Below are 72,089 nucleotides of genomic sequence, written 5' to 3' on the forward strand. Positions count from 1 at the left end.
CCCCATCAGGATCACAACCCCCCAGGCTGCCTGATGCGGACGTCGCTGCGGGCACCCCCCCCGTGTACTCCCGTAACTCCGCCCACTGTGTTTGTTACCCATTGGATCGTATGCACTTACAGCCCTCCCGTAACAGCCCTACATATGTACTGCCGGAGAGAGAGAGGCAGAGAGAGAGAGACAGAGAGAGGCAGAGAGAGAGAGAGGCAGAGAGAGAGAGAGACAGAGAGAGGCAGAGAGAGACAGAGAGAGGCAGAGAGAGAGAGTTTGGGGTCCCGGTCTGTCTCGGACGCACACGGAGTCACGAGTCGCCACTGCGCTGGGCTTGGCAAGCAGGCGGCTGATGGCCCCCACCAACTCGCCCGTAGCCACGCGCAGTGAGGAGGAGGAGAGACAGTGAGAGGAAAGGAAACAGAGAGAGAGAGGGGAGAGAGACGCAGGGCTGGAGAAGAGAGTGACAATGGGATAGAGAGAGAGAGAGCCACAGGATAGGGGAGAGAGATTCATGTTGTAGGCAGGGGACACCATTGTACATGCATGTTGTGTATTCTATTACAGACATACCCCGAATCGCCTCCCCCCCCGTGACGTCGTGTCACGCACAGGGCCGCCACTTGACGATGCACATCGCCTCAACCCCACACTCACGTCCCCTCCTGTCTCGTTATACGTCGCCTCTACCACCAGCACCACGACCACCACCGGCACCACCACCACCAGCACCATCACCACCAGCACCATCACCACCAGCACCACGACCACCACCACCAGTACCACCACCACCAGCACCACCACCACCAGCACCATCACCAGCAGCACCACGACCACCACCAGCACCACCACCACCAGCACCATCACCACCAGCACCACGACTACCAGTACCACCAGCATCAGCATCACCACCACCAGCACCATCACCACCATCACCACCAGCACCACGACCACCACCACCAGCACCACCACCACCGGCACCAGCACCACCACCACCAGCACCACGACCACCACCAGCACCACCACTAGCACCACCCACTAACTACCGCTGCCCTGCGAACCGCTTCCATTTTGCGTCGTTTCGATATCCGTCGCCACACCGTTCAGGAGCTGCATCTCGCCCCCCCCTGCCCCCGATCACGACGTGAACCGGGGCAGCTGCTGCAGTTATTCTGTGCAACGACGCGAGATGATCATTCTTAAGTTGTGCGTCGCTGCACCATTTTACCGACATTGCTTCAGCCAAGCCTGGCTCTGCTGATGAGACACGGGATGTCGAGACGACGAGAGAGTTGTTTGCAGCTCTAGAATCGGTGCTGCCGACATTACGCACTCCCAGAAGGAAAAGCCGTGCGGCTGATGGGATGTGTACATGTAGAGGCAGCCAAATACTGCCGTTACATGAAACTATGGAACTATTTGTTTTATTTTGCCAGGCAAGGCCCCACTGAGCTATGTAGCTCTCTTGTCAGAAGTGGCCTGGCCCACCACAAATGACGGCTCAACGCGGTCGCTCACCACCACCACCACGTGGAAGTGAACAGCAGCAGGAGCCAAATACTCTAAACACGTGGCCTCATCACCACCACCACCACGTGGAAGTGAACAGCATCAGCAGCAGCCGAATACTCTAAACACGTGGCCTCATCACCACCACCACCACCACGTGGAAGTGAACAGCATCAGCAGCAGCCGAATACTCTAAACACGTGGCCTCATCACCACCACCACCACCACGTGGAAGTGAACAGCATCAGCCGAATACTCTAAACACGTGGCCTTGATTCTTAATGTGGAGGGGGAAACCGGACGACCCAGAGAAAAGTCCACGCGTCAGGGTGGGGATCAAACCCACGACCTCCTGCACACCAGGCGAGGTAGTTAACATCTCATAGCCACCGTGGCATAGCCAATGGTGGAGATTCCACATTCCTATTCATTCAGAGTCTCTCTGAAGAGGGCGACCCCCGCTGTTGATTCTCACCCACAAAGTGGTGCTCACTTTATCGACCCCCACCGGAGAGAGAGGGAGGGATGATGGTGGTGGTGATGGGATGAGTGAACCCAGCTCTCCGACGGGGGTACTCGGGAGGGGTGTTTGTAGGACGCGGTACACGTCTCTGTGTCTGTCTGTGGGTCTGTCTGTCTGTGTGTCTGTGTGTGTCTGTCTGTCTGTGTGTGTGTCTGTGTGTGTCTGTATCTCTGTCTGTGTGTCTGTGGTGTGTCTGTGTGTGTCTGTCTCTCTGTATATCTGTGTGTCTGTGTGTAGGTGTGTCTGTCTGTCTGTGTGTGTGTCTGTGTGTGCGTCTGTGTGTGTCTGTGGGTCTGTCTGTCTGTGTGTGTGTCTGTGTGTGTGTGTCTGTCTCTCTGTCTGTGTGTCTGTGGTGTGTATGTGTGTGTCTGTCTCTCTGTTTGTGTCTGTCTGTGTGTATCTGTGTGTCTGTGTGTAGGTGTGTCTGTCTGTGTGTGTCTGTCTGTGTGTCTGTCTGTCTGTGTGTGTCTGTGTGTCTGTCTGTGTGTGTCTGTCTGTGTCTGTGTGTGTCTGTGTGTTCGTGGAGGAAGCTCGTGAAGGACGCTGCTACTGAGCAGTAGGGAGGCAGTCGCCCTCCAACAACAACTGAGTGCAGAGGAGCGACCCTCACAACAACGAGCGGAGCGCCGGGCGTCTAAAATGCAGCGAGTTGGCACAGTAGGGGGCACAGGTGGCGCATCTTCCACGCATCTCAGTCAGTCGACCCGTGGCACCTGCTGGGTCTGTCCCGTGACCTCGACACTTCACGTGGCCTCACAGTGCACACAGCCTGGCACAGGCGCTGTGATGATGTCACCGCCACACAGAGAGGGAGGGAGATGTAACAGAGAGGGAGGGGAGAGAGGGATGAGGGTGGGGGTTGTTGATCGAGAGTAAGAGATGCAACAAGGATGGGGGGAGAGGGAGGAGGCGTGCGAGTCGAGAGTGGGAGAGAGGCAGGGAGAGAGTGAAGGGAGAGCACACCCCCCCCCCCACACTCACCCCTCCCACCCCCCGCCTCTCTCTGTGCCCTCTCCCCCGCTCCGTGTCGCGCACTCTGCGTGCGACTCAGCGTCACGTCCCGCGCGGAGACGGAGCGAGCCTCCCCCTCCTCCTTCCTCCTCCTCTCCCTCCTCCTCCTCTTCCTAACCGGGCAGGACCCGCGTCTCACTCCGGTGTCTGTCTGACTGTCTTTGTACTAACGGTACACACCCGCCTGCCAGCCAGACAGTCTGTGTGTGTGTCTCTCTCTCTCCGTGTCTCTCTCCGTGTGTCTCTCTCTCCGTGTGTCTCTCTCTCCGTGTGTCTCTCTCCGTGTGTCTCTCTCTCCGTGTGTCTCTCTCTCCGTGTGTCTCTACTTGTCTGTTCGCCCGCATGCTGGGGGTGTGTCGCTACGAGCCAACTGCTGTGCCCGTCTCGGTGTTTGTGCGCTTACCTGTCCGCCCGCCCGTCTGACTCTCCTCTCTGTGTGTGTGTGATGACGCTTCAGGTTGTGCCGTCTGGTATGACTACAGCCTGCCGGCCTGCCAGCATGTTTGCCTCGTCGCTTACCTGACGCCTTGTCTATGTACCTGCCTGTCTGCCTGTCCATTGACCTGTCTGTCTGTCTGCCTGTCTATCTCCTCACCTGTCTGTCTGTCTATCCAGTGACCTGTCTGTCTGCCTGTCTATTGACCTGCCTGTCTGTCTGCCTGTCTATCCACTCACCTGTCTGCCTGTCTATCCACTCACCTGTCTGTCTGCCTGTCTATCCACTCACCTGTCTGTCTGCCTGTCTATCCAGTTACCTGTCTGTCTGTCTGCCTGTCCATTGACCTGCCTGTCTGCCTGTCTGTCTGCCTGCGTGGCTCTAACCCGGACTCTCACCCTGACCCCGACCTCAGCAGCCATGAGCTCTGGGGGTCATCTGCCCAAGAAGGACAAAGCTGCCCTCGCTGAGTATGCAGCGCAGGTGAAAGGTGAATCACTCACTCACCCTGACTCACCCTGACTCACTCACCATGAGTCACTCACCATGACTCACTCATGCTGACTCACCCACACTCTTTCACTCAGTCACTTTTACTCACTCACCCTGACTCACTCACCCTGACACACTCACTCACTCATGCTGACTCACCCTGAGTCACTCACCCTGAGTCACTCACCCTGAGTCACTCACCCTGACTCACTCATGCTGACTCACCCACACTCACCCACACTAACTCATGCTGACTCACCCACACTCACTCACTCATGCTGACTCACCCACACTCACCCAAACTGACTCACCCACACTCATTCACTCATGCTGATTCACCCACACTTACTCACTCACCCAGACCCACTCATGCTGACTCACTCACACTCACCCACACTCACCCACCCTGACTCACTCATGCTGACTCACCCACACTCACTCACTCACTCACCCACACTCACTCATGCTGACTCACCCACACTCACCCACACTCACTCATGCTGACTCACCCACACTCACTCACACTCACTCACTCACTCATGCTGACTCACCCACACTTACTCACTCACCCAGACCCACTCATGCTGACTCACCCACACTCACCCACACTCACCCACCCTGACTCACTCATGCTGACTTCACTCACACTCACTCACTCACCCACACTCACTCATGCTGACTCACCCACACTCACCCACACTCACTCACTCATGCGGACTCACTCACACTCACTCACTCACCCACACTCACTCATGCTGACTCACCCACACTCACTCACTCACTCACACACTCACCCACACCCACTCATGCTGACTCACCCACACTCACCCACACTCACTCATGCTGACTCACCCACACTCACTCACACTCACTCACTCATGCTGACTCACCCACACTCACCCACACTCACTCACTCACTCACCCACACTCACTCATGCTAACTCACCCACACTCACTCACTCACCCACACCCACTCATGCTGACTCACCCACACTCACCCACACTCACTCACTCACCCTGACTCACTCATGCTGACTCACCCACACTCACTCACTCATGCTGACTCACCCACACTTACTCACTCACCCAGACCCACTCATGCTGACTCACCCACCCACACTCACCCAAACTGACTCACCCACACTCACCCAAACTGACTCACCCACACTCACTCACTCGCCCCGAGTTCGTTCCCCCGGCTCAGCCCGCCCGAGTCGAGCCCCGTGAGCCACTCACAGCCCCGCGAGCCGCAGTCCGTGGCACGTGTTGCGTTCTCGTGACGTTCCTATGGCGGGGCCCAGTCTCTCCACCGACACAACCGGTGTTGTCGTCCTTGTTGTTTCATCCAACAAAGTGTTACTCACTTTATCCACCCAACAAGGGAGGGAGCGATGATGGGTTCTGGGGGTAGACGGGAACATCTTTGGACTTGAACCGGCGCTGATGTCTTTGAGATGGGGCACCGCGGTGGCCAGGAGATGTTCACTACCTCGCCTGGTCTACAGGAGGTCGTGGGTTCGATCCCGACCCTGACGCCTGCTGTGCATTTGGAGTTTGCGTGTCTCTCTCTCTCCCTTTGGTCGCTTGGATTGATTTCTCTACAACATGTTTAATCATCGTCATGCGTTTAGAGTATGTGGCTGCTGCTATTCATGTCTTCGTGTTGATGATGATGAGCCACTTCGTCGAGATATCATTTGTGATGTGCAGGTCGCTTCGGAAACAGAGCTGCACAGCTCAGTGAGGCCTTACCTGGTAAACGAACAATAGTGTGGAGAGAAGCTCTGAGCGAGCAATAGGAATTAGACGTGAGTAACAATGGCCATTGTGTAACCAGGAAAGACCCAATGAGTCCCAGGACTGCACATTGCGATGTCTGGTCAAAGATTCCGTTATTGGCTGTGGGTATGTGTGTATGTGTATGTGTGTCTATGGATCTCTATGTGTGTGTCTATGGGTCTCTGTGTGAATCTACGGGTCTCTGTGTGGATAAATTAGTCTCTGTGTGAGCCTATGAGTCTCTGCTTAAGTCTATGGGTCTCTATGTGAGTTCATGGATCTGTGAGAATCTGTGGGTCTCTGTGTGAGTCTGTGGGTCTGTGTGAGTATGTGGGACTGTGTGAGTCCATCGGCCTCTGTCTGAGTCTATAGGTCGCTGTGTGAGTCTGTGGGTTCGCGTGTGAGTCTCTCTGTATCTATGGGTCTCTGTGTGAATCTACGGGTCTCTCTGTGGGTCAATCAGTCTCTATGTGAGTCTATGGATCTCTTTGTAAGGGTGCGGATCTGTGTGATGAGTCTATGGGTATCTGTGTGAGTCTATAGGGCTCTGTGTGAGTCTATGGGTCCCTGTGTGAGTCTATGGGTTCCTGTGTGAGTATATGGGTATCTGTGTGAGTCTATGGGTATCTGTGTGAGTCTATGAGTCTCTGTGTGAGTCTATGGGGCTCTGTGTGAGTCTATGGGTCCCTGTGTGAGTCTATGGGTATCTGTGTGAGTCTATGTGTATCTGTGAGTCTATGGGTCCCAGTGTGAGTCTATGGGTATCTGTGTGAGTCTATGGGTCTGTGTGTGAGTCTATGGGTCTTTGTGTGAGTCGATGGGTCTCTGTGTGAGTCTATGGGTATCTGTGTGAATCAATGGGTCTCTGTGTAAGTCTATGGGAATCTGTGTGAGTCTATGGGTCCCTGTGTGAGTCTATGGGTATCTGTGTGAGTCTATCGGTATCTATGAGTCTATGGGTCCCAGTGTGAGTCTATGGGTATCTGTGTGAGTCTATGGGTATCTGTGTGAGTCTATGGGTATCTGTGTGAGTCTATGGGTTCTGTGTGAGTCTATGGGTCCCTGTGTGAGTCTATGGGTATCTGTGTGAGTCTATGGGTATCTGTGTGAGTCTATGGGTATCTGTGTGAGTCTATGGGTCCCTGTGTGAGTCTATGGGTATCTGTGTGAGTCTATGGGTCCCTGTGTGAGTCTATGGGTATCTGTGTGAGTCTATGGGTATCTGTGTGAGTCTACCGGTGTCTGTGTGAGTCTCGGGGTCTCTCTGTGAGTCATTTCCTCTGATCGTCTCTCTCGCTCTTTTCCGCGGAAGCTCTGAGAACAACAACATTCCCCTCGCTAAACTCTCATCCCATAACGCGTATATATAGCGCCGTATTCCGAGGTGCTTTACAGGAAAAATACAATTGTACACGAGATGATAGTGGTTGAGATAACGAGTGGAGCTGTGGTTATTAAAAAGGGTGGTGGTGTAGTTATGGTGACAGTAGGACATGCGGGAGGGGTTAAAGAGGGGTTGGGAAAGTGATAGGGGTAGTGATAGGGGTTGAGATAGGGGTAGTGATAGGGGTAGTGATAGGGGTAGTGATAGTGATAGGGGTAGTGATAGTGATAGGGGTAGTGATAGTGATAGGGGTAGTGATAGTGATAGGGGTAGTGATAGTGATAGGGGTAGTGATAGTGATAGGGGTAGTGATAGTGATAGGGGTAGTGGTAGTGATAGGGGTAGTGGTAGTGATAGGGGTAGTGATAGTGATTGGGGTAGTGATAGTGATTGTGATAGTGATTGGGGTAGTGATAGTGATTGTGATAGTGATAGGGGTAGTGATTGTGATAGTGATTGGGGTAGTGATAGTGATAGGGGTAGTGATAGTGATTGTGATAGTGATGGGGGTAGTGATAGTGATTGGGGTAGTGATTGTGATAGGGGTAGTGATAGTGATTGTGATAGTGATGGGGGTAGTGATAGTGATTGGGGTAGTGATAGTGATAGGGGTAGTGATAGTGATTGTGATAGTGATTGGGGTAGTGATAGTGATGGGGGTAGTGATAGTGATTGTGATAGTGATTGTGATGGGGGTAGTGATAGTGATGGGGGTAGTGATAGTGATTGTGATAGTGATTGGGGTAGTGATAGTGATGGGGATAGTGATTGTGATAGTGATGGGGGTAGTGATAGTGATGGGGGTAGTGATAGTGATTGTGATAGTGATGGGGGTAGTGATAGTGATAGGGATAGTGATTGTGATAGTGATGGGGGTAGTGATAGTGATGGGGGTAGTGATAGTGATTTTGATAGTGATGGGGGTAGTGATAGTGATAGGGATAGTGATTGTGATAGTGATGGGGGTAGTGATAGTGATGGGGGTAGTGATAGTGATTGTGATAGTGATTGTGATGGGGGTAGTGATAGTGATGGGGGTAGTGATAGTGATTTTGATAGTGATTGTGATGGGGGTAGTGATAGTGATGGGGGTAGTGATAGTGATTTTGATAGTGATTGTGATGGGGGTAGTGATAGTGATGGGGGTAGTGATAGTGATTTTGATAGTGATGGGGGTAGTGATAGTGATAGGGATGGGGGTAGTGATAGTGATTGTGATAGTGATGGGGATAGTGATTGTGATAGTGATGGGGGTAGTGATAGTGATGGGGGTAGTGATAGTGATTGTGATAGTGATGGGGGTAGTGATAGTGATGGGGGTAGTGATAGTAATAGGGGTAGTGATTGTGATAGTGATGGGGGTAGTGATAGTGATGGGGGTAGTGATAGTGATTGTGATAGTGATAGGGGTAGTGGTAGTGATGGGGGTAGTGATTGTGATGGGGGTAGTGATAGTGATTGTGATAGTGATAGGGGTAGTGATAGTGATGGGGGTAGTGATAGTGATTGTGATAGTGATGGGGGTAGTGATAGTGATGGGGGTAGTGATAGTGATTGTGATAGTGATGGGGGTAGTGATAGTAATAGGGGTAGTGATAGTGATTGTGATAGTGATGGGGGTAGTGATAGTGATTGTGATAGTGATGGGGGTAGTGATAGTGATGGGGGTAGTGATAGTGATAGGGGTAGTGATTGTGATAGTGATGGGGGTAGTGATAGTGATTGTGATAGTGATGGGGGTAGTGATAGTGATGGGGGTAGTGATAGGGGTAGTGATAGTGATAGGGGTAGTGATAGTGATAGGGGTAGTGATAGTGATGGGGGTAGTGATAGTGATGGGGGTAGTGATAGTGATGGGGGTAGTGATAGTGATGGGGGTAGTGATTGTGATAGTGATGGGGGTAGTGATTGTGATAGTGATGGGGGTAGTGATAGTGATGGGGGTAGTGATGGTGATGGGGGTGGTGAGTCTGCGCTAACACTTGCGTTCGGTGTGGGCCATCGGGCCCCCGTGTTCCAGGCAGGGCCGTGATAACCCGAGGGGTGCCTCGACTTGATCCCGACTCGATCCCGACTCGATCCTGACTCGACCTCGACTTGACCCCGACTTGACCTCGACTTGACCCCGACTCGATCCCGACTTGACCTTGACTTGACCCCGACTTGACCCTGACTTGACCCCGACTTGACCCCGACTTGCCTCGAGCCTCATCCTCCCCGTGCCACGGGTCACGTGTGGACAGCGATGGGGTGGGGGGCGGTGGCGCAGTGGTTAGCGCTACGCTACGAACCCGGCCACCCGAGTTCGACTTCCACTCGCGGCCATCACCAACACCAGCGATGGTTACCTGAACCAGTCCTGGGCCTCCTCGAGGCCGACTCAGCCCCTCCTGGACATCTGTGAAAGAACGAGCTTCATAGCTTATCGGAATTCTTTCAGAATGAATAAATACTGCATTTTTAAATGAGTGACTGGTGCGGTGTGTAAACATCCCACCTGGGGAGACAAAGGCGGCCGGCCGTGGTGCTGGCCACCCACCCCCTCGTGTGCCGTGCCGGCCTTCACAGGAGCTCGCGAACAGCCCTTGCCCCAACAGTCTGTTAAGGCTACACGGGGGATCTTTGTCTTTGGGGTTCATGAAGGCTGTGTCAGAGATTCTGAGCGAGTCCCGCTCAGCTCCTGGGTTCCAACCCGGGTTTAGAAATCTGCCGGTGACTCAGCCGGGACCCATCGAGACACATCGAGTCGTAGAGTTACACAGAGACTCATAGACTCACATAGAGACCCATAGACTCACGTAGAGACCCATAGGCTTGCATCGAGACTCATAGACTCACATAGAGACCCATAGACTCACGTAGCAACTCACAGACTTACAGAGACCCATACACTCGCATAGAGACCCATAGACTCACACATAGACCCACAGACTCACACAGAGACCCATAGACTCACACAGAGACTCATAGACTCACACAGACGCATATACTCACACAGAGACCCATAGACTCACGCCGAGACCCATACACTCGCACAGAGACCCATAGACTCACACAGAGACCCATAGACTCACACAGAGACCCATATACTCACACAGAGACCCATAGACTCACACAGAGACTCATAGACTCACACAGACGCATAGACTCACACAGAGACCCATATACTCACACAGAGACTCATAGACTCACACAGACGCATAGACTCACACAGAGACCCATAGACTCACACAGAGACCCATAGACTCACACAGAGACCCATAGACTCACACAGAGACCCATGGACTCACACAGAGACCCATAGACTCACACAGACGCATAGACTCACACAGAGACCCATAGACGCACACAGAGAACCATAGACTCACACAGAGACCCATAGACTCACACAGAGACCCATAGACTCACACAGAGACCCATAGACTCACACAGAGACCCATAGACTGACACAGAGACTCATAGACTCACACAGAGACCCATAGACTCACACAGAGACCCATAGACTCGCACAGAGACCCATAGACTCACACAGAGACTCATAGACTCACACAGAGCCCCATAGACTCACACAGACGCATAGACTCACACAGAGACCCATAGACTGACACAGAGACCCCGTTCACTACATCTCTGACTTGTCTCCTTATCAAAACGGAACGGCGTATCTGGTCATCATTACTGCGCTTTGAAGGGCCGTTGCCGGAAAAGTCGCCTATTGTCAAGGCGACACATACACACACGTCACGCTGCCCCGTGAGTTGGTGTCAGGCGAGGTGTAACATGTCGCTGACTAATCCGAGTACAAAAATGGACCGCGATTAATTGATTGCTTGGTGACTTGCTAACCGTTTTAACTCTTTTGCACTCCGATCGTTTCGTGTTTGCTGCTGTAACTCGCTGGCCCCGCCCATACAGGGCAGGCAGTGAAGAGGAAAGAGCTTCACAGCTCTTCGGATTCCTTCTCGCTGCGCTCTAAAGCGAGATTCTCTCATCCTCACGAGTGGAGACTCGCACGGGGAATCGATCGTTGAGCGGTAATCGTGACGCGGAATCGAGGTGGAGGAATCGAATCGCAGAGGAAACCGCCGGCTTCCTCTCGCAGCCCAAATCCCATGGCCCCCACCGCCCCGCCCCCCTCCGCCAAGCTTCCAGATTCTGCGATTCCCGCTCCATCTCCTCTCAAATCGGACCCCCTTCCTTCCCCCCACCCCCTCCAGAAGCACAGACTCAATAAACACCACGGCCGAAAGCTCCCCCCCCCCACTACTCCCCTCCCCCATCACTTCCTCCCCCCTGGGTGAGTGGGTGAGGGGTGAGTGGGTGGTTGGGTGAATGAGGGGTGAGTGGGTGAGTGGTTGGATGAATGAGGGGTAAGTGGTTGGGTGAGTGGTTGGGTGAGTGGTTGGGTGAGTGAGGGGGTGAGTGGTTGGGTGAGTGAGGGGTGAGTGGTTGGGTGAGTGAGGGGTGAGTGGGTGAGTGAGGGGTGAGTGGGTGAGTGTGCCCAGCCACCGCATGCCTAAACAGCTTTTGTTCGGCCGGATCGAGGGGGCTAAACGGGCGCGGCACGGGCTAGAGAAGAGATGGAGTGATGTGGTACAGGAGGACGTGGAGCTGAGTGGACTTGCCGATGACTGGTACCAGCGGTGTCAAGATCGGCCTCAGTGGAGGAGGCTCGTGAAGGACGCTACTGGGCAGTTGGAGGCAGTCGCCCTCCAACAACAACGGAGGGCAGAGGAGCGACGCTCACAACAACGAGCGGAGCGCCGGGTGGCTAAAGCACAGCAAGTTGGCACAGTAGGGGGCACAGGTGGTGCATCAGCCAGTCATCTCGGTCATCTCGGTCAGTCGACCCGTGGCACCTGGGTCTGCCCCGTGACCTCCTGCCAGCGGGCGTTCGACACTTCACGTGGCCTCAGGGTGCACATGGCCTGGCACAAGCGTCGTGGTGACGTCACCGCCACTTAGTGGCGAATGGCGGTTGTTGTTGTTGTTGTGTTGGTGAGTGAGTGGGTGAGTGTGTGGATGTGTGAGTGTGGGTGAGCGAGTAAGTGGGTGAGTGTGTGGATGTGTGAGTGTCGGTGGGTGAGCAAGTGATTGGGTGAGAGTGATTGGGTGAGAGGAAGTGATACGGTGAGGTGGTGAGTAAGGTGGTGAGTAATTGAATAAGTGAGAGCGAGTGAATGAATGAAGGAGTGGGTGAGTGGATCAAGTGAGTGGGTGAGTGAGGGGTGAGAGATTGGATGAGTGGTGGGTGAAGGAGCGATAGGTGAGTGAGGGAGTGGGTGAATGGGTGAATGGTTCAGTGTGGAGAGGGTGTTCCCGAAACGTCGAGCTTTGTATATACACGAGTAAAGAACACATCCAGTTTATACGTCGTGGTAAATGGAAATGTAAACAACACTACCGGTAGCCAGGGTGGGGGGCCCTGCCAGGGTGTGGGGGGCTGCCAGGGTGGGGGGGGGGCTGCCAGGGTGGGGGGGGGGCTGCCAGGGTGGGGGGCCCTGCCAGGGTGGGGGGGGGGGCTGCCAGTGGCTGCTGGGGTAGTGGTGGGGCACCTTCGGCGGGGTGGGGGTGGGGGAAACGGGGGTACCATGGGTGCGATCTCACGGACCCCCTCTCTCACTAACCCCCTCTATCTCTGGGACCCCCTCTATCTCTGGGACCCCCTCTCTCTCGGACCCCCTCTCTCTCGGACCCCCTCTCTCTCGGACCACCCCCTCTCTCTCGGACCCCCTCTCCTCTCCGTGACCCCTGCGGTAGGGGGGTGTTGTGGGGGAGATCGCTCTCGGGCTTGGCCACCGCAAATAAACAGCGGCCCCGCCCTGGAGCCCCCCCCCCCCCCGCCCTGGAGCCCCCCCCCCGCTTCGCTGTGATTGTCGCTGTCTGCTTCCTGCCCCCCTCCCCCCTCCCCCCTCCCTGCTCACGAGCTCGGGGCCTGGGCGAGCCGGCGAGCCGGCCTGCCCACGGGGGTTGCGGTGAGGGTCGGGGTTGAGGCTCGGGGTTGAGGCACGGGTTGGGTTCAGCTTGGGGTTGGGGTTAGGGTTGGAGTCAGGGTGAGATTGTGGGGTGAGCGTTGGGGCTGGAGACAGTTTTTTTTTACATAACGCCGTTAAAATGATCACCTCAACGAGGAATAGCACAGCGGGGGTCGCTTGAGCCACTGGTCCATTCCAAGCGAAACTCTGAACCTGGTTTGACATTCAGCGATGACTGATCACCCATCCTCTTGACCTCCTAGCGAATTTCTCCATCACCTCCTGACTTGACCCCCATGACCCTCAGACCTTCAAAGAGGCCCAATCTTGAACCTCCCTAACCTCATACTCTTTGGTTCTTTCGGTAAAGTCACGTAGGTAGAAAGAAAAAGACTTTACCGGAAGAACCAAAGAGTCACGAACGCTTCAAATCAATATTGAACCTCCCTAACCTCCTCCATCACCTCCTGACTTGATCCACCCCCCCCCGTGTCCGCCAGACCTTCGCGCCCGTCTCTCGGGCCAGCTGCGCTCGCTGGAGGGCCGCGCGGAGGGCCGTGCGGCCCTGCTGGCCCAGATGCACGACTTCGTGCGGCGGCGCGGCGAGCTGGCCTCCGAGTATGCCCGGGGCCTGCAGCGCCTGGCCGACCGGGCCTCTCAGAGGGCCCCCTCCACGCGGCAGCAGCGGCGGCGGCAGGAGGAGGAGGACGGGGAGACGACGACGTCGTCCGGGTGAGTGGGTGGCCGTCGCAGTGGTCAGGAGATGTTAACTACCTCGCCTGGTGCTCAGGAGGTCGTGGGATTGATCCCGACCCTGACGCCTGTTGTGTATTTGCAGTTTGTGTGTCTCTCCGTCTCTCCCTCCCCGTGGTAGAGTGGATTGCTCTCCGTCTCCTCCGCTTTTCCCTCCTGTGTGTGTGTGTGGTACAATCCCTCTGTGTGTGTGTGGTACAATCCCTCTGTGTGTATGTGGTCAATCCCTCTGTGTGTGTGTGTGTGGTACAATCCCTCTGTGTGTGTGTGGTACACTCCCTCTGTGTGTGTGTGTGTGGTACAACCCCTCTGTGTGTGTGTGGTACAATCCCTCTGTGTGTGTGTGGTCAATCCCTCTGTGTGTGTGTGTGGTACAATCCCTCTGTGTGTGTGTGGTCAATCCCTCTGTGTGTGTGTGTGGTACACTCCCTCTGTGTGTGTGTGTGTGGTACAACCCCTCTGTGTGTGTGTGGTCAATCCCTCTGTGTGTGTGTGTGGTACAATCCCTCTGTGTGTGTGATACAATCCCTCTGTGTGTGTGTGGTACACTCCCTCTGTGTGTGTGTGTGGTACAATCCCTCTGTGTGTGTGTGGTACAATCCCTCTGTGTGTGTGTGTGGTCAATCCCTCTGTGTGTGTGTGTGTGGTAAAATCACCCTGTGTGTGTGTGGTACAATCCCTCTGTGTGTGTGTGGTCAATCCCTCTGTGTGTGTTTGGTACAATCCCTCTGTGTGTGTGGTACAATCCCTCTGTGTGTGGTACAATCTGTGTGGGTGTGTGTGGTACAATCCTTCTGTGTGTGTGTGTGTGTGGTACAATCCCTCTCTGTGTGTGTGTGGTCAATCCCTCTGTGTGTGTGTGTGGTACAATCCCTCCCACCCCACAAAGATGACAGGAGGTTCAACGTGGGTGGTGAGAGGGGGGAGAGGGGGGAGTTGGAGGGGCGCTGTGGGGTGGGTAAGTTTAGTGGCGGCGATGATGAAAGGGAAGAGGCGGTGTTGCAATGCTCACACGGAACAACAACACTCATCATCAGAAGCATTTCTCACCCCGCCATCTCCGTGTGAACTCACTGAGCCCTCATTAAGCCGTTAATTAGTTCCCGAGCTAAGGGATCTGCATGGTGCTGTCTACCCGTGCCTCCTCCTCCACCACCACCACCGCCGGTGAACGAGTGCAGATTCACGGGGAGGGAGAGAGGGAGAGCACAGGGAACAAGGGCGGTGGGGTTGGTGGATCATCGCACAGACGCCCCCCCCCTCCCCCCTCCCCCTCCCGCGGGTTGCCCCGGAGGTGCCACACTCCGGGGCTCTCCAGCGCAGCGCAGCGAGTGGGCAGCGCACACCACGTGTCCGTTCTCGTACGGGGGATCGAGCGTTGCTCCCTCGCTCGCGTTGGGGGTTTTCCCCGGGTTTTCCGGTTTCCTCCTCCCACGCGGACTAAAAGCAACGCTCGCTAATTGACCGAAAACATCGCAACATGTGAGGCTTTAGTTTAGTCTTGCTCGAAAGGGTAAAACTTATTCTTATTTTTTTTGATACTTTGATTCTGGCAAAAAGGTCTATCCCATGATGCAGCTGCCCACCCCGCGCTATGCATGCTCTTGCCACGTGCGGCATCGCCTTGGTGCTGCTCGCCTTGTGGCGTCGTTCTCTCGCCTGACGCTGGCGGTGAGACGCGGCCATGAAGAAGGCTCCTGTCTCTGGTGAAAGCCAATCAGTTTCAAAGACGATGCATCATTTGTCTTCAGAGCGTGTTCGTTTGCATGTTAACCACGAGTACGCCTGGTTAATGCACTCCTTGATTCCTTGAAAAGGGTTTCTATTTGGTGCTTGAACATCTGAACACAACTCCTGTTTTATTGCCAGAAAGGGGACACACCCCATTTGTAATTCTGTGATCGTGGCAAAAGGTCCCCATGTCGAGTTGGTTGTCCTGTCGGCCCGCACCTCCTGCGACGAGCTCGGCGCGGCAGTGGACATTGCGAGAGAGTCCAGCGGAGAGAGCCAGGGGAGTGGTTCTCGGTGCCGCCCGGCAGCCTTCCAGCTCGGCCTGTGGCCCCTAGCCAGCCATTGCGAGATGCAACTTGCACGAACGATGACGCTGCTGCTGTGTGACATTCGTGTTTATATCCCTTTGGAGTGTTGAGATGATTTTTTAATTTGTTACACGGATGATGAAACTATTTTTTTTAGTTTACCAGGTAAAACCCACTGAGCGAAATAGATCATTTTCAGAAACGACCTGGCTATCACAAATTCATTATAATGGTAGGTTTTTACCCTTTTAACTGGTACAAAACTGACACCTTTATTCAAGGCATCATGTTTGCAATGACCACAACACAAGTAGTCAATAAAGCAAACAAAAAGAAGCAACTCTGATAAGGATAATAATATGCACTGTCCTTGAAGTTGATTGGCCCACACCCGAGACGGCTTTCTTTAGAGCCTAGTCCCCATTGGTGTAGGGCCAGATGACACCAGAAGGCGTACAACTCAAAAACAGTGCAATATCAGAGTATTGAGAGTTCGGGGTAAACATTTACACTATGAGATCTCTTTTACCAGTGGCAAAATATAATGGTAGGTTTTTACCCTTTTAACTGGTACAAAACTGACACCTTTATTCAAGGCATCATGTTTGCAATGACCACAACACAAGTAGTCAATAAAGCAAACAAAAAGAAGCAACTCTGATAAGGATAATAATATGCACTGTTCTTGAAGTTGATTGGCCCACACCCGAGACGGCTTTCTTTGGAGCCTAGTCCCCATTGGTGTAGGGCCAGATGACACCAGAAGGCGTACAACTCAAAAACAGTGCAATATCAGAGTATTGAGAGTTCGGGGTAAACATTTACACTATGAGATCTCTTTTACCAGTGGCAAAATATAATGGTAGGTTTTTACCCTTTTAACTGGTACAAAACTGACACCTTTATTCAAGGCATCATGTTTGCAATGACCACAACACAAGTAGTCAATAAAGCAAACAAAAAGAAGCAACTCTGATAAGGATAATAATATGCACTGTCCTTGAAGTTGATTGGCCCACACCCGAGACGGCTTTCTTTAGAGCCTAGTCCCCATTGGTGTAGGGCCAGATGACACCAGAAGGCGTACAACTCAAAAACAGTGCAATATCAGAGTATTGAGAGTTCGGGGTAAACATTTACACTATGAGATCTCTTTTACCAGTGGCAAAATATAATGGTAGGTTTTTACCCTTTTAACTGGTACAAAACTGACACCTTTATTCAAGGCATCATGTTTGCAATGACCACAACACAAGTAGTCAATAAAGCAAACAAAAAGAAGCAACTCTGATAAGGATAATAATATGCACTGTTCTTGAAGTTGATTGGCCCACACCCGAGACGGCTTTCTTTGGAGCCTAGTCCCCATTGGTGTAGGGCCAGATGACACCAGAAGGCGTACAACTCAAAAACAGTGCAATATCAGAGTATTGAGAGTTCGGGGTAAACATTTACACTATGAGATCTCTTTTACCAGTGGCAAAATATAATGGTAGGTTTTTACCCTTTTAACTGGTACAAAACTGACACCTTTATTCAAGGCATCATGTTTGCAATGACCACAACACAAGTAGTCAATAAAGCAAACAAAAAGAAGCAACTCTGATAAGTATTCTTAGGTTTTTTTTCGGTTAAGTCACGTAAGTAAAACATCAAAATAAAAATAAAAATAAAATAAAAAATCACGACGTTTCGGAGGCAACACAAGTCTCCGTCATCAGGTGGGACCGTCACAGCCGAATTAGCTGCATCAAGTGAAGCAATGATTCAAGATGTAATCCCTTATAAGCAAGTTGAAGGGAGGTGGAGAGGGGGGGAGAGCTTATCAGACTGTGGTAGCCAATGAATGGAAACGTATCGGGAGGAAGGAGGAGCGGTGATCAAAGACTGCACGTAGTGCTCAACACAATGAATGGACACGTGTCGGGAGGGAGGAGGAGCGGTGATCAAAGACTGCACGTAGTACTCAACACAATGAATGGAGACGTGTCGGGACGGAGGGTGAGCGGTGATCAAAGACTGCACGTAGTGCTCAACACAATGAATGGAGACGTGTCGGGACGGAGGGTGAGCGGTGATCAAAGACATCACGTAGTGCTCAACACAATGAATGGAAACGTGTCGGGACGGAGGGTGAGCGGTGATCAAAGAACAATGAAGAGATTACTGTTAAACACTGGGGATGTTAACACTCGGTGAAGTAAATTAAAATAGTGCCTGTCAGATAAGATGGTCCAAAAAGTGTAATTAAGTCTTTTTTGCGTGGTTAATAACATCTTTCCAGTGATTACTGAGTTTGTACCCATCATCACGGTTGAAATTATGTCTGTGTTTGTATATTTGTATGGCTTCGTGTACAAACCTTTGATGGTAGCCAGGAGGTTTGCAGAGAACCTTGGTCTCGGAAAAGACAATTTCATGAGAGCCCGCCGAGTTGTAGCAATGATCGGCAACGGCCGAAGAATCAGTTCTGCCGTGTTTCAGATCTGACTTGTGCTCGCGGACACGATCAGCAACATGACGTTTTGTTTCTCCAATGTAGCAATCACCACAAATGCAACTCAATTTGTAGACTCCAGGATACTGTAAGTCAGGAACGACATCCTTCACAGATGGAATCAGATCACGGATTTTATGCACTGTACTGAATCGGACTTGGATCTTATGTTTGTTTAGAATTTTGGAGATCTTTTTGGTCACGCCTGCTATGTATGGTAACGTGATAGTTTTGGTCGGAGTTTCATGTGGCTGTTTCTTCTGTGTGGTGGGAGAAACCGCTTGGCGGATAGTACGGTCAGAGTATCCGTTCATCCTGAGGGCCCGATGTACATGTCTCAATTCACTGGTCAGGTGGTGTTGGTCAGAAATACCATGGGCTCTGTGGTATAGCGTTTTGATGAGAGAATTCTTTTGAGATGGGTGGTGGTGGGAATCCGGTTTCAAGTAGGAATCTGTGTGGGTGGCTTTCCTGTAGACAGAATGTCCCAAGGATCCGTCAGGTCTCCTCTCAAACAGAATATCCAAAAATGGTAGTTTGCTGTCTTTCTCTACTTCCATAGTGAATCTGATGGATGGGTGTCTAGAATTGATGTGGTCTAAGAAGTGGTTCAGTGCTGGGAGGCCATGTGGCCAGATGACGAAAGTGTCATCAACATACCTCTTCCAAAAGGAAGGACGCAGGGTTGATGTCTGGATGGCGTCTGATTCAAACTTTTCCATGAACATGTTGGCTATAACTGGTGACAAGGGGGAGCCCATAGGGGTACCCTCATTCTGTTTGTAGAAGGTGCCATTCCAGGTAAAATAGGTGTTGGTGAGGCAATGCCTCACCAGCGCAGGTACATCAGAATTCAATCCATGTTGGACTAAGTCCTCAATTATTGTTAGGGTGTCCGGTACTGGGACTTTGGTAAACAAAGATACTACATCAAAGCTGACGAGGATGTCATCCGGAGATAGTACCATGTCCTTAACCATAGAGACTAATTGTGTTGAGTTGAGTACTGCCGAAGAGGTCTTGCCTGTGAAGGGGAGCAGAGTATCTGATAGAAAACGGGCTAGTTTGTACGTAGGAGAGTTTATAGTCGACACGATGGGTCGTAGCGGGGTGCCTTCCTTATGAATTTTGGGAAGACCATAGAGTCTGGGAGGTCTAGCCGCCGATGGTTTTAGAGAGGGACGTTTGCTTGGTTCGATTAGGGAAGTCGAACTCGTGATGATACTGTTGGTTTTCGTCGTTAGGCTTTTAGTAGGATCGTTTTTAATTTTGGAGTAACTCCCATCATTAAGAAGGTCCAGGATTTTGTTGTTGTATGAGTCTTTATCCATGATGACCGTGGCATTGCCCTTGTCTGCCGAGAGGATGACTATATCATCTCTCTTTTTTCTTCGGCAGTACTCAACTCAACACAATTAGTCTCTATGGTTAAGGACATGGTACTATCTCCGGATGACATCCTCGTCAGCTTTGATGTAGTATCTTTGTTTACCAAAGTCCCAGTACTGGACACCCTAACAATAATTGAGGACTTAGTCCAACATGGATTGAATTCTGATGTACCTGCGCTGGTGAGGCATTGCCTCACCAACACCTATTTTACCTGGAATGGCACCTTCTACAAACAGAATGAGGGTACCCCTATGGGCTCCCCCTTGTCACCAGTTATAGCTAACATGTTCATGGAAAAGTTTGAATCAGACGCCATCCAGACATCCACCCTGCGTCCTTCCTTTTGGAAGAGGTATGTTGATGACACTTTCGTCATCTGGCCACATGGCCTCCCAGCACTGAACCACTTCTTAGACCACATCAATTCTAGACACCCATCCATCAGATTCACTATGGAAGTAGAGAAAGACAGCAAACTACCATTTTTGGATATTCTGTTTGAGAGGAGACCTGACGGATCCTTGGGACATTCTGTCTACAGGAAAGCCACCCACACGGATTCCTACTTGAAACCGGATTCCCACCACCACCCATCTCAAAAGAATTCTCTCATCAAAACGCTATACCACAGAGCCCATGGTATTTCTGACCAACACCACCTGACCAGTGAATTGAGACATGTACATCGGGCCCTCAGGATGAACGGATACTCTGACCGTACTATCTGCCAAGCGGTTTCTCCCACCACACAGAAGAAACAGCCACATGAAACTCCGACCAAAACTATCACGTTACCATACATAGCAGGCGTGACCAAAAAGATCTCCAAAATTCTAAACAAACATAAGATCCAAGTCCGATTCAGTACAGTGCATAAAATCCGTGATCTGATTCCATCTGTGAAGGATGTCGTTCCTGACTTACAGTATCCTGGAGTCTACAAATTGAGTTGCATTTGTGGTGATTGCTACATTGGAGAAACAAAACGTCATGTTGCTGATCGTGTCCGCGAGCACAAGTCAGATCTGAAACACGGCAGAACTGATTCTTCGGCCGTTGCCGATCATTGCTACAACTCGGCGGGCTCTCATGAAATTGTCTTTTCCGAGACCAAGGTTCTCTGCAAACCTCCTGGCTACCATCAAAGGTTTGTACACGAAGCCATACAAATATACAAACACAGACATAATTTCAACCGTGATGATGGGTACAAACTCAGTAATCACTGGAAAGATGTTATTAACCACGCAAAAAAGACTTAATTACACTTTTTGGACCATCTTATCTGACAGGCACTATTTTAATTTACTTCACCGAGTGTTAACATCCCCAGTGTTTAACAGTAATCTCTTCATTGTTCTTTGATCACCGCTCACCCTACGTCCCGACACGTTTCCATTCATTGTGTTGAGCACTACGTGATGTCTTTGATCACCGCTCACCCTCCGTCCCGACACGTCTCCATTCATTGTGTTGAGCACTACGTGCAGTCTTTGATCACCGCTCCTCCTCCCTCCCGACACGTGTCCATTCATTGTGTTGAGCACTACGTGCAGTCTTTGATCACCGCTCCTCCTCCCTCCCGATACGTTTCCATTCATTGGCTACCACAGTCTGATAAGCTCTCCCCCCCTCTCCACCTCCCTTCAACTTGCTTATAAGGGATTACATCTTGAATCATTGCTTCACTTGATGCAGCTAATTCGGCTGTGACGGTCCCACCTGATGACGGAGACTTGTGTTGCCTCCGAAACGTCGTGATTTTTTATTTTATTTTTTATTTTTATTTTGATGTTTTACTTACGTGACTTAACCGAAAAAAACCTAAGAATATGAATCTTTGCAGTCACGAAAGCTTCAAATCTAAAACTCTGATAAGGATAATAATATGCACTGTCCTTGAAGTTGATTGGCCCACACCCGAGACGGCTTTCTTTAGAGCCTAGTCCCCATTGGTGTAGGGCCAGATGACACCAGAAGGCGTACAACTCAAAAACAGTGCAATATCAGAGTATTGAGAGTTCGGGGTAAACATTTACACTATGAGATCTCTTTTACCAGTGGCAAAATATAATGGTAGGTTTTTACCCTTTTAACTGGTACAAAACTGACACCTTTATTCAAGGCATCATGTTTGCAATGACCACAACACAAGTAGTCAATAAAGCAAACAAAAAAGCAACTCTGATAAGGATAATAATATGCACTGTCCTTGAAGTTGATTGGCCCACACCCGAGACGGCTTTCTTTAGAGCCTAGTCCCCATTGGTGTAGGGCCAGATGACACCAGAAGGCGTACAACTCAAAAACAGTGCAATATCAGAGTATTGAGAGTTCGGGGTAAACATTTACACTATGAGATCTCTTTTACCAGTGGCAAAATATAATGGTAGGTTTTTACCCTTTTGTACGCCTTCTGGTGTCATCTGGCCCTACACCAATGGGGACTAGGCTCTAAAGAAAGCCGTCTCGGGTGTGGGCCAATCAACTTCAAGGACAGTGCATATTATTATCCTTATCAGAGTTGCTTCTTTTTGTTTGCTTTATTGACTACTTGTGTTGTGGTCATTGCAAACATGATGCCTTGAATAAAGGTGTCAGTTTTGTACCAGTTAAAAGGGTAAAAACCTACCATTATATTTTGCCACTGGTAAAAGAGATCTCATAGTGTAAATTCATTATAGCTCACCGAAGTGGCTTGGTTGGGTGGGTTTGTGAGGGGTTAGGTAGTTGGATGGGTGAATGAGTGGTTGAATGGGTGAGGGCTTGGGTGGGTCAGTGAGAGGGTGGGTAGGTGAGTGAGTGGTTGGGTGGGTGAGTGGGTGAGTGAATCAGTGGTTGGGAGGGTGGGTGAGTGAGTGGTTGGGTGAGTGGTTGGATAGGTTAGTGATTGGTTGGGTCAGTGAGTGAGTGGATGGGTGCATGAGTGAGTGGATGTATGTGTGGGTGAGTGAGTGGGTAAGGGAGTGTGTGAGTGGATGGGTGGGTAAGTGAGTGGTTGGGTGAGTTAGTGGTTGGGCGGGTGAGTGGGTAAGTGAGTCAGTGGTCGGGAGGGTGGGTCAGTGAGTGTGTGAGTGGATGGGTGGGTGAGTAGATATGTCAGTGAGCGAGCGGGTGAACGTGTGTGGCGTGCGTACCAACCGAGTAAATCTGGCTGTGGCCCACAGAGTGACCACAGCAACGACAACAAAAACCAACGACAGCAGGTGGATTCAGCCCCGACCCTTCCCTTACCGCCGAGGAGCCCTCTGCCACCGGGGCCACTCTGAGTGCGCAGGCTCCCACGAGGCCGGGCCGGTAGCTGCGTGCGGTGTGCGCGGTGTGCGTGTGGTTCATGGTGTGCGGTGTGCATGGTATGCAGTGTGCGTGGTGTGCGTGTGGTTCATGGTATGCGATGTGCATGATGTGCGGTGTGCATGGTATGCGGTGTGCGTAGTGTGTGTGGTGTGCGTGGTGTGTGCGGTGTGTGTGGTGTGCATGATGTGCATGGTGTGCGGTGTGCATGATGTGCATGATGTGCGGTGTGCGTGGTGTGTGGTCTGCGTGGTGTGCGTGGTGTGTGGTCTGCGTGGTGTGCGTGGTGTGCATGGTGTGTGGTCTGCGTGGTGTGAGCGGTGTGCGTGGTGTGTGGTCTGCGTGGTGTGAGCGGTGTGCGTGGTGTGTGGTCTGCGTGGTGTGCGTGGTGTGCATGGTGTGCGGTGTGCGTGGTGTGCGTGTGGTTCATGGTATGCGGTGTGCATGATGTGCGGTGTGCATGGTATGCGGTGTGCGTGGTGTGTGTGGTGTGCGTGGTGTGTGCGGTGTGTGTGGTGTGCGTGGTGTGCGTGGTGTGCGGTGTGCATGATGTGCATGATGTGCGGTGTGCATGATGTGCATGATGTGCGGTGTGCGTGGTGTGTGGTCTGCGTGATGTGCGTGGTGTGCGTGGTGTGTGGTCTGCGTGGTGTGAGCGGTGTGCGTGGTGTGTGGTCTGCGTGGTGAGCGTGGTGTGCATGGTGTGCGGTGTGCATGGTGTGCGGTGTGCATGGTGTGCGGTGTGCGTGGCGTGCGTGCGGTTCATGGTGTGCGGTGTGCATGATGTGCGGTGTGCGTGGTGTGCGGTGTGCGTGGTGTGTGCGTGGTGTGCGGTGTGTGCGGTGTGCGTGGCGTGCGGCAGGCGCGCGTGGCGCTCCGCGGGCGCCGTGCCCGCCCCGTGCCCACGCTCCTGCTGGGCCCTGCTGCTCGCCGCCACGCACGGGGAGGCGCGCTGCCACGCGGCCATCGCGGAGGCGTGCGGAGGAGCGGTGGCGCCGCGGTTGGCGCGCATCGCCGACAGCTCCGCGCGCCTCTCCAAGAAGGTGCGGGGGAGGGGGGAGGGGGGAGTGGGGGTGGTGCGGGGGGGGGAGTTGGGGTGGTGAGGGGGGGGAGTGGGGGTGGTGCGGGGGGGGGAGTGGGGGTGGTGCGGGGGGGAGAGACCCCGGGGGTTTGGTTGTGGGGTGCAGGTTTTGGGCTGCGCGTGGCTACTCGCTTACTTCCCCCCCACCACCCTGGATGTATCGAGATCATAGACACCCATAGACCCACACTGAGACCCATAGACTCACACTGAGACCCATAGACTCACACTGAGACCCATAGACTGGCTTAGAGAACCATAGTCCCACACAGAGACCAGTAGACTCACACTTAGACCCATAGCCTAGCGTAAAGACCCGCAGACCCGCACAGAGATGCATAGAGGGATGTGGTGATGATGTGTGGTGACCTATTGACCTCGTGACCTATTAACCGTGTGACCCGGCCACCTGGCGGTGCAGGGCAGGGACCTGGGGCAGCAGCTGCAGGAGGAGCTGCTGAAGTTCGTGACGGAGATCGGCGCGGTGAGTCCATCCAGTGGGTGTACTCCGCCGCACTGCACTCAGCCTTGCCACAACCACCGGCTCGCGGGAGCTGAATGCGTGGCCATATTGAGGACCGTGCAGACCACCGCGGTGCTCGGGTGAACGAGGTTGGGGCCGTCGCAGCACGCGGCAACCGCCGGGCTCACTCCGTGCGCTGATGGTGCTGGTGCTGGTGGTGCTGCTGGTGGTGGTACTGATGGTGTGTGCTGGTGGTACTGATGGTGGTGCTGGGGCTGGTGATGGTGGTGGTGGTGTTCGTGGTGGTCGTGGTGCTGCTGAGGCCCAGTGCCGGTTCAGAAAATCGTCACTGGTGTTGGCCGTGAGCGGAAATCGAACTCGCGTCACTGGTTTCGAAGCTCAGTGCGCTAACCGCTACCACTGCTGCTCCCCAACACCACCACCGACCCCACCACCACCACTCCCACCACTATAACCATCACCACCACCACCCCCAACACCACCACCGACCCCACCACCACCACTCCCACCACTATAACCACCACCACCGGCACCACCACCCCCACCACCCCCACCACCACCACTACCACCACCACTACCACCACTACCCCCACTACCACTACCCCCACCACCACCACCCCCACCACCACCACCACCACCACCCCCACCACCCCCACTACCCTCACCATCACCACTACCACCACCACTACCACCACTACCCCCACCACCACCACCACCACCACCCCCACCACCACCACCACCACCACCCCCACCACCCCCACTACCCTCACCATCACCCCCACGGTCCCCTGCCCATCTTCCCTCCGCAGACCTCCAAGGCCTACCGCCTCTACAGGGCCCAGGCCCTCGCGGCCGACACGAAGCTGCGGGACGCAGAGCGGCGCTTGGGTGGGGGGGGCGCCTCGGCCGCGGGGACCCCCGCCAGGAGCCCCTCGCGCAAGCTCGCTCGCCTCCTGGAGAAGGTGGCGCCTGCACGCCCATCGGCGTCCCTTTGACCTGCTGTCCCGTTTGACCCTTTCATAATTCGACCTACCGATTGATTGCTTGTTCATTTGACCTTTTGTACCGTTTGACCATTTGACCATTTCATAATTCGACCTACTGATCGTTTGATCGTTTGTACGTTTGACCTTTTGTACCATTTGACCTTTTGACCATTTCATAATGCGACCTATTGATCAATTGATCGCTTATCTGATTGACCTTTGTACCGTTTGACCCTTTGACCGTTTCATAATTCCACCTATTGATCGCTTGCTTGCTTGTCCAATATCCTCGGATCGACTATTTGATCGATTGACCTTGTTGACCATTCTATAACCTGACATTGATTGTGTGTACCATTGAAAGTTTGACCTTTTGACTGATTGACCATTTTAGCATTTAATAATTTGACCTCCTGGTTCTTTAACTACTTGACCACTTGTCCATTTGACCTTTTGACCAATTGACAACAAATTTAAACTATTTGTTATTTTTACCAGGTCAGGGTCTCCATTGAGCTACGTAGTCTCGCTTTTTGACAAACGACCTGGCTAGCACACGTGATGACAGCTTAACGAAGTGGCTGATCATCATCATCATCATCTTCGCGTGGAAAATTGATAGTGGCAGCCAGATGCTCTCCGAGCGCACGGCGTTGATTCTGAATGTGGAGGGAAAAACCGGAGGAACCCGGAGAAGAGTCCACGCGACCACGGGTGGAGAGAGACACCGCAAACTCAGAATATGCAGCAGCAGGCGTCAGGGTCGGGCTTGAACTCACCAGGCGAGGGAGGTAACCGCGTCCAGGCCACCGTGGCGCCCCAGTTAATAATTTGACCTCTTGAATGTTTTTACAGTTTGGCCACTTGTCCGACTGCTGCGTTGGAGCGATTGACAAAACGACCGCCTGATTGTTTGACCACACGACCGCCTGATTGTTTGACCAATGACCCGTTGATAGTTTGACCAATTGATCCCATGACCATCCTCACCACCTGTCCGGTTGGCTGTTTGACCATTAGACTGTTTTGACCGATTGACCAAATGACCGATTGCTCGTTCGACCTATCGATCCTTCGATCATTTATCCCTCTTTACCGTTTAACCATTAATTCCACGTACCGACGGCCGGTTTACACATTTGACACAAAGTTATTCGACCGCGCTGGGACCGATCGACCTCCGTGTGACCCCCAGTGTGACCCCGGTATGACCCCGGCGTGACCCCGGCGTGACCCCTGTATGCCCCCCCGCCCAGCGGCAGGCAAAGGCCGGCGAGGCGCGCCTGCGCGAGGCTCGAGCACGGAACGAGCTGCTGCTCACGCTGGCGGCCGCCAACTCCTCCGTGGAGCGTTTCCACGACTACGACCTGCCCAGCATCATCGACGTGAGCTCCACGACCCCCACCGTGACCCCGCTGGCCCTGACCCCCTGACCCTGACCCCCTGGCCCTGACCCCGTGGCCCTGAATGTAGAGCAGCAGCCAAGTACTCTCTAAGTGCGCGTTGTCGATTAAAACATTTGGAGGAGAAATACTGGAGGGACGCGGAGAAAAGTCCACGCGACCACCACGGGGGGAGAGAGCGAGCGAGAGAGACACGCAAACTCCAAACACGCCACAGGCGTCATCAGGGTCGGGATCGAACCCACGACCTCCTGCGTACCAGGCGACGGAGTTAACATCTTGGCATGCGCTCTCCCCCACCCACCGATCCCCCCCCCCCGCCCCCCCGTCCGCCGCCAGTGCTGCGACGTGGCATTCCACGCGCGGCTGTCCGAGGCGCTCTCCCTCTTCGTGGGCGCCGGCTGTGCCGCCGACGCGGCCCAGCGGGGGGCCCTGGGGGCGCTGCGCAGCGCCGTCGGGGGGCTCGACCCCCGCGCCTGCAAGCGCCGCTTCCTGCGCTCGAGCGGGGACCTCTTTGCCCGCCCCCCCGAGTTCCCCTTCCGCCCCCACCTGGGAGACGAGGTGAGAGGGGCCGGCCGCCTCCGCTGCCCTCCCACCGCCGCTGGTCTCGCCCTCACCCCTCGCCTCGTCGTCGCCCACTCACTTGCTCGACGACCTCGCTGCCCCGTTGATTGGCCCACTGGTTGACCCATTGGTTCACCCATTGGTTGACCAACTGAGCGACTGGTTGACCAACTGACCCATTGATTGACCAACTGATTGAACCACTGACACTTTGGTTGACCCTCTGACCCACTGATTAACCAACGGACCCACTGATTGTCCCACTGGCCTCTGGATTGACTTTCTGACCCATCGATTGACAAACCCACCAATTAACCCACTGAACTACCGATCCATTGAGTGACCCGCTGACTCATTTATTGACCCACCGACCCATCGATTGGTGTACTGCCTGACCCACTCCCTCTTTGACCCACTGACTGGTTTCCCCAGGTGACTTGTAGTTGCAGTCACCCCTTGTTATGCGTGGTCACCCCCGGTTACGTACGAGCGGTCTAGGTGAGCGAGCTGGTCTCCCCCGGTAACGCGCGGTTGCCCTGGTTACGTGCGAGCGGTCCAGGTGAGCGAGCTGGTCTCCCAGGCCAGCGTGCGCTCCGAACTGCGGGCGAGGCTGCAGCAGCTGAGGGCGCGCGTCGCAGCGCTGCACGCGGAGAGCCAGCAGGTACACGCTCCTCACCATCACTGCCATCACCACCATCACCACCAACATCACCATCACCACCACTATGATCACCACCATCACCATCACTGCCATCACTACCATCGCCAACATCAACAGCACCACCACTATGATCACCACCATCACCACCAACATCACCAAGATCACTACCATTACCAACATCACCATCAATATCACCAACACTATCAACATCATTACCATCACCAACATCGTTACCCTCATCACCACCATAAACATCACTACCATCACCATCAGTGGGTGAGTGGAGAATGTGTGAGTGGGTGAGTTGATGAGTGTGGAAGTCGGTGAGCGTGTTAGTGGGTGAGTCGGTAAGTGGGTCAATGTGTGAGTGGGTGAGTGGATGAGTGTTTGAGTCGGTGAGTGTGTGAGTGGGTGAGTCGGTGAGTGGGTGAATGTGTCAGTGTGTGAGTGATTGGGTGAGTGTGTGAGTGATTAAGTGGGTGAGTGATTGAGTGGGTGAGTGATTGAGTGTGTGAGTGAGTGTGTGAGTGTGAGTGATTGGGTGAGTGTGTGAGTGAGTGTGTGTGAGTGACTGTGTGAGTGTGTGAGTGAGTGAGTGACTGTGAGTGAGTGAGTGTGTGAGTGAGTGAGTGACTGTGTGAGTGAGTGAGTGATTGGGTGACCTCTTGACCTCGGAGGTGCGGGCGTCCATGGAGGAGACGCTGAGCGCCCTGCGGGAGGAGACTCCCGGCGAGGGCCGAATGGCACAACCCTGGGACGGACGCGGCACCACCTCCACCTCCTCCTCCACCTCCTCCACCTCCACCACCCCCTCGACCCCCTACTCGACCCCCTCCGTCACCACAGTCGCCACCGCCACCACCAACAACAACTACCACCACGGCAACCACGGCAACCACAGCCACCACAACCACAGCTCGCCCCCGACGAGATACCACGGCGGTCGGCACGACGCCGAGAACTTCTACTTCACAGTGAGTTGGTCATTGTCGTCATCATCGTCATCGTCATCATCGTCGGCCATGGTCAATCAACTGCTGGATGAAGGCCTCCTATCCAAAGCCGTCACCTCCGAAATTTTCAAGTTACTCTATATGTGACAAGTCTATGGGTCTCTGTGTGACGAGTCTATGGGTCTCTGTGTGACGAGTCTATGGGTTTCTGTGTGATGAGTCTCTGGGTCTCTGTGTGATGAGTCTATGGGTCTCTGTGTGACGAGTCTATGGGTCGCTGTGTGACGAGTCTTTGGGTCTCTGTGGCTAGGAGATGTTAAAATCCCTCGCCTGGTTTGCAGGAGGCCGTGGGTTCCATCCCGACCCTGGCGCCTGCTGCTGTATATTTGGAGTTTTTGTGTATCTCTCTCCCCGTGGTCGCGTGGATTTTTCTCCGGGTCCTCCGGTTTTTCCCTCCCACATTTAGAATCTCACATTTCCACACGAGCCACTTTGTGGAGCTGTCATTTGTGACAGCCTGGTCGCTCTTGACGAAGAGCTACGCAGCTCAGCGGCGCATTCCCTGGCAAATGAAACGAATTAAGTTCGTAGTTTAGTAGTCGCCGTGGCTGGGGGCAGCTGACAAAACCCGGAGCGGAGTGCCGGATCTCCCCGGATCCGGCTCGCGGTCCACCCTCACCTGGTGCGCTCCGTTTCTCAGAAGCTGAAGGAGCTGCTGGCCTCAGGCCATGTCGTGTCCCGGCTGCAGGCCAAGCAGCAGCTGATTCACCGGGCGCTGGACGACGGTGGGTCCTCATTGCCACCACCGTCACCACCACCACCGTCATCATCACTGTCACCACCACCACCGTCATCACCACCGTCACCACCACCACCGTCATCACCACCATCACCACTGTCACCACCGTCACCACCACCGTCAACACCACCACCGTCATCATCATCATCATCACCACCACCACCGTCACCACCAGCACCACCGTCATCATCACCACCGTCATCATCACTACCAGCACCACCGTCATCATTACTGTCACGACCACCGTCATCATCACCACCACCGTCATCATCATCATCACCATCACCATCACTCGCGTCACCACCATCACCACCACCATCACAACCACGATAAACAAATACAAATATCTCCCCTATAGCCTTAACATACTGTTGGAGCAAGTGTTGTTAGCGAGTAGCAGCACCTATGAGTCCTGGTGCGAGTCTCGTGAGTCCTGATCCGGGTCACGGCAGTCCTGATCCGGGTTTTCTTGAGTCCTGATCCGGGTCCTTGTGAGTCCTGATCCGGGTCACGTCATTCCTGATCCGGGTTCTCATGAGTCCTGATCCGGGTTTTCGTGAGTCCTGGTCCGTGTCTCGTGAGTCCTGATCCGGGTTCTTGTCTTCACAGGTGCAGCGGGCGATCCCAGCAGCGCTCGGTGAGACTCGTCACGCGTGACGCTGAGAGCACAGAGCTCGACTCACACACACACAAAGACAAAGACCCCCCACGTAGCCTTGACAGATTGTTGGGGCAAGTGCTGTCAGCGAGCACCTATGGAGACCGACACAGCACACGAGGGGGTGGGTGGCCAGCACCACGCCCGGCCACCTTTGTCTCCCCAGTGGCGATCTTTACAGATCGCACTGGGTACTCATTTAAGGCTGAGTCGACCTAGGGGTGGCTCAGGACCGGTTCAAATATTCGCCACTGTTATTGACGGTGAGCGGGAACCGAACTCGACGGGTCCGTCGCGCAGCGCACGTCCCGCTACCTACACACAGAGTGGAACATATTTCGCACCCTACGTAGCCAACCACGCAAATCGGAGGTGCGGGGGATCGGACAACAAACTAAACACAACAACAACAACAGCAGCAGCAGTTCTAAAGAAATGAGTTTGTCAATCTCGATGATGATGACGATTTAAAAGTGCGGTACGGCTCCCAGTGGCTTCGTAACACGGGAAGGAAAAGAGCGTTCCAGACGGCCCCAGAAGCGGCGCATCCGAAAGTGCCGCGCGACGAGGCGGAGGCCACCACCGCCTGTGCCGGTGGCCGAGCCAGAAGCAGCCGCTGTGAGGATGGCGATCGCAGGGCACACGCGTGGCGGTGCCGCGTGGCTGGTGCCACGTGGGCAGCCGAGCTCATGGCCGGTGGCTCACGTGCGGCGAGCGCTTTGTGCGCGCCGTGGGGAGGGGGCGACCTTCTAACAGCGTCCCCGAGTCTGTGCTGCCCCTGTGCTGCCCCTGTGCTGCCCCTGTGCTGCCCCTGTGCTGCCCCTGTGCTGCCCCTGTGCTGCCCCTGTGCTGCCCCTGTGCTGCCCCTGTGCTGCCGTCTCTCTTCTAGACGATCCTCAACAGTCCTCACCATAAGTCTTTGTTATTGTATTCTTGTTTATTGGTGCTGTTTTTTACTGTTTATTGGTGCTGTTGTTTACTGTTTATTGGTGCTGTTGTTTACTGTTTATTTTGTGCTGTTGTTGTTGTTGTCGGGGGGTCAAGGACTTCGTTTGCCCCCCCAAAACCGCATCGCGAACGCGGCCGGAGGCGACCCTCGGTCATCGGCCTGCGGCTCTTTGGGGGAGACCTCCTCACTTATATCCAGGTAACACTCACTCACCCCTCACCTACACACAGGCACCCCCACTCACTCCTCACCTACACACAGGCACCCCCACTCACTCACCACCTACACACAGGCACCCCCACTCACTCACCACCTACACACAGCACCCCCACTCACTCATCACCTACACACAGGCACCCCCACTCACTCACCACCTACACACAGGCACCCCCACTCACTCACTACCTACACACAGCACCCCCACTCACTCATCACCTACACACAGCACCCCCACTCACTCACCACCTACACACAGGCACCCCCACTCACTCACCACCTACACACAGGCACCCCCACTCACTCACCACCTACACACAGGCACCCCCACTCACTCACCACCTACACACAGGCACCCCCACTCACTCACCACCTACACACAGCACCCCCACTCACTCATCACCTACACACAGCACCCCCACTCACTCATCACCTACACACAGGCACCCCCACTCACTCACCACCTACACACAGGCACCCCCACTCACTCATCACCTACACACAGCACCCCCACTCACTCACCACCTACACACAGCACCCCCACTCACTCATCACCTACACACAGGCACCCCCACTCACTCATCACCTACACACAGGCACCCCCACTCACTCACCACCTACACACAGCACCCCCACTCACTCACCACCTACCCACAGGCACCCCCACTCACTCACCACCTACACACAGCACCCCCACTCACTCACCACCTACACACAGCACCCCCACTCACTCACCACCTACCCACAGGTACCCCCACTCACTCACCACCTACACACAGCACCCCCACTCACTCATCACCTACACACAGGCACCCCCACTCACTCACCACCTACACACAGCACCCCCACTCACTCATCACCTACACACAGCACCCCCACTCACTCACCACCTACACACAGGCACCCCCACTCACTCACCACCTACACACAGGCACCCTTGCTCACTCACCACCTACCCACAGGCACCCCCACTCACTCCTCACCTGTGTGTGTGCATGCGTGTGTGTGCGTGTGTGTGTGTGCGTGCATGTGTGCATGTGTGAGTGTGGTTAGCGTTACGCTGCGCTACGAACCCGACGATCACAGTTCGATTCTCGCTTACGTCCAAGACCAGTGACAATTATCTGAATCGATTGTGGGCCTCCCCTAGATCGACTCATCCAAAAATGAGTACCTGGTGCGGTGTATACGCATCGCCACCTTGGAGACAAAGGTGGCCGGGCGTGGTGCTGGCCACCCTCCCCGTTGTGTGTCGTGACGGTTTTCATAGGTGCTTCGATAACAGCACTTGCCCCAACAATCTGTGAAGGCAACACGGGGGATCTTTGTTTTTGTGTTCTCCAGGAGTCGGGTCACGTGATCCCCACCGTGGTGGTGAGCTGTGTGCGCTTCATCAACCTGTACGGTGGGTAACCCACGTGGTGCACCACCTGCACCTGCACACCTGGTGCACCACCTGCACCTGCCCACCTGGTGCACCACCTGCACCTGCCCACCTGCTACTCACCCACCAGCCCACCTGCACACTTGCCCACCTGCACCTGCGTGTTTACCTACCTGTCTAACTACCCGCCTACCTGTCTACCTGCCCCCTATACACCTGTTTACCTACCTGTGTGTTTAAATGCCTGCCTGTATAACCATTGTCTTGTCTATCTACCTGCTAAATTGTCTACCTGCCTGCATGCCTCACTAACCATCCGGCTGTCTATCTACCTGCCTGCCTACCTGCATGCTTAGCTGGATACCTGTATACCTGTCTACCCAGCTGCATACCTGGCTGCCTGTCAACCTACTCTCCTACCAATGTAACTCTCCTCCCACCTGCCTACTTGCCTGCCTACCTACCAATGAGACTCGTCCTCTACCCTGGTCCCTTGAGTACTCCGCTGGTCACCCGCAATCTACTCCTGACACCAGCGAGTACCCCTGTTACTCGCGACCTGTGCCCTTGGTCCCCAGGGATGCATCAGCAGGGGATATTCCGGGTCCCTGGGTCACAGGCGGAGGTCAGCGAGATCAAGCACGCCTTCGAACGAGGTGACCCAAGTGCCTGGAAATCACACAAACTCCACTCACTCACTCACTCTGTAGAACAGGGGGAGATCACACAAACTCCACTCACTCACTCTGTAGAACAGGGGGAGATCACACAAACTCCACTCACTCTGTAGAACAGGGGGAGATCACACAAACTCCACTCACTCACTCTGTAGAACAGGGGGAGATCACACAAACTCCACTCACTCACTCTGTAGAACAGGGGAGATCACACAAACTCCACTCACTCACTCACTCTGTAGAACAGGGGGAGATCACACAAACTCCACTCACTCACTCTGTAGAACAGGGGGAGATCACACAAACTCCACTCACTCACTCTGTAGGACAGGGGGAGATCACACAAACTCCACTCACTCACTCTGTAGAACAGGGGGAGATCACACAAACTCCACTCACTCTGTAGAACAGGGGGAGATCACACAAACTCCACTCACTCACTCTGTAGAACAGGGGGAGATCACACAAACTCCACTCACTCACTCTGTAGAACAGGGGAGATCACACAAACTCCACTCACTCACTCACTCTGTAGAACAGGGGGAGATCACACAAACTCCACTCACTCACTCTGTAGAACAGGGGGAGATCACACAAACTCCACTCACTCACTCTGTAGGACAGGGGGAGATCACACAAACTCCACTCACTCACTCTGTAGAACAGGGGGAGATCACACAAACTCCACTCACTCACTCACTCTGGAGAACAGGGGGAGATCACACAAACTCCACTCACTCACTCACTCTGTAGAACAGGGGGAGATCACGCAAACTCCACTCACTCACTCACTCTGTAGAACAGGGGGAGATCACACAAACTCCACTCACTCACTCACTCTGTAGAACAGGGGGAGATCACGCAAACTCCACTCACTCACTCTGTAGAACAGGGGGAGATCACACAAACTCCACTCACTCACTCTGTAGGACAGGGGGAGATCACACAAACTCCACTCACTTACTCTGTAGAACAGGGGGAGATCACACAAACTCCACTCACTCACTCACTCTGTAGAACAGGGGGAGATCACGCAAACTCCACTCACTCACTCTGTAGAACAGGGGGAGATCACACAAACTCCACTCACTCACTCTGTAGGACAGGGGGAGATCACACAAACTCCACTCACTCACTCTGTAGAACAGGGGGAGATCACACAAACTCCACTCACTCACTCACTCTGTAGAACAGGGGGAGATCACACAAACTCCACTCACTCACTCTGTAGAACAGGGGGAGATCACACAAACTCCACTCACTCACTCTGTAGGATAGGGGGAGATCACACAAACTCCACTCAATCACTTTTCAGGACAGGGGGAGATCACACAAACTCCACTCACTCACTCTGTAGAACAGGGGGAGATCACACAAACTCCACTCACTCACTCTGTAGGACAGGGGGAGATCACACAAACTCCACTCAATCACTTTGCAGGACAGGGGGAGATCACACAAACTCCACTCACTCACTCTGTAGGACAGGGGGAGATCACACAAACTCCACTCACTCTGTAGGACAGGGGGAGATCACACAAACTCCACTCACTCACTCTGTAGGACAGGGGGAGATCACGCAAACTCCACTCACTCACTCTGTATAACAGGGGGAGAGTTTTCCAAACCTGGACAGTGTGCTCATGGCCGGCTCTAGTTTGATAGCAGAGGTCTTGCGCCAAATCAGCCGAGCGGCATTATCTTTACATCGGCTGCGTACCACTGTGTGGAAGCTACCTGGTCTGTCGCTATGCTGCAAAACGTGGACCCCCTAATGGAGCATTTAGGCTGGGTTGTCTACAATCCATCCTGAGTTTAACCAGACTGGATTGTGTGAGGAGCTTACAGATCCTTTAAAGATTTGCATTAAGTCCCATCGGTGAGATCCAACGGCAGGCAAGGAAGGCTGTATTGGCTGGGTCATGTAGCGTGCATGCCCAGCCACCGCATGCCTAAACAGCTTTTGTTTAGCCACATAGAGGCTAAATAGGCGCGGCATGAGATAGAGAGATGGAGTGATGTGGTTACAGGAGGATGTGGAGCTGAGTGGACTTGCCGATGACTTGTACCAGCGGTGTTAAGATCGGCCTCTGTGGAGGAGGCTCGTGAAGGACGCTGCTACTGTGCCGTTGGAGGCAGTCGCACTCCAGCAACAACAGAGGGCGGAGGAGCGACGCTCACAACAACGAGCAGAGCGCCGGGTGGCTAAAGCACAGCAAGTTGGCAGCAGGTCATGGGACATACCCAGGTGCCACCGCCACTCGGTGGCAAACGGCGGCCGTCGTCGTCCTTGTGTGTGTGCGCGAGCGCCGTAGGTGAGGATCCGCTGCTGGACGAGTCGGGCTGCGGAGACGTCAACTCGGTGGCGTGCGTCCTCAAGCTCTACTTCCGCGAGCTGCGCACGCCCCTCCTCCCTGCAGCCGCCTTCTCACGCCTCCTGCTCGCCTGCTCCGGTCACAGAGACACCCACCCACCCGCACCTCCACCCACCCACCCGCACCTCCACCCATCCTCACCTCCACCCACCCACCCTCACCTCCACCCGCCGACCCTCACCTCCACCCACCCACCCACCCTCACCTCCACCCCGCCCACCTGCACCTCTACCCATCCTCACCTCCACCCACCCACCCTCACCTCCACCCGCCCACCCTCACCTCCACCCACCCACCCTCACCTCCACCCGCCCACCCGCACCTCCACCCACCCTCACCTCCACCCGCCCATCCGCACCTCCACCCGCCCCCCACCACCCCCATCCCTCACCATCCCTCACCATCACCCTCCTCCACCCCACCATCCACCACCACCCACCATCCCCCACCCACCTACCCACCATCCCCCCCCCACGCCCCCCTACACGCTCCACCATCGTGTGACTGTTTTACCTGTGACTGTCAGCATGATCGTGTCACTGTGGAGGGGGCTCGTGAAGGACGCTGCTACTGGGCAATTGGAGGCATTCGCCCTCCAGCAACAACGGAGGACAGAGGAGTGATGCTCACGACAATGAGTGGTGGCCGGGCAGCTAAAGCGCAGCGAGTTCGCACAGTGAGGGCACGCAGGTGGTGCTTCTGACAGTAATCTTAGTCAGCCTATCCTTGGCACCTGCGTCTGTCCCGTGACCTTCTGCCAGCAGCGAGCCTTTAACACTTCACGTGGCCTCGGTGAGTGGGTTGGTGGATGGGTGGGTGAGTGGGTAGGTCAGTCAGTCGGTGCGTTGGTGGGTCGGTAGGTGGGTCGGTGGGTGGGTGAGTCTGTCGATGGGTGGGTAGGTGAGTGGATGGGCAGGTGGGTGGGTCGTCGATGGGTGGGTGGGTGAACGGGCGGGCAGGTGGGTCGGTCGGTGGGTTGCTCGGTTGGTCAGTCGGTCGGTCGGTTAGTGGGCTCGGCCGCTTGCCAGTCAACCAGGAATCCAGCCAGTCAGCAAAACCTTGTACCTAACACAAAGCGGTATGCGTGACTGTTGGGAGTGACGCCCGTGCTTACGTGGCCGTGTCCGCTGGCGCCGTGCATGTCCAGGCACCGAGGGCCCGCTGGAGGGGGCGGTGCGGATCCGCTCCGTGATGCAGGAGCTGCCGCCGCCTGTCGCCGTCGTGCTCCGCTTCCTCTTCGCCTTCCTCCACCAGTGAGCCCAACCGCCCCCACCGCCCCCGCAGCCCCCACCGCCCCCACCGCCCCCACCGCCCTGCCCTCGGCACATGCTGCCAAAATCGCTGCTTTTTATCCGCACCCCCACCCTCCCCTCGCATGCGAGCGCTGTCTGCCGGCGGCCATCTGTAGACACCGGCGGCCATATTTAAACACCGCCGGCCATTTTTAAACACCGGTGGCCATCTTTAAACACCAGCGGCCATCTATAGAGACCGGTGGCCATCTTTAGACACGGTCGGCCATCTTTATACACCGGTGGCCTTCTTTGGACATTTGGTGGCCATCTTTAGACACCAGTGGCAGGCCCAGCTTACCGCGTGGGACGGTTCGCCCCCCGGTCTCGTGTGGTAGACAGGGGCAGCGTTAGACAGGGGCAGCATGTGGTAGACAGGGGCAGCTTGTGGTAGACAGGGGCAGCGTGTGACAGGGGGCAGCGTTGTTGGGTTGCGCGCGTTGCGAGACGCACCAGTGATGTACAACTTCCCGACCGTGTCACATCGGCGCGACCGCCACCACCGCCGTCACAACTATCACCGCACCAGCTGTGTCACATCGGCGCCACCGCCACCACCACCATTGCCGCTATCACCGTCCAGACGTTTACCAATCAGCACCACCACCACCACCGCTACCACCACCACCACCACCGCTATCACCACCACCGCCACTACCGGCTGTCACCTCCCCGACGTTGCCTGATCGGTGCCATCTTCACCACCACCGTCACAACTATCACCTCTATCACCGCACCAGCTGTGTCCGATCGGCGCCACTGGCACCACCACCATCACTATAACAGTTATCACCACCCTGACAGTGCCCGATCGGCGCCACCGCCACCAACACCACCGATTGTTTTGATTGCCCACCGTCTCTACCCCCCCCCCCCCCCCCACCGTGTGCCACCTCAGCCTAGCACAGCTGAGCGACGAGAACCTGATGGATGCCTACAACCTGGCCGTGTGCTTCGGCCCCACGCTGCTGCCGGCGCCGCCCGCCTACGACGAGGCGTCGGTGACGGCGCGCGTCCACGAGGCGTGCAGGGCCCTGATCGCGCTCGGCGGCGCCGCCTTCCCCGGGCCACGCCGCCTGCCGGGACCGCTCTACGAGACGTGCATGGGCCTGGAGTGGTGCGCGCCCGCCACGGCCGCCGCGATGACGATCACGACGGCGATGACGACGATGATGACAATGATAATGACGATGATGACAATGATAATGACGATGATGACGATGATGACGATACTGACGATGGTGACGATGATGACAATGATAATGACGATGATGACAATGATAATGATGATGATGACGATGATGACAATGATAATGACGATGATGACGATGATGACAATGATAATGACGATGATACTGACGATGATGACGATGATGACGATACTGACGATGATAACGATGATGACAATGATAATGACGATGATGACAATGATAATGATGATGATGACGATGATGACAATGATAATGACGATGATGACGATACTGACGATGACGATAATGACGATGATACTGACGATGATGATGATGATGACGATACTGACGATGATGACGATGATGATAATGACGATGATAACGATGATGATGATGATGACGATACTGACCATTCGATGAGCCCGTCCGGCTCAATCACTCGTGTGCTTGGCCGGTACCGGACCGGGGGAGGAGTGGTGGCGCAGCGGTCGGTGCTCACCACAACCACTACTGCCACAACTGCTACTGCCACCACCAACACTACTGCCACTGCCATAACCACTACCACCACCACCACCACCACCTGCTACCGCCACCACCACCATCTGCTACCACCACGACTGTCACCACCACCATAGCCACAACCACCGCCAACCTCCACCACCACCACCACGCCACCACCGCCACTACCACCACCACTGGCCACAGTCACCGCCACCACAACCACCTCCGCCACGACTACCACTGCCACCACCACTGCCACTGCGACCACCACCACCTGGCAGCGACGATTGAATTTGTTTGGCCATGTCAGGTGGTGGAGAGCTTCACAGCAAACCACGTGGCCGTATCATTACCTGGCCTCGGCCGTGCACACATCGGCAATGTTTCTTGAAAGCGGCGTGTGGCAGCAGCAACCGCTCGCACCTGGCTCTCCCCTAGGTCAACTCGGCCTCAATTGGTGGGGTGAGACAAAGGCGGCCGGGCGAGGGATCGCGGTTGTTTTCTTTCTTTCTTCCGGGCCACAGCAACCGGCACCACCACCACCGTCGTGTCGGCTCTGTTGACACCACTTGCCCCACGACGCTATCCGTCCGGCGCGGGCTACCTGGGGGACCTTTGCCTGTACGTGTGTGCGTGTCACAGCGATGGTCAGGACGCGTACAGCGAGGCGAGCACGGTGGACGAGGAGGAGGAGGTGGAGGAGGTGGAGGAGGTGGGCGAGGCGGGCGATGGTGACGATGGCGATGAGGAGGAGGACGCGGCGGCGGCGGCGGCGATGGACGAGGAGCGGGCGGCGAGCGACCGCGGTTCTTCCCTGCCGGGCCGGCACACCACCACTACCCCGGGTGGCGCCGCGCCGGGCTGGTGGCGGCGCGAGTGGGTACCACGTGGCCCCACCGCGGGCGGCGTGGTGCCCGCAACGCTCGTGGAGATGAACCACGGGTGGGTGAGCCTGGGGAGGGGGGGGGGGACGCTGCTGCGTGTGGGGGTCCTGCCGCCAGCGCCGCCTTCATCCACCCACAACGGCCCCGTGTGCTTCACCCGCACGACCACTCACACCCCCCTCTCATGTTCACCCCCCCCCCTCGTTTACCCCCCCCCCTCGTCCCCCCCTCTCGTCCCCCCCTTCTCGATCCCTCCCACCAGGCACGGCCCAGCCAGTGAACCGGTGACCCTGCAGAGGCCCTGGGTGATGGAAGTGGGGGCCCCGCGGCCCCGGCTGCCCCGCACGGAGCCGGCCCCCTCGGCCGCACGAGGGGGGGCGGCATGGGGGTGGGGGGCGGGGGGCACGGTGGGAGGGCCCCCGAGGGGGACCACCGAGGAGGATGAGCCGCGGATCGCGCCGAGACAACGGTCGCCACGTCGCTGCGTAGGCCGCTCACTCACTCGCTCACTCGTTCACTCACTCGCTGGCTCACTCACTCATTTGCCCACTTACTCGTTGGCTCACTCACTGGCTCACTCACTCACTCACTCGCTCACTCGTTCACTCACTCGCTGGCTCACTCGCTCACTCACTTTCCCACTTACTCGCTGGCTCACTCACTGGCTCACTCACTCACTTGCTGGCTCACTCACTCACTCGCTCACTCGTTCACTCACTCGCTGGCTCACTCGCTCACTCACTTTCCCACTTACTCGCTGGCTCACTCACTGGCTCACTCACTCACTTGCCCACTTACTCGCTGGCTCACTCACTCACTCACTCACTCGCTCACTTGTTCACTCGCTGGCTCACTCGCTCACTCACTCCCTTGTTCACTCGCTTGCCCACTCACTCGCTGGCTCACTCACTGGCTCACTCACTCACTCGCCCCCTTGCTCACTCGCTTGCCCACTCACTCGCTGGCTCACTCACTGGCTCACACACTCACTCACTCGCCCCCTTGCTCACTCGCTCGCTCATTCACTCACTCGGTAGCTCACTCACTCGCTGGCTCACTCACTCGATGGGTCGATCACTCAATTTGCTCACTCATTCGCACGTTAGCTCACACACTCACCTGCACCTGCTCGCTCACTCGCTCCCTCACTCATTCTCCTGCTTCCTCACTCATTCTCTTGCTCACTCGCTCACACATTGGCTCACACACACTGGCTATGGTGGCAAAGTGGTGACACACCTCAAAGCAGCAAGGAGCCTGGGTTCGATTCCCGACTGGGGCGCCTTGCTGAGTGGAGTGTGCATGTTTAATCCCTGTTCTACAGAGTCTGAGTATGTGAGAGTGTGCGAGAGCCTGTGTGTGTGGGGAGCGGTGGTGTAGCGGTTAGTCCGCTGAGCTACGAACCCGGCCACCCGAAATCGATTCCCGCTGACGCCCAATACCAGTGACGAATAACTGACTCGATCCTGGGCCTCCCCTAGGTCGACTCGGCCTCAAATGGGTACCCGGTGCATTGTGTAATAAACATCGCCAGGTCGCTTAATAGTTCAGTGGGCCTTACCTTAATAGAGCATTTTTTAGGGTTAGATGGCGTAAATATGAATGTGTTGTGAAACCCTCCACCACCAATTGGTGAGGCTGTGTCATGCAAACAGAACGAGGCGCGTGGTGAGGCGCGTGGTGAGGCGCGTGGTGAGGCGCGTGGTGAGGCGCGTGGTGAGGCGCGTGGTGAGGCGCGTGGAGAGGCGCGTGGTGAGGCGCGTGGTGAGGCGCGTGGTGAGGCGCGTGGTGAGGCGCGTGGTGAGGCGCGTGGTGAGGCGCGTGGTGAGGCGCGTGGAGAGACGCGTGGTGAGGCGCGTGGAGAGGCGCGTGGTGAGGCGCGTGGTGAGGCGCGTGGTGAGGCGCGTGGTGAGGCGCGTGGAGAGGCGCGTGGTGAGGCGCGTGGTGAGGCGCGTGGTGAGGCGCGTGGTGAGGCGCGTGGTGAGGCGCGTGGTGAGGCGCGTGGTGAGGCACATGGAGAGACGCGTGGTGAGGCGCGTGGTGAGGCGCGTGGTGAGGCGCGTGGTGAGGCGCGTGGTGAGGCGCGTGGTGAGGCGCGTGGTGAGGCGCGTGGAGAGGCGCGTGGTGAGGCGCGTGGTAAGGCGCGTGGTGAGACGCGTGGTGAGGCGCGTGGAGAGGCGCGTGGTGAGGCGCGTGGTGAGGCGCGTGGAGAGACGCGTGGTGAGGCGCGTGGAGAGGCGCGTGGAGAGGCGCGTGGAGAGGCGCGTGGTGAGGCGCGTGGTGAGGCGCGTGGAGAGACGCGTGGTGAGGCGCGTGGTGAGGCGCGTGGTGAGGCGCGTGGTGAGGCGCGTGGTGAGGCGCGTGGTGAGGCGCGTGGTGAGGCGCGTGGTGAGGCGCGTGGTGAGGCGCGTGGTGAGGCGCGTGGTGAGGCGCGTGGTGAGGCGCGTGGTGAGACGCGTGGGGGCTCCTTCTCCTCCTGCCGCTGCCGTCACCTCCCAGGGTGGGGCCACCGCGCCGGGCCTCGGTGGCCACCCTGCGGGCAGCAGCAGCGGCGACAGGGACAGCTTCGGTGCAGCGGGTGGCGCCACGGTGGCGCTCGGTTTGGTGGGGCCTGTGGACGGTGGCACCGCCACCACCACCGCCGCCACCGCCACCGCCACCACCACCGCCGCCATCAACAGCAGCGGCAATGTCTACCCACACAGGACTCCGTGCCTGTCGGTTCCAGGTGATGATTGGCACGGCTGGCTACGCTACGGCGCGGATAGAAGTTCTACTCCCGTGCAAGTCGAGGGTCGCCTCAGCGTTGCCCAGCATTCCTAATATGGAAAGAGCCAGAACCCTGATGTCACGCTAACTCCCTAGCGCTCCCATTAAACATCATGGGCGGGTGACGTCACTCCTCATGGAGCACCCCACCCCCCCTCATTAATAATCATGAGCGGGTGACGTCACTCCACATGGAGCACCCCCCCTCATTAATAATCATGAGCGGGTGACGTCACTCCACATGGAGCACCCCCCCTCATTAATAATCATGAGTGGGTGACGTCACTCCACATGGAGCACCCCCCTCAATAATCATTCTTGGATGTTTTAATCGAAAAGAAACCAGATGGCTCAATGGGACACTGTCTACAGGAAAGCCACCCATACGGATGCCTACCTAAAACCTGACTCCCACCACCATCCATCCCAGAAGAATTTCGTCATCAAACCTCTACACCATAGAGCTCGATGCATCTCCGACCGTCACCACCTAGCCGGTGAACTGGAACACGTACACCAAGCTCCCAAGGTGGATGGATATTCAGACTACACAATCCGTAAAGCTATCACCCCAAACGTTGGGAAAGAACCATCTGAGGACCCAATCAAAACCATCACCTTGCCATACATAGCAGGGGTCACTAACAAGATTTCCAAAATCATGAGCAAACACAAGATCCAGGTTTGATTCAACACAGTACATAAAATTCGTAATCTGATCCCATCTGTGAAGGATGTGATCCCTGACATGCAATATCTCGGCGTCTACAAACTCAGCTGTGTCTGCGGCAGTAGTTACATTGGGGAAACTAAGCGACATGTCTCGGACCGTGTTCGTGAACACAAGGCAGATCTGAAACACGGCAGGACCATAATTTCTGCCGTGGCTGATCATTACTTTAATGCGGCTGGCTCACATGAAGTAGATTTCTCTAAGACGAAGGTACTTTGAAGGCCTGAGGGCTATCAACAAAGATTCGTTCATGAAGCCATCCATATATATATAGACACAAACACAATTTCAACCGAGAAGATGGGTACAAACTGAAAAATAATTGTAAGGACATTTTCAACCAGTTTAAGTCATTACTGGCTATGATGTTCCCATCCTACCACCTTCTCCTTTGTAGTCTCCATCGCCTACGCAGTTTGTTCACTTTCATTTCGAAGTCCAAAACGCCAAGGGCACCGCCAACAAGCGGAACCGTTGTAGGTGTGAGTAGAGCAACATTGTTGTTGGGGGTGAGGGGGCCTCGTCTCACGTGCCCGCCCGCTCTGCCGTCTCTCAGGGGGCGGCCGTGACGGGGGAGGTGGCAGCCACAGGAGGCCGCTCCTCCAGCGAGGCGGAGCGGAGGGAGACGGAGACGAAGACCCCTTCACGCCGGTGCCACGCTCACCACCAACCACGCTCACCACCAACCACGCTCACCACCAACCACGCTCACCACCAACCACGCTCACCACCAACCACGCTCACCGCCAACCACGCTCACCGCCAACCATGCTCACCGCCAACCACGCTCACCGCCAACCACGCTCACCGCCAACCACGCTCACCACCAACCACGCTCACCGCCAACCATGCTCACCGCCAACCACGATCACCACCAGCCACGATCACCACCAACCACGCTCACCACCAACCACGCTCACCACCAGCCACGATCACCACCAACCACGCTCACCGCCAACCACGATCACCACCAGCCACGATCACCACCAACCACGCTCACCACCAACCACGCTCACCGCCAACCACGCTCACCGCCAACCACGCTCACCGCCAACCACGATCACCACCCGCCACGATCACCACCAACCACGCTCACCACCAACCACGATCACCACCAACCACGCTCACCGCCAACCACGATCACCACCAACCACGCTCACCACCAACCACGCTCACCACCAACCACGCTCACCACCAGCCACGCTCACCACCAACCACGCTCACCACCAACCACGCTCACCACCAACCACGCTCACCACCCGCCACGATCACCACCAACCACGCTCACCACCAACCACGATCACCACCAACCACGCTCACCGCCAACCACGATCACCACCAACCACGCTCACCACCAACCACGCTCACCACCAACCACGCTCACCACCAGCCACGCTCACCACCAACCACGCTCACCACCAACCACGTTCACCACCAACCACGCTCACCACCAACCACGATCACCACCAACCACACTCACCACCAACCACGATCACCACCAGCCACACTCACCACCAACCACGCTCACCACCAACCACGATCACCACCAACCACACTCACCACCAACCACGCTCACCACCAACCATGCTCACTACCAACCACGCTCACCACCAACCACACTCACCACCAACCACGATCACCACCAGCCACGCTCACCACCAGCCACGATCACCACCAACCACGCTCACCAAAAACCACGCTCACCGCCAACCACGATCACCACCAACCACACTCACCACCAACCACACTCACCACCAACCACGCTCACCACCAACCATGCTCACTACCAACCACGCTCACCACCAACCACACTCACCACCAACCACGATCACCACCAGCCACGCTCACCACCAGCCACGATCACCACCAGCCACGATCACCACCAACCACGCTCACCAAAAACCACGCTCACCGCCAACCACGATCACCACCAACCACACTCACCACCAACCACGTTCACCGCCAACCATACTCACCACCAACCACGATCACCACCAGCCACACTCACCACCAACCATACTCACCACCAACCACGCTCACCACCAACCACACTCACCACCAACCACGCTCACCGCCAACCATGATCACCACCAGCTACGCTCACCACCAGCCACGCTCACCACCAGCCACACTCACCACCAGCCACGATCACCACCAACCACGATCACCACCAGCCACGCTCACCACCAACCATGATCACCACCAACCACTCACCACCAACCTCGTTCACCGCCAACCACACTCACCACCAGCCACGCTCACCACCAACCACGCTCACCGCCAACCACACTCACCACCAGCCACGCTCACCACCAACCACGCTCACCACCAACCACGCTCACCGCCAACCACGATCACCACCAGCCACGATCACCACCAACCACGCTCACCACCAACCACAATCACCGCCAGCCACGCTCACCACCAACCACGCTGAAACAACAACAACCGCCATTCGCCACTAAGTGGCGGTGACGTCACCACGACGCTTGTGCCAGGCCAAGTGCACCTTGAGGCCACGTGAAGTGTCGAACGCCCACTGGCAGGAGGTCACGGGGCAGACCAAGCAGGTGCCACGGGTCGACTGACCGAGATGACCGAGATGACTGGCTGATGCACCACCTTTGCCCCCTACTGTACCAACTTGCTGTGCTTTAGCCACCCGGCGCTCCGCTCGTTGTTGTGAGCGTCGCTCCTCCGCCCTCCGTTGTTGTTGTAGGGCGACTGCCTCCAACTGCCCAGTAGCGTCCTTCACGAGCCTCCTCCACTGAGGCCGATCTTGACACCGCTGGTACCAGTCATCGGCAAGTCCACTCAGCTCCACGTCCTCCTGTACCACATCACTCCATCTCTTCTCTAGCCCGTGCCGCGCCCGTTTAGCCCCCTCGATCCGGCCGAACAAAAGCTGTTTAGGCATGCGGTGGCTGGGCATGCGGGCTACATGACCCAGCCAACGCAGCCTTGCCTGCCGGAGGAGCTCACCGATGGGACTTTGCCCAGATCTTTCAAGGATTTGTAAGCTCCTTACACAATCCAGCCTGCAGGTTAAATGGATCGTAGGCAGGCCAGCCTAAATGTTTCCAACCGGCGAAGATGCTGAAATGCTCACCAGAGCACACACACCACCACGCTTACCGCAATTCACGAAAACACTTCCCCATCATACTCGCCACGATATCAACCACAACAACCACCACCACATTCACCACAGCTGACCACAACACTCCCTAAAACATTCAACATAATACTCACCGTCGCACTCACCACAACACTCACCGCCAATCAGCACCACACTCACCACAACATTCAACAAAACACTCTTACCACAGCATTCACCACATCTCACCGAAATACTCACCACAAGACCACTGATCTGCTAGCCACCAGACTCGGTTACAGAACACACCACCATACTCATCACAACACTCACCAAAGCACTCAAGGAAGCTGCCACATTGGTTATCAGCGGATTCGCCATCCGCAACCAGCCATGAATCCGTCCATCGGAAGCCGCGCGCGGTGGGGTACAGTGTGGGTAGTCCCACCTCCACCAGGTGGGGTACAGTGTGGGTAGTCCCACCTCCACCAGGTGGGGTACAGTGTGGGTAGTCCACCTCCACCAGGTGGGATACAGTGTGGGTAGTCCACCTCCACCAGGTGGGGTACAGTGTGGGTAGTCCACCTCCACCAGGTGGGGTACAGTGTGGGTAGTTCACCTCCACCAGGTGGGGTACAGTGTGGGTAGTCCACCTCCACCAGGTGGGGTACAGTGTGGGTAGTCCACCTCCACCAGGTGGGGTACAGTGTGGGTAGTCCAACCTCCACCAGGTGGGCTACAGTGTGGGTAGTCCCACCTCCACCAGGTGGGGTACAGTGTGGGTAGTCCACCTCTACCAGGTGGGGTACAGTGTGGGTAGTCCACCTCTACCAGGTGGGGTAAAGTGTGGGTAGTGATTCCACGTTCAGAATCGATGTTACGCGCTCAGAGTATTTGGCTGCTGCTATAAATTACGACGTGACTTCTGCAAAAGAGCTAAAGAGCTAAGACAGCTCAGTGGGGCCTTGAACCTGGGTAAGATGACAAAGTGTAGGCTTTAGCGCCACACTCGGGTGCGATGCTTGCCTAGACGCTCCGTATGACAGAGGCCCTGCCGCCGGCTTGCAGCAAGGGATTGCTGGGCTAGAGGGTGGGGGGGAGGGGGTGAAGGCTGATTCATCCGATCGTGGATAGGGCACGAGCGGCCATGACCACGGATGCCTGCGTTCCGTAGGAGATCGAGGCGGCGCTCCACAACGCTCTGCATGAACTCCAGGAGATGGAGCGCCAGGGATCGGCGGAGCGAGCTCCCGACCTCGTGCTGGACACGTTCCCCGGCAGCCCATCGCCGGCACCGCCACCGTCATCATCACCATCATCGCCACCGCCGTCGTCATCGCCACCGCAGCAACACCAGCAGCAGCCATCACCATCATCGCTATCACCGCCGATACCCGCCCACCACCACCGTCAGCGCCACCTCTGCCAACCGTGCCACCACCATAACCACCGCCGCCGTGACATCGCCCCCAGCTGGAGCTCCGGCGTCCGCCAGCCGTGGCCGTCGACCACTCACAGCCTCCCGGCGACGCCTGTGGGCCGCCGCCACCGGCTGGCCTCCTCCTCGCCGCCGCCGCCGCCCGGGAGCGGCCTCCCCGGGAGCAGCCTCCGCGTGGGCCTCTCGCTGGGGAAGGCCGCGGGAGGGCCAGGCGGCGCGAGGGCCGCGGGACTGCCGCCCGCCATCCGGCCTAAGCCCGCGGGCCTAGCTCAGGCTTCTGCCACCGCCACTGCCGCCGCCATCCCTCCGGCCGCCGCGCGAGTCGGGCCGCCCGGCCCCACTTGCTGTCCCGCCGCCGCCGCCGCGACTGCCGCCGCTGCTGCGCTGTCGTCCGCGCGCAGCATGGGGAGCATTGCGGAGCGCCACTGTGCGCTGTAAACCCCCAATCTGATTTCGGATTTAGATACAGCCGCGACGAATTTCGCTCAAGGAGGCCGACGTTGCCCTACGGAAACGTCGACGTGGAGTGGCGGAGCTGGCAGGGGAACGCGCCACTTGCGGGCTGTTGAGGAATGTGTGGCAGCGATGGAGGGGTACTACGTCATTATCGTTGTCACGATCCCTGGGGTAGATAGCCAATCGGAAGTGTCCACTGCACATTTCGTGATTTGTTGTTTCCACTCTCTCTGTGTCCTCGTGCCAGTACGCGTCAGTGGCCCCCATCTTTCTGGCACCACATCTGTTTATGGTGTCGTCGTCGTCGTCAAACCATTCTCTGTTAGCGCTTCCTCTCTTTCCAGTTCTTTACATTTTCCCGAACAATAAGAACAACAATAACTACACACTTTTAATTTTCCCGTTGTTGTCCATCCCACGACATGTTTGTGTGTGTCCAAATAGCGGCAGTCTCCTTCTTGTCACTGCCTGCCTGCATGCAACATCAGGTTGTCTTCTCCGTGCAACCATTTTTCTTACTTCTACGTTGCAACCTAATCTAATTTAGATTCAGATATGCAGCCCGTTCTCCTGTGACGCCGCTTGTTCTTTTCATAATGCCACCTGGATATAACGCGACCGAGCGAATGGAACTGCGTCACGCGAGTGGGGATAAGCGGTCACATGGCTGCTACCTCGACCTGGGATCACACGAGGCGGTGGGATGCTGCTGGATGCTCCGTGAGGCTGGCCACCACGTGCCTCCGTCTTTGTTCAGCCTGCATACGCATCTCACGCGTCATCGCGGACTGTGCCTTACCCTGTATGGCAGAACCCCTCTTAATGACGGCAATTGGTTCCACGAAACCGGGCGTTACGTGATTTGGTGGTTGAACGAGTCTAGGAATAACACGTTAACGGCTTACTGCGTTCAGATAGCATCAAAAGTTACCCTGTTTCACCCAAGAAACGTACTTTATATTTAAACAATGGGTATTAATACATAAAAATACTAACAACATTTTAAACACATTAAAATAAACTTGGTTAAACAATGCATTCATATTTACTGTACCTGAATTGTCGGTAAGTGAACACATTGGGCTCTATGGAGGCACTACACTACTATACACTAGACTTTACACTACACTACTATACACTACACTATACACTACTATACACTACACTACACACTAGACTATACACTACACTACTATATACTACACTCTACACGACGATACACTACGCATTGGGCTCTATGGAGGCCCGTCGTTAAGCGATTAGTTGTTCACCGAGGTGGTCATTAAGAGGGGTTCTACTGTATTATATTTGATTCATTATAATGCACATTTTTCCATAACGCGGTGTTCTCCAGGGACGCAACTCCCACCGCGCTATAGCGGAACCGGCAGCACCCAGAGAGAGCGTCGCCCAAGGGGCTGACGGAGCCCGACGGAGTCGCCAGGGGCACGCGCCACTGCCAGCTGCCAAGGGTCGAGCGACGGCGATAAAGGGGTACTCTGGGGGTCATGAAAGGGGGTACGGGGGGGGGGGGGACAGGGGGTAGATGGACGAGGGGAGGGAAAGGGAAGAGAAATGGGCGATGGAGAAGAGGTGAGGATATGAAAAATATCTATAAAATATTTTGTATTTGACTATTTGTTTTATCTAACCAGGCAAGGCCCCACTGAGCTGTGTGCAGCTCTTCTTGAGGAGCGACCTGGCCACGAATGACTGCGAAGTGGCTTATCGTCATCATCACGTGGGCATGTACAGCTGTAGCCAAATACTCTCTAAACGTGCGACGTTGACTCTAAATGCGGAGGGGCAAAAAATCGGAGGAGCCAGAGAAAAATCCGCATGACCACGGGGAAAGAGACACGCAAACTCCAAATATACAGCAGGTGTCAGGGTCGGGATCCAACCCATGCCCTCCTGTATCCCAGGTGAGGCAATGAGCATCTCCTGGCGACCGTGGTCGCCATGCGGTGTGACTCTCCATAGCAGCAGCAGGGTTGGGAGGTGGCTCCGTGACATCCACTTCCGCCGGCCGCTTCTCACCGTCAGGGGTGGGGCGCTGTCACTGGGAGATGTCCGCGACTCGTGACCGATGTGAAATCTCTCACCTCGGGCGTCACAGCCGCACTCACCGGGTAATACGAGCGGCACGTTTTTGTGTTACGATGAAGACGATGACGATGATGAACTTCGTTCGCACCGTATGCAGCCAACCGTGCTAACCGGAGGTGTGGACGATGATGACATGTGGATGACGATGATGACGAGAGATAACGACGACGATGATTACTGTATGGACGATGACGACAACGACGTTGATGTAAATACTGATGATGATGATGACGACACGATGGATGATGACACAGTGGATGATGATGACAGTAGATGATGATGACGACACAATGGATGATGACACAGTGGATGATGATGACGACACAATGGATGACGATGCCAGTGGAGAGTCAGGCTTTTCTTGAAACAATGCTAGGAAGCTACCTGCTGTGTATGGGCAAGGCCCCTCTGTGGTAGAGGTGCACCGCGACACACAGTTGCTGTGTTTATGTCGCGGGCTGTAGGCTTAGAGGGCGAGGTGGGGGTAAAGCGCCTGCTGGTTGTCCAGGCACTCACACGTGGTTCATTTGTCGAGCTGCAAAGCCCCAGCAGCAGCTGTGTCGTCATCACCATCCACTGTGTCGTCATCATCATCCACTGTGTCGTCATCACCATCCACTGTGTCGTCATCACCATCCACTGTGTCGCCATCACCATCCACTGTGTCGTCATCATCATCCACTGTATCGGGCCGTTGGTGTGTGAACAGGGGCTGGGCCATGGGGTGTGAACAGGGGCTGGGCCATGGGGTGTGTGAACAGGGGCTGGGCCATGGGGTGTGTGAACAGGGGCTGGGCCATGGAGTGTGTGAACAGGGGCTGGGCCATGGGGTGTGTGAACAGGGGCTGGGCCATGGGGTGTGTGAACAGGGGCTGGGCCATGGGTGTGTGAACAGGGGCTGGGCTATGGGGTGTGAACAGGGGCTGGGCCATGGGTGTGTGAACAGGGGCTGGGCCATGGGTGTGTGAACAGGGGCTGGGCTATGGGGTGTGAACAGGGGCTGGGCCATGGGTGTGTGAACAGGGGCTGGGCCATGGGTGTGTGAACAGGGGCTGGGCCATGGGTGTGTGAACAGGGGCTGGGCTATGGGGTGTGAACAGGGGCTGGGCCATGGGGGGTGTGAACAGGGGCTGGGCCGTGGGTGTCGTGGTGACGAGCCACTTGGTCGAGTTGCTCTCAGCTGTCATGGCCAGCTCAGAGCTATACAGCAGCTCGGCGGGGCCTTACCTGGTGAAATAAAAAAAAAACTTTTTGTTTTAAGATGCCCGCGTCCACTCGTAACGTCGCGCTAAAGCCCTCACCTCACAAGAGCCGCTCCCCGCTCTTGGGAAGAGAGGGGGGGGACGATGACTCAGAGGCGCCAGGAGGAGACGAGTGGCAGCAGCAGCAGCCACACGTGGGTCAGCCGGCGCCAACAATTGCCCGAGTTCCGGGGTCCTCCATGTGTCAAGGTGTTATCAGACCATGAGTGAGCGTGTTTATACTCGTGGGAGGAATCCGCAGTGCCAAGAGCACCCCACGGGTGCGAGTTGACAACACTCCGTCCCATACAGGCAGACAACACTCCATCCCATACAGGCAAACAACACTCCATCCCATACAGAGAGACGACACTCCATCCCATACAGATATACGACAATCCATCCCATACAGAGAAACAACACTCCATCCCATACAGGCAGACAACACTCCATCCCATACAGAGAGACGACACTCCATCCCATACAGGCAGACAACACTCCATCCCATACAGAGAGACGACACTCCATCCCATACAGAGAAACAACACTCCATCCCATACAGGCAGACAACACTCCATCCCATACAGAGAGACGACACTCCATCCCATACAGGCAGACAACACTCCATCCCATACAGAGAAACAACACTCCATCCCATACAGGCAGACAACACTCCATCCCATACAGAGAGACGACACTCCATCCCATACAGAGAGACGACACTGTATCCCATACAGAGAAACAACACTCCATCCCATACAGGCAGACAACACTCCATCCCATACAGAGAGACAACACTGTATCACATACAGGGATAGAGCGTGGTCCCCTGTGCTGCCTTCTACCGCCAGAGTCAGGAGGAATGGCTTCCTGACGCAGATGGAGATTAGTCCACACTCTGTGATGGAGATTAGTCCACACTCTGTGATGGAGATTAGTCCACACTCTGTGATGGAGATTAGTCCACACTCTGTGATGGAGATTAGTCCACACTCTGTGATGGAGATTAGTCCACACTCTGTGATGGAGATTAGTCCACACTCTGTGATGGAGATTAGTCCACACTCTGTGATGGAGATTAGTCCACACTCTGTGATGGAGATTAGTCCACACTCTGTGATGGAGATTAGTCCACACTCTGTGATGGAGATTAGTCCACACTCTGTGATGGAGATTAGTCCACACTCTGTGATGGAGATTAGTCCACACTCTGTGATGGAGATTAGTCCACACTCTGTGATGGAGATTAGTCCACACTCTGTGATGGAGATTAGTCCACACTCTGTGATGGAGATTAGTCCACACTCTGTGATGGAGATTAGTCCACACTCTGTGATGGAGATTAGTCCACACTCTGTGATGGAGATTAGTCCACACTCTGTGATGGAGAATAGTCCACACTCTGTGATGGAGATTAGTCCACACTCTGTGATGGATATTAGTCCACACTCTGTGATGGAGATTAGTCCACATTCTGTGATGGAGATTAGTCAACACTCTGTGATGGAGATTAGTCCACACTCTGTGATGGAGATTAGTCCACATTCTGTGATGGATATTAGTCCACACTCTGTGATGGAGATTAGTCCACACTCTGTGATGGAGATTAGTCCACACTCTGTGATGGAGATTAGTCCACACTCTGTGATGGAGATTAGTCCACACTCTGTGATGGAGATTAGTGCACATTCTGTGATGGAGATTAGTCCACACTCTGTGATGGAGATTAGTCCACACTCTGTGATGGAGATTAGTCCACACTCTGTGATGGAGATTAGTCCACACTCTGTGATGGAGATTAGTCCACACTCTGTGATGGAGATTAGTCCACACTCTGTGATGGAGATTAGTCCACACTCTGTGATGGAGATCAGTCCACACTCTGTGATGGAGATCAGTCCACACTCTGTGATGGAGATTAGTCCACACTCTGTTATGGAGATCAGTCCACACTCTGTGGAGATCAGTCCACACTCTGTGATGGAGATCAGTCCACACTCTGTGGAGATTAGTCCACACTCTGTGATGGAGATCAGTCCACACTCTGTGATGGAGATCAGTCCACACGCTGTGGAGATTAGTCCACACTCTGTGATGGAGATTAGTCCACACTCTGTGATGGATATTAGTCCACACTCTGTGATGGAGATTAGTCCACATTCTGTGATGGAGATTAGTCAACACTCTGTGATGGAGATTAGTCCACACTCTGTGATGGAGATTAGTCCACATTCTGTGATGGATATTAGTCCACACTCTGTGATGGAGATTAGTCCACACTCTGTGATGGAGATCAGTCCACACTCTGTGGAGATTAGTCCACACTCTGTGATGGAGATCAGTCCACACTCTGTGATGGAGATTAGTCCACACTCTGTGATGGAGATTAGCCCACATTCTGTGATGGAGATCAGTCCACACTCTGTGATGGAGATTAGTCCACACTCTGTGATGGAGATCAGTCCACACTCTGTGATGGAGATTAGCCCACACTCTGTGATGGAGATTAGTCCACATTCTGTGATGGAGATCAGTCCACACTCTGTGATGGAGATTAGTCCACACTCTGTGATGGAGATCAGTCCACACTCTGTGATGGAGATTAGCCCACACTCTGTGATGGAGATCAGTCCACACTCTGTGATGGAGATTAGTCCACACTCTGTGATGGAGATTAGTCCACATTCTGTGATGGAGATCAGTCCACACTCTGTGATGGAGATCAGTCCACACTCTGTGATGGAGATCAGTCCACACTCTGTGATGGAGATTAGCCCACACTCTGTGATGGAGATTAGTCCACACTCTGTGATGGATATTAGTCCACACTCTGTGATGGAGATTAGCCCACACTCTGTGATGGAGATTAGCCCACACTCTGTGATGGAGATTAGTCCACACTCTGTGGAGATCAGTCCACACTCTGTGATGGAGATCAGTCCACACTCTGTGATGGAGATTAGTCCACACTCTGTGGAGATTAGTCCACACTCTGTGATGGAGATTAGTCCACACTCTGTTATGGAGATCAGTCCACACTCTTTGATGGAGATTAGTCCACACTCTGTGGAGATTAGTCCACACTCTGTGATGGAGATTAGTCCACACTCTGTGACGGAGATTAGTCCACACTCTGTGATGGAGATTAGTCCACACTCTGTGATGGAGATTAGTCCACACTCTGTGATGGAGATTAGTCCACACTCTGTTATGGAGATCAGTCCACACTCTTTGATGGAGATTAGTCCACACTCTTTGGAGATTAGTCCACACTCTGTGATGGAGATTAGTCCACACTCTGTTATGGAGATTAGTCCACACTCTGTTATGGAGATCAGTCCACACTCTTTGATGGAGATTAGTCCACACTCTGTGGAGATTAGTCCACACTCTGTGATGGAGATTAGTCCACACTCTGTGATGGAGATTAGTCCACACTCTGTGATGGAGATTAGTCCACACTCTGTGATGGAGATTAGTCCACACTCTGTGATGGAGATTAGTCCACACTCTGTGATGGAGATTAGTCCACACTCTGTGGAGATTAGTCCACACTCTGTGATGGAGATTAGTCCACACTCTGTGATGGAGATTAGTCCACACTCTGTGATGGAGATTAGTCCACTCTGTGATGGAGATTAGTCCACACTCTGTGATGGAGATTAGTCCACACTCTGTGGAGATTAGTCCACACTCTGTGATGGAGATCAGTCCACACTCTGTGATGGAGATTAGTCCACACTCTGTGATGGAGATTAGTCCACACTCTGTGGAGATTAGTCCACACTCTGTGATGGAGATTAGTCCACACTCTGTGATGGAGATTAGTCCACACTCTGTGATGGAGATTAGTCCACACTCTGTGATGGAGATCAGTCCACACTCTGTGCTTCCTGTCTATTGGCAGATCCCAGTGGTACTGCTCCTCAATGCCCACGAGAGGGAGAGTTTGCCGACATTCATGCGGTGATCCACCAACCCTCACCACAGGCAGCCACGTGCAGTGCAACCACCACCAGGACCACCACTCGGAAAATTCTACCAAACACCTAAACAGCACCACCACCATCACCGCCCGGCTAATGATATGAAGTCCTCTAAGTTTTGAACAAAATGATGGACGTTTATTCAACGTTCAATGTGGGCGGGGGGGTGGTATGAACTATTTACAGGAGAGAGCTAAATCAGGGCTTATTCGAGTCCACCAACTCACTGCACTTGAGAACCCTGTTTCATCACAACTCAGCCGATGTGAGTCTATAGGTATCTGTGTGAGTCTATGGGTATCTGTGTGAGTCTATAGGTCTCTGTGTGAGTCTCGGGGTCTCTGGATCTATGGGTCTCTGCATGAGTCTATAGGTCTCTGCGTTAGTCTATGGGTCTTCGTTTGAGTCTATGGGTCTCTGCGGGAGTCCGGGGCGCTGTTTGAGTCTATGAGTCTCTGTGTGCATCAACTATGTATGAGTCACACCACAAACAACCACAAAGACAGCAACACAAACCCAACAACACGAACCCAACAACACAAACCCAACAACGCAAACACAAATCCAACACAAACACAATATGAAAACAAAACAACGCAACAAGAAAAACACCACAACAACGAAACAATAACAAATAAACAAGAAAACTTTCAAATGCACACAACAAAAACACAATAAGAAAACACAAACAACAAAACATAATTTCGATTTAAAGCTTTCGTGACTGCAGGGATTCATCTTCTTGGTTCTTTCGGTAAAGTCACGTAGAAGGGAAATAATAAAATAATAAAAATAAAACATAATAAAATTCTCACGACGTTTCGGCCACAACGCAAGCAGCCGTTCTCAGGTGAAGACACAGCTGTCGGAGAGACCACATCCCAACATCTCTCCGACAGCCCTGTTCTTCGCCTGAGGACGGCTGCTTGCGTTGTGGCCGAAACGTCGTGAGAATTTCATTATGTTTTATTTTTATTATTTTATTATTTCCCTTCTACGTGACTTTACCGAAAGAACCAAGAAGAACAAAATAGACCGAAAACACAACAACCAAAAACGCAACAACACTCCAGAAGAGTCGAGACCCGCCGTCACTGGAAAGGACAACACGACGTTTATGTTCACATCCATGCACACAGCGCACCGGCGGGCGTCTCAATGCGACGGAGAGCCGCTCAGCCCCCCACTCAGCCCCCCACTCAGCCCCCCGCCCAACCCCCCGCCCAACCCCCCGCCCAACCCCCCACTCAACCCCCCACTCAGCCCCCCACTCAGCCTCCCGCCCAACCCCCCGCCCAACCCCCCACTCAACCCCCCACTCAGCCCCCCACTTAGCCCCCCACCCAACCCCCCGCCCAACCCCCCGCCCAACCCCCCACTCAACCCCCCACTCAGCCCCCCACTTAGCCTCCCCCCCCGGGGCATTGCATTCACTCGACACGGCGGGAGCGGTGGCGCAGTGGTTAGCACGCTGCACCCTGCATTGTGTCGTATCCATGAGTTTCGTTGACTCAGCCGATTATTACCAAAGTTTATAGCAAAACCCCATTCGCTGACAGTCGATACGGCGTCGACGTTCAAACAACGAGAACGACCGTGGGCTCACCACGATACCGTGGGGAGCCAAACGGCAGTGGCCCATTGCTGGAGGTCGCATTCCGCGTTATCCGCGCACATTGGAGACGGGCACCTTCGGATCCTTGGGGGCTCGACACGAACACGCAGTTCTCTGAGCCCCCGCGACTTCCAAGTTGGCGCGATTCGAGTTTAACTCGGAGCCGCAGCAGCAGCAGCCGCAGGGGGCTTTTGCGACCAGTATGATCCACAACACAGGTGTCTGGGTTAGACGGCGTGACTTCAAATGTGTGTTGATGACCCCGTGAATAACCCAAAGGGTAATGGGAGTTATCCCCCCCCCCGGCCTTCGCACATGATTGGCTCACAAGTGATGCCATCACATCGACCCCCTACTCATATTGAAGCCCGAGACGGCAAGAGGAAACCTCCACGGTTCTGGCTGTCGCCTCATGATGCCCGTGCTTGTTGTGCTTGTTGTGGTTGTTGTGCTTGTTGTGGTTGTTGTGGTTGTCGTGCTTGTTGTGGTTGCCGGCGGAACGTCACGGGGCCTCTGATTGCCAATGTGGTTGCGGGTTTCTCTCCAACACGCGGCGTGGGTGCTGCACGAGCCACTCATTGCCACGTGCTGCTTACGTGGCACGACCTGTCTGATTGGCCGTGGCGGGCGGTGGCGGGTTTCACGACACACACTCTTAGGGTTTTTCGGTAAAGTCACGTAGGTAAATATACATAAATAATAAAAATGATAGAAATACTAATAGAAATAAAATAATAAATCACGACGTTTCGGAGGCAACACAAGCTTCCTTCATCATGTGTAAAAAGGCACAGCAAAATAACTGTAGTGACAGTTAGTTGTGATGAGACATTATTAGTATAGAGGGTAAGAGGAGGGGGGAGGAGCCAAGGCGGACGAGTGCAGGGTGGGGGGTTGGGGTGGGGGGGCCCAGGAAGGCGATCCGAGAGGACAGGTGCAACACCAGGATATCGCTTACTTTGTTGCTTATTACTTTCACCTACGTGACTTTACCGAAAAAACCTAAGAGTATGAATCCTTGCAGTCACGAAAGCTTCAAATCTAGAATTCACGACACATTTATATTCACGCAACCTAACCCAAAAAGCTCTCTATTTTGGTACGTGTCATAGGCAAATTGCATCGCCTCACGTCAGCAATGTCTCTCGCAAGCGATGCTTGGCGATGATGAGACTTGTTAAACATCGTCCATTATGGTCAGACTGTTTTTTCAGGGGCCCACGGCTGCCATCAGTGGCGAACGCCCGAGCCGGTTTTCAAAACAGCGTCACCGTGGAATTGGGGCGCTTGATTGAATCCGTTTGTTACAAAATACACCAACAACGCCACCAACAACAACTTCAACAAACTGGACATCCGTGTTGCTGCAACTCTCGCGCCAGCAGCCTGAATGGGCTTTGGTTATATCCGACGCCGAGCGCGCTGACCACGGCACCACCGTGGCAACATCCCACACACCGTGTGCGTGTGTCCAGATTCTACATCTCGGGGATTTATACAGAGACACAAACGCGCCCGCATCTCAAGGTAATGAGCAAAGAGAGAGAGATAAATATATATATAATACATGTAGCAGGTACATTACTCGATTGGGATTACACAGCAATCATCATCGCCCCCCTCTCCCCCCCCCACCGACTGGCAGACCGCTGCAGGCTCACAGCGCCAGCTGCCGAGTCCGCCTGGTGCCGCGCAGGGACAGCTGCCCCTGGGGGCACCCCCAGGGGCAGCTGCCCAGCGCATGCGAAGCGCCGTCACGGATGGTCGTCTCGAGGTAAAGACAAAGATCTCCCGTGTAGCCTGCACCTGTGAAGGCCGACACTGCACACGAAGGGGTGGCCAACACCACGCCCGGTCGTCTTTGTCTCCCCAGTGGCGATGTTTGTACACACCGCACCAGGTACCCAATTGAGACTGAGTCGACCTAGGGGAGGCCCAGGACCGGTTCAGATAATTGTCACCGTGAGCGGGAATGGTCGTCGGGTTCGTAGCGGAGCGCGGAAACCGCTCCACCACCACTCCCCTTGCACCACCCCCACACCTGTACAGGCTGCCGATACTAGGAGCGCCACTGGGAGCTGCGCACTTTTAAATCATCATCATCACCTCGACTGAAAACTCATTTCTTGACAACTGCTTTCTGTTGTCGAGTTAGGTTTGTTGTCCTTCCCCGACATCTCCGATTAGCGAGATTGGCTACATACGGTGCGAAAGAAGTTAAACATACGCACACATATATATATACACACACACCGCCTCTTCCCGCAGCTCCTCTTCCTTGAAGCCTGCGTCCCCGGGTCTCTACCCTGGTGCTCCAACATCTCGCCAGGGTAGAGAGATGTTGACTACCTCGCCTGGTGTGCGGAAGGTCGCGGGTTCGATCGGGAATCGAACCCCCCGGTTCTTGGCCGGCAAAGAGACGTTCGCGGGCTAGGTTCGCCGAGCTGCTGACATCACCGCCGGTGATCGGTGATTTACAACCTCCCATTGCAGCCCGGACGCTCACCCAACTCTGCAAGCAGCCGCAAAAATATTTGTACAGGGGGGGAGGGGGGGGTCTGAAAACGTTCCATATTCACATATAAAGTCAATCGATCCGCTACGCTCCTGGTGATACATATACAGTATATTATCTGTCGAGTTAAAGTGGACCATATAAAAAATAAAGTTTTGCAACAATGGTTCAATGGGTTTGCAAATTACCGTGTGGTCTGATGCTCCAGATTTGCACGTGTTCATGGTGTGTGTGTGTATATAATGACATGATTACGGTATATCGAGTATGATACACAAGAGGGACAACACGGCTATATCGACGCAATTGGCTTACAAAACGGTCGGGGGGAAACTCTCATCCGTCTGGATGCGGAATTAATTCACAATTCTTAGCACGTCCCGCGGTCCGTATCGTTAACACCCCACGCGCGTGCAGCCTTAGAATGTAACTTATATATAATAGGCGACGTTTAATTAAATACATATGAAGGGACATTGCCCAAAACGTCGCCCATAATTTATGCATTTGTGCCCACATATCCTCGATGAACAGAAACATTGTAGATACGCAAGCCACAAGAGTCTGACCGTGGCGATGAAACACCGACAGCAAAACCACAGAGACCCATAGAGACACACAGAGACACACAGAGACCCATAAAGATACACACAGAGAGATACACAGAGACCCATAGAGAGACACACAGAGAGATAGAGACCAATAAAGAGATACACAGAGACACACAGAGACCCATAGAGAGACACACAGAGACCCATAGAGAGACACACAGAGACCCATAGAGATACATAGAGACCCATAAAGATACACAAAGATACACAGAGACCCACAGAGACCCAGAGATACAATAGATACATAGAGACCCACAGAGAGACACACACAGACACACAGAGACCCATAGAGAGATACAGAGACACACAGAGACACACAGAGACACACAGAGACACAGAGAGATACATCGAGACCCGTAGAGAGATACATTGAGACACAGATGCTCACAGAGGCACATATGCATTAATGTACAGTATATACATAGAGACCCATATAACAAATTAAAGACATAAACCACAGTGGTGTGACTGTGATCATTAAACTCACACTATGCACTACATAGTAAACCCATAGAGACTCACAAAGATACATAGAGACCCATAGAGATACGTAGAGACTCACAAAGATACATAGAAACCTATAGAGATACATAGAGACCAATAGAGATACCACAGAGACTCATAGAGATCCCATTAAAGACACTCCTCAGAGGGATACACAGAGACTCATATAGATATGCAGACATCCATAGAGATGCATTAAATAAAATCCACAGGAGGGCGACGATGGCCATGCAAACCACGCATTGGACCGCAGACTAAACCCATAGCGACCCATAGAGACCCACAGAGATCCACAGAGACCCATAGATCCACAGAGACCCACAGAGACCCACAGAGACACATTAAGTACAAGCCACGGTGATACGAGTGTGGCCATGTAAGCCCATGCTACGCAGTGCGCACGGGTGACCCCACTGTGGCCTGAGCTCCTTCAACGCAGCAGCAGCAGCAGCAGCAGCAGAACGACTCGAACTCCTCTCTCTCTCTGATGAAGCCCTCACTCTCATCGTCGCAGCAGCAGCAACAGCAGCAGCAACAGCAGCAGCAGCAGAACGACTCGAACTCCCCTCTCTCTCTGTCTCTCTGATGAAGCCCTCTCTCTCTCTCATCGTGGCAGCAGCAGCAACAACAACAGCAGCAGCAGCAGAACGACTCGAACTCCTCTCTCTCTCTCTGATGAAGCCCTCTCTCACACGGCCGCCTTTGTCTCGCGAGTGGCGATGATTTTACGCACCGCACCAGGTACTTATTTGAGGCTGAGGCGACCTAGCGGAGGCCCAGGGCCGGTTCAGATAATCGTCGCCGGTGTTGACCGTGAGTGGGTCACCAGGTTCGTAGCGCGAACAGATACTACCGCTCCCCAACAACAACAACAGCACACGAACACACACGCAGACATGCAAATAGCTCCTCCCAGCCTTGTCCAGACCACCAGCACGACAGAACAGAACGCACGTTCACGGCCCCCAACACCGACGGCTTCTACCGCGAGCCGGGTTCGGGTGCATCGTGCAACAGGAGAAGAAACGACGCAAAAACAACAACAATAAGCCATCGGGCAGTTCCTGAACAAGTGCACACGGCACCGCCTCTTGCCTGAGGTCACCGTCGCAATGAATCCGACGCTGACCTACAGCAGCAGCAGCAGCAGCGATGATGATGATGACGACGACGACGCAGTGACAGCAAATTGTAGGCGTGCCACTGTGGCTAGGAGATGTTGACTACCTCGCCTGGTATACAGGAGGTCGTGGGTTCGATCCCGACCCTGACAACCTGCTGTATATGTTTCCCTTACACATTTAGAATCAGCATCATGCATTCAGAGTATTTGGCTGCTATAAATATCCCACGTGGTGATGATGATGATAAAGCCGCCACTGCGTCCACGTCGCTTCTGAGAACGAGCGACACAGCTCGGTGTGGGGCCCTTAGCCGGTGGAATCAAAATAGAGATGTTTAGTTTGTCGCGGACCGGTATCATTCTTCTTAGGGCTCATCAGCAAAGCTTAGCCACCAATTCTCACTGCTGCGAAGACCTCCGTGTGTGTGGAGTCTCCTACGACGGGTGGGCGTTCTCGTCGTTTGCATATTTACATTGTCCGGATTCATTGCCAATTATTGTTACATCACACAGTACAAAGGCAAATATCGCCCCTGTAGCCTTAACAGACTATTGGGGCAAGTGCTGTTAGCGAGTAGCACCTATGAAGGTGGGAACGGCACACGAGGGGGTGGGTGGCCACCACCATGCCCGACCGCCTTTGTTTCCCCAGTGGCGATGTTTGCACACCGCAGCAGGTACTCATTTGAGGCTGAGTAGACCTAAGTGTAGGCCCAGGACCGGTTCAGATAATCGTCACTGGTGGTGACCGTGAGCGCGGGAATCGAACTCGGGTCACCGGGTCCATAGAGCAGTGCTCTAACCGTTACACGACGACTCCCCACGACACACACACACAGACACACACACACAGATACAAACAGACACACACAGATACAGACAGACACACACACAATGATACAAACAGACACACACACAGATACACACACACACAGATACAGACACACACATAGATACAAACAGACACACACACACACAGACACACACACATAGATACAAACAGACACACATACACAGATACAGATATAAACACACACACACACATAGATACACACACACACACACAGATACAAACAGACACACACACATAGATACAAACAGACACACACACACAGATACAGACACACAACAACAACCGCCATTCGCCACTATGTGGCGGTGACGTCACCACGACGCTTGTGCCAGGCCATGTGCACCTTGAGGCCACGTGAAGTGTCGAACGCCCGCTGGCAGGAGGTCACGGGGCAGACCCAGGTGCCACGGGTCGACTGACAGAGATGGCCGAAATGACTGGCTGATGCACCACCTGTGCCCCCTACTGTGCCAACTTGCTGTGCTTTAGCCACCCAGCGCTCCACTCGTTGTTGTGAGCGTCGCTCCTCCGCCCTCCGTTGTTGCTGGAGGGCGACTGCCTCCAACTGCCCAGTAGCGTCCTTCACGAGCCTCCTCCACAGAGGCCGATCTTGACACCACTGGTAGCAGTCATCAGCAAGTCCACTCAACTCCACGTCCTCCTGTACCACATCACTCCATCTCTTCTCTAGCCCAAGCCGCGCCCGTTTAGCCCCCTCGATCTGGCCGAACAAAAGCTGTTTAAGCACGCGGTGGCTGGGCATGTGGGCTACATGACCCAGCCAACGCAGCCTTGCCTGCCAGAGGAGCTCACCGATGGGACTTTGCCCAGATCTTTCAAGAATTTGTGAGCTCCTCACACAATCCAGCCTGGTTAAACCCAGGATGGATCGTAGGCAGGCCAGCCTAAATGTTTCCAACCGGCGATGATGCTCCATTAGGGGGGGGGGGGGGGGGTTCCACGTTTCGCAAGCGTAGAGAAGGGAGGGAATGACTGTGGCCGAGAAGACCTGAAGCTTCGTGCGGAGCAACAAACCTGGTAGCTTCCACACACCGTTATGCAACCGATTAAAAGATATTGCCGCTCGACTGATTCGGAGTGAGACCTCTGCTGTTAAACTGGAGTCGGTCATAAGCACACTGCCCAGGTATGGGAAACTCTCCATTCTCTCCACTACTGCCCCATCACCGATTGGGAGTTGTGGGGGTGGAGTGTCCGATGGTACAAAATACCCAGGCAGGTGCTTAGTTTTGGTGGGGCTGATGGTAAGGCCCCACCTCTTAGTGGCACGCTCCAGTCTCAGCAGCAGCAGTGTCTCCAACTCCTCCTCTGAATCAGCAGCTATTAAAAATCATCGGCATACATAACGTTGTTGACCAATAGAGAGCCATCCCTTGATCGCACCCGGGCATCGATCAGCCTTCCATTATATCTGTACCAAATGGAAATTCCCCCGGTACAGCTATTGAAGGCTTCACGAACTACGTGGTCAAAATAGATGTTAAATAATGTGGGAGCCAGATGACATCCCTGTCGCACCCCAAGGTGTACAGGGAATGGCTCCGACTCCAGGCCACGTAGTTTTACCCGGGCCCACTCACCATCATGAAGGTCCTTAATGATCGTGAGCAGAAGGTCAGGGACTCCGAAAGCACGAAGAACAACCCAGAGCCCAGGCCTACTGATGGTATCATAGGCCTTGACCAGGTCAATAAAGCAGAGATGTAGGTCTTGTTGGAATTCCCTACACAGATACAAACAGACACACACACATAGATACAAACAGACACACACACACATAGATACAAACAGACAGACACACACACACACACAGATACAGACACACACAGATACAAACACACACATAGATACAGACACACGCACACACACACAGATACAGACACACACACAGATACAGACACACACACAGATACAGACACACACACATAGTTACAAGCAGACGGCACAGACACACACACAGATACAAACACACACACGTAGATACAAGCAGACACGCACACAGATACAGACACACACATACACACATAGATACAAGCAGACACGCACACACACATAGATACAAACACGCACATAGATACAACAGACACACACACATTGTTACAAGCAGACGGCACAAACACACACACACACAGATACAAAACACACACATAGACACACACACATAGTTACAAGCAGACGGCACAGACACACACACACGCCTCAAACTTTGCATGAACCAACTCAAACGGCGTCCGCGTCCCACTGCGCGCGTTCACCAATCATCAGGTGCGTGCGGTGCGCAATGGCGAGGAGCCGGCACCGCTGCCGCCGCGAGGGACGCTGAGCGGCCGCGACCGGCGACAAGAGCCACACGGCCCAGTGGCCCCGCCACTGGTGGGATGGGCGCAAGATGGACACGGGCTGGGGGGGGGGGCTGGGGGGGGGTGCCTCTGTTGTTTGAATGTCGTTATTCAGAGCCCACGGAGCGACGCGCGAGCGATGACTTTGTCCGTGCGTCACACTGCGCGGTAACCGCCGTGGTAACCGCTGTGGTATCCTCCACGGTAACATCCGTGGTAAGCGCCGTGGTAAGCGCCGTGGCAACCGCCATGGTAACCGCGGGGCGCCATGCCATGTGTTCGGCAGACACTGGGCGCAGCTTCAAGCAAAACGTCGCCAATCGATGATCACTCCAGCTAGCCCGCGGTGAGCGAGTCGGTGAGCGAGCGGGTGAATGGGCGGGTGAGTGGGCAAGTGAGTGGGGGAGCAGGTGAGTGGGTGGTTGAGTGAGTTGGTGAGTGATGTGTTGAGGTTGGATGAAACGGTGTGTAGGGTGCTGATGGTGAGTAGGGGGCCGGCGGTGAGGAGTTGGCGGTGAGTAGCAGGCGGTAAGCAGGGCGGTGCTGTTGGTGAGGAGCTGGCGGTGAGCAGGGCGGTGCTGTTGGTGAGGAGCTGGCGGTGAGTAGTTGGTGGTGAGGAGCTGGCGGTGAGTAGCTGGCGGTGAGTAGTTGGTGGTGAGGAGCTGGTGGTGAGTAGCTGGCGGTGAGTAGCAGGTGGTGAGCAGGGCGGTGCTGTTGGTGAGGAGCTGGCGGTGAGCAGGGCGGTGCTGTTGGTGAGGAGCTGGCGGTGAGTAGTTGGTGGTGAGGAGCTGGCGGTGAGTAGCTGGCGGTGAGTAGTTGGTGGTGAGGAGCTGGTGGTGAGTAGCTGGCGGTGAGTAGCAGGTGGTGAGCAGGGCGGTGCTGTTGGTGAGGAGCTGGCGGTGGGTAGCTGGCGGTGAGGAGCTGGCGGTGAGCAGGGTCACCCGACTGCGTGCAGGGCTGTGCTGGTGAGCGCCAGCACGGTGAGCAGCGGTGCTGTTGGTGAGGAGCTGGCGGTGAGTAGTTGGTGGTGAGGAGCTGGCGGTGAGTAGCTGGCGGTGAGTAGTTGGTGGTGAGGAGCTGGTGGTGAGTAGCTGGCGGTGAGTAGCAGGTGGTGAGCAGGGCGGTGCTGTTGGTGAGGAGCTGGCGGTGAGGAGCTGGCGGTGAGGAGCTGGCGGTGAGCAGGGTCACCCGACTGCGTGCAGGGCTGTGCTGGTGAGCGCCAGCACGGTGAGCAGCGTGCTGGCGCTCACGCCGCGCCGGGCCGCTCCACCACACTCGGACGCATCCTCCTGGGGGGCATGGGGGCAGTGTTAGGGCATGGGGTGGCATGGGGGGCATGGGGTGGCATGGGGGCAGTGTTAGGGGATGGGGCAGTGTTAGGGCATGGGTGGCATGGGGTGGCATGGGGTGGCATGGGGTGGCATGGGGGCAGTGTTAGGGCATGGGTGGCATGGGGTGGCATGGGGTGGCATGGGGTGGCATGGGGGCAGTGTTAGGGCATGGGGGGCAGTGTTAGGGCATGGGGTGGCATGGGGTGGCATGGGGTGGCATGGGGTGGCATGGGGGCAGTGTTAGGGCATGGGGGGCAGTGTTAGGGCATGGGTGGCATGGGGTGGCATGGGGTGGCATGGGGTGGCATGGGGGCAGTGTTAGGGCATGGGTGGCATGGGGGCATGGGTGACATGGGGTGGCATGGGTGGCATGGGGTGGCATGGGGTGGCATGGGGTGGCATGGGTGGCATGGGTGGCATGGGGTGGCATGGGGTGGCATGGGGTGGCATGGGTGGCATGGGGGGCATGGGTGGCATGGGGTGGCATGGGTGGCATGGGTGGCATGGGGGGCATGGGTGGCATGGGGGGCATGGGGGGCATGGGGGGAATGGGGTGGCATGGGGTGGCATAGGTGGCATGGGGGGCATGGGGGGCATGGGTGGCATGGGTGGCATGGGGGGCATGGGTGGCATAGGTGGCATAGGTGGCATGGGGGGCATGGGTGGCATGGGTAGCATGAGGGGCATGGGTGGCATGGGGTGGCATGGGGTGGCATGGGTGGCATGGGGTGGCATGGGTGGCATAGGTGGCATAGGTGGCATGGGGGGCATGGGGGGCATGGGTGGCATGGGTGGCATGGGGGGCATGGGTGGCATGGGGGGCATGGGTGGCATGGGGGGCATGGGTGGCATGGGGTGGCATGGGTGGCATGGGGTGGCATGGGGTGGCATGGGGGGCATGGGTGGCATGGGGTGGCATGGGTGGCATGGGGTGGCAGAGGTGGCATGGGTGGCATGGGTGGCATGGGGTGGCATGGGGTGGCATGGGTGGCATGGGTGGCATGGGGTGGCATGGGGGGCATGGGGGGCATGGGTGGCATGGGGTGGAATGGGGGGCATGGGTGGCATGGGGTGGCATGGGTGGCATGGGTGGCATGGGGTGGCATGGGGTGGCATGGGGTGGCATGGGGGGCATGGGGGGCATGGGTGGCATGGGGTGGCATGGGTGGCATGGGGGGCATAGGTGGCATGGGGTGGCATGGGTGGCATGGGTGGCATGGGGGGCATGGGTGGCATGGGTGGCATGGGGGGCATGGGGGGCATGGGGGGAATGGGGTGGCATGGGGTGGCATAGGTGGCATGGGGGGCATGGGGGGCATGGGTGGCATGGGTGGCATGGGGGGCATGGGTGGCATAGGTGGCATAGGTGGCATGGGGGGCATGGGGGGCATGGGTGGCATGGGTGGCATGGGGGGCATGGGTGGCATGGGGTGGCATGGGGTGGCATGGGTGGCATGGGGTGGCATGGGTGGCATAGGTGGCATAGGTGGCATGGGGGGCATGGGGGGCATGGGTGGCATGGGTGGCATGGGGGGCATGGGTGGCATGGGGTGGCATGGGGGGCATGGGTGGCATGGGGGGCATGGGTGGTATGGGGTGGCTTGGGTGGCATGGGGTGGCATGGGGGGCATGGGTGGCATGGGGGGCATGGGTGGCATGGGGTGGCATGGGGGGCATGGGGGGCATGGGGTGGCATGGGGGGCATGGGGGGCATGGGGGGCATGGGTGGCATGGGGGGCATGGGGGGCATGGGTGGCATGGGGGGCATGGGAAGCATGGGGTGGCATGGGGGGCATGGGGGGCATGGGGGGCATGGGTGGCATGGGGTGGCATAGGTGGCATGGGGGGCATGGGGGGCATGGGTGGCATGGGGGGCATGGGTGGCATGGGGTGGCATGGGTGGCATGGGTGGCATGGGGGGCATGGGGGGCATGGGTGGCATGGGGTGGCATGGGTGGCATAGGTGGCATGGGTGGCATGGGGGGCATGGGGGGCATGGGGGGCATGGGTGGCATAGGTGGCATGGGTGGCATGGGGGGCATGGGTGGCATGGGGTGGCATGGGTGGCATGGGTGGCATGGGGGGCATGGGGGGCATGGGTGGCATGGGGTGGCATAGGTGGCATGGGTGGCATGGGGTGGCATGGGGTGGCATGGGTGGCATGGGGTGGCATGGGGTGGCATGGGGGGCATGGGTGGCATGGGGTGGCATGGGTGGCATGGGGTGGCATGGGTGGCATAGGTGGCATGGGGGGCATGGGGGGCATGGGGTGGCATGGGGTGGCATGGGGTGGCATAGGTGGCATGGGAGGCATGGGTGGCATGGGGTGGCATGGGTGGCATGGGTGGCATAGGTGGCATGGGTGGCATGGGGTGGCATGGGTGGCATAGGTGGCATAGGTGGCATGGGTGGCAAGGGGGCATGGGTGGCATGGGTAGCATGGGGTGGCATGGGGTGGCATGGGTGGCATAGGTGGCATAGGTGGCATGGGGGGCATGGGTGGCATGGGTGGCATGGGGGGCATGGGTGGCATGGGGTGGCATGGGGGGCATGGGGGGCATGGGGTGGCATGGGGGGCATGGGTGGCATGGGTGGCATGGGGTGGCATGGGTGGCATGGGGGGCATGGGTGGCATGAGGTGGCATGGGGTGGCATGGGGTGGCATGGGGGGCATGGGTGGCATGGGGTGGCATGGGTGGCATGGGGGGCATGGGTGGCATGGGGTGGCAGAGGTGGCATGGGTGGCATGGGTGGCATGGGTGGCATGGGGTGGCATGGGGTGGCATGGGTGGCATGGGTGGCATGGGGTGGCATGGGGGGCATGGGGGGTAGGAGGGGCATGGGTGGCATGGGGTGGCATGGGGGGCATGGGTAGCATGGGGTGGCATAGGTGGCATGGGTGGCATGGGTGGCATGGGGTGGCATAGGTGGCATGGGGGGCATGGGGGGCATGGGTGGCATGGGTGGCATGGGGGGCATGGGTGGCATAGGTGGCATAGGTGGCATGGGGGGCATGGAGGGCATGGGTGGCATGGGTGGCATGGGGGGCATGGGTGGCATGGGGTGGCATGGGGTGGCATGGGTGGCATGGGGTGGCATGGGTGGAATAGGTGGCATGGGTGGCATAGGGGGCATGGGGGGCATGGGTGGCATGGGTGGCATGGGGGGCATGGGTGGCATGGGGTGGCATGGGTGGCATAGGTGGCATAGGTGGCATGGGTGGCAAGGGGGCATGGGTGGCATGGGTAGCATGGGGTGGCATGGGGTGGCATGGGTGGCATAGGTGGCATAGGTGGCATGGGGGGCATGGGTGGCATGGGTGGCATGGGGGGCATGGGTGGCATGGGGTGGCATGGGGGGCATGGGGGGCATGGGGTGGCATGGGGGGCATGGGTGGCATGGGTGGCATGGGGTGGCATGGGTGGCATGGGGGGCATGGGTGGCATGAGGTGGCATGGGGTGGCATGGGGTGGCATGGGGGGCATGGGTGGCATGGGGTGGCATGGGTGGCATGGGGGGCATGGGTGGCATGGGGTGGCAGAGGTGGCATGGGTGGCATGGGTGGCATGGGTGGCATGGGGTGGCATGGGGTGGCATGGGTGGCATGGGTGGCATGGGGTGGCATGGGGGGCATGGGGGGTAGGAGGGGCATGGGTGGCATGGGGTGGCATGGGGGGCATGGGTAGCATGGGGTGGCATAGGTGGCATGGGTGGCATGGGTGGCATGGGGTGGCATAGGTGGCATGGGGGGCATGGGGGGCATGGGTGGCATGGGTGGCATGGGGGGCATGGGTGGCATAGGTGGCATAGGTGGCATGGGGGGCATGGAGGGCATGGGTGGCATGGGTGGCATGGGGGGCATGGGTGGCATGGGGTGGCATGGGGTGGCATGGGTGGCATGGGGTGGCATGGGTGGAATAGGTGGCATAGGTGGCATGGGGGGCATGGGGGGCATGGGTGGCATGGGTGGCATGGGGGGCATGGGTGGCATGGGGTGGCATGGGGGGCATGGGTGGCATGGGGGGCATGGGTGGCATGGGGTGGCATGGGTGGCATAGGTGGCATGGGTGGCATGGGGGGCATGGGTGGCATGGGGTGGCATGGGTGGCATAGGTGGCATGGGTGGCATGGGGGGCATGGGGGGCATGGGTGGCATAGGTGGCATAGGGGGCATGGGGGGCATGGGGGGCATGGGTGGCATGGGGTGGCATGGGTGGCATGGGTGGCATGGGGTGGCATGGGTGGCATGGGGGGCATGGGGGGCATGGGTGGCATGAGGTGGCATAGGTGGCATGGGTGGCATGGGGTGGCATGGGGTGGCATGGGTGGCATGGGGTGGCATGGGGGGCATGGGTGGCATGGGGTGGCATGGGTGGCATGTGGTGGCATGGGTGGAATAGGTGGCATGGGGGGCATGGGGGGTATGGGGGGCATGGGTGGCATGGGGTGGCATGGGTGGCATGGGTGGCATGGGGTGGCATGGGTGGCATGGGTGGCATGGGTGGCATGGGGGGCATGGGGGGCATGGGTGGCATGGGGTGGCATAGGTGGCATGGGTGGCATGGGGTGGCATGGGGTGGCATGGGTGGCATGGGGTGGCATGGGGTGGCATGGGGGGCATGGGTGGCATGGGGTGGCATGGGTGGCATGGGGTGGCATGGGTGGCATAGGTGGCATGGGGGGCATGGGGGGCATGGGGTGGCATGGGGTGGCATGGGGTGGCATAGGTGGCATGGGGGGCATGGGTGGCATGGGGTGGCATGGGTGGAATGGGTGGCATAGGTGGCATGGGTGGCATGGGTGGCATGGGGTGGCATGGGGGGCATGGGGTGGCATGGGGTGGCATGGGTGGCATGGGGGGCATGGGGTGGCATGGGGTGGCATGGGTGGCATAGGTGGCATGGGGGGCATGGGGGGCATGGGTGGCATGGGTGGCATGGGGGGCATGGGTGGCATGGGGGGCATGGGGGGCATGGGGGGGGCATGGGGGGCATGGGGTGGCATGGGGGGCATGGGGTGGCATGGGGTGGCATGGGGGGCATGGGGGGCATGGGGGGCATGGGGGGGCATGGGTGGCATGGGGTGGCATGGGGGGCATGGGGTGGCATGGGTGGCATGGGTGGCATGGGGGGCATGGGGGGCATGGGGGGCATGGGGGGCATGGGGGGGCATGGGGTGGCATGGGGTGGCATGGGGGGCATGGGGGGCATGGG

The 72,089-nt window shown here is 55.8% G+C and overlaps 2 protein-coding genes across 2 annotated transcripts; both read left to right on the top strand.

Annotated features, from left to right (window-relative positions):
• Positions 1–3,075: 3,075 nt before the first annotated feature.
• On the top strand, positions 3,076–39,978 carry LOC144731172 (SLIT-ROBO Rho GTPase-activating protein 1-like; the record flags this gene model as incomplete). The annotated part of the gene is made up of 18 exons (XM_078612138.1): positions 3,076–3,960; positions 13,601–13,832; positions 23,938–24,118; positions 24,578–24,640; positions 25,450–25,602; positions 26,883–27,011; positions 27,369–27,590; positions 28,153–28,254; positions 28,923–29,228; positions 29,908–29,992; positions 30,616–30,643; positions 31,709–31,811; positions 33,174–33,234; positions 33,792–33,869; positions 36,206–36,343; positions 37,413–37,518; positions 38,456–38,674; positions 39,894–39,978. Coding segments are annotated over exons 1-18 (2,361 nt in total), but the record flags the coding sequence as incomplete, so codon positions are not given.
• A 581-nt stretch (positions 39,979–40,559) lies between these two features.
• Positions 40,560–50,132, top strand: SPRR2F (small proline rich protein 2F). The gene is made up of 4 exons (XM_078612392.1): positions 40,560–40,620; positions 42,635–42,863; positions 44,194–44,288; positions 47,909–50,132. The coding sequence occupies exon 4, from the start codon at positions 47,954–47,956 to the stop codon at positions 48,608–48,610; it is 657 nt and encodes a 218-aa protein (XP_078468518.1). The 5' UTR covers positions 40,560–40,620; positions 42,635–42,863; positions 44,194–44,288; positions 47,909–47,953; the 3' UTR covers positions 48,611–50,132.
• The last annotated feature ends 21,957 nt before the right edge of the window (positions 50,133–72,089 follow it).

The sequence above is a fragment of the Lampetra planeri genome, chromosome 38 (assembly GCF_965212315.1).
Source record: "Lampetra planeri chromosome 38, kcLamPlan1.2.h2, whole genome shotgun sequence".
Classification (NCBI taxonomy): Eukaryota; Metazoa; Chordata; class Hyperoartia; order Petromyzontiformes; family Petromyzontidae; genus Lampetra; species Lampetra planeri.

Excerpts from the sequence above, each read along its gene's own strand:
- SPRR2F (XM_078612392.1), top strand. The coding sequence starts at position 47,954 with ATGGAGCGCCAGGGATCGGCGGAGCGAGCTCCCGACCTCGTGCTGGAC.